This window comes from Lynx rufus, unplaced genomic scaffold (genome assembly GCF_022079265.1).
Source record: "Lynx rufus isolate CCGP_SWC_20201006 ecotype Redwood Valley unplaced genomic scaffold, mLynRuf1.p SCAF_16, whole genome shotgun sequence".
Classification (NCBI taxonomy): domain Eukaryota; kingdom Metazoa; phylum Chordata; class Mammalia; order Carnivora; family Felidae; genus Lynx; species Lynx rufus.
The window spans coordinates 23,472,653-23,543,848 of record NW_025814830.1 but is presented as its reverse complement, the minus strand read 5'-3'; the positions used below and the strand labels follow the sequence as shown (position 1 = coordinate 23,543,848).

Genomic DNA, 71,196 nt, shown 5'->3' with positions numbered 1-71,196 from the left:
CGGGGGACAGCGAGCACAGTTCTGGAAAGACGCTGTTGCAGATTTCTAGTTTGTGGTATCATTTTTTAAGGAAGGAAATAAAGGTATTTGGTGAACTAATTGTAGCTGTTCAGTCTCCGCTTCTGTCTTACCTCGATCTTGTCCCGGGCCCACACTCAACCCTGGCCCAGCTCTAGGATGTTCTGCTTCATAAAGACCCTGGTGAAAGACACCCTTCAATCCTGTCCTCTGTCTCCTAGGATAAAATCCAGGTTCCCACTGTGCCTGTGAACCCTCTGAGAACTGTCCCTGACCCCACTGACACCCTCTTTTTTTAAAGTTTTTATTTAAATTCCAGTTAGCTAACACACAGTGTAATATTAGTTCCAGGTGTACAATTTAGTGATTCAACACTTCCATACAATACGAGGTGCTCATCACAAGGGCCCTCCTTAATCCCCATCACCTGTTTCCCCTTTCCCTCCCACCTCCCATCTGGTAACCATCAGTTTGTTCTCTGTAGTTAAGAGTCTGTTCCTCGGTTGCTGTCTCTCTCTCTCTCTCTCTTTTCCCCCTTTGCTCATTTGTCTTGTTTCTTAAATTCCACATATAAGTGAAATCATATGGTATCTGTCTTTCTCTGACTTATTTCACTTAGCAATATACTCTCTAGCTCCATCCATGTTGTTGCAAATGGCAAGATTTCATTCTTTTTATGGCAGAATAATATTCCATTGTAAATATATGCCACATCTTCTTTATGTATTCATCTATCGACGGACACTTGGGCTGTTTCCATAATTTGGTTATTATAGATAATGCTGCCATAAACATTGGGGTGCATGTGTCCCTTTGAATGAGTATTTTCGTATTCTTTGGGTAAATACCTAGTAGTTCGATCGCTGGATTGTAGGACAGTTCTATTTTTAACTTTTTGAGGCACCTCCATACTGTTTTCCACAGTGGCTGTACCAGTTTGCATTCCCAACGGTGCTTGTGGGATCCCCTTTCTGTACATCCTTGCCAACACCTGTTGTTTCTTGCGCTGTTGACTTTGGCCATTCCGAGAGGTGTGAGGTGATAGCCCATCGTGGTTTTGATTTGCATTTCCATGATGGTAAGTGATGTTGGGCACCTTTCAATATGCCAGGGTACCCTCTTATAGCCCCCCACCCATGCCACTCCAGCCAAAGGAATCTGCTTTCTTTTCTTCAAATATACAAAGCTGGTTCCTGCCTCCGGGCCTTTACACTTGCTGTTCCTTCTGCCCCAGGTCTTTGCTTGGATGCTCCTTATTACTTAGGTCTCAGCTCACATCTCACTTCTCTGACCATCCTAAGTAGAGTAGCCTCTACCCCATTCCCACCAAACCTCCCTCTATCCTGTCTCCCCATTTATTGTTTATACTATTCTCTGGAACTTGGTTTATTTACTTCCTTCCTTATTTACTTGTTCATTGCCTGTTTCTCTCCCATGAGACTATAAGCACCATGAAGGCAGGCTTCTATCTGTGCTGCTCGCTGCTGCATGCCTGGAGCCTAGAAAAATGCCTGGCACACAGTAGGTCCTCCAAGAATATTTGTAGAGTGAGAAAAAATGAATGAACGAGATCTGATTCTAAAGAGGCCATGTCAGATAGCAAGGTGGGAGCGGGCTTGACCTCAGGCAGGACCCATCTGCAGGTAGATTTTTACTATCACTCTCTCATGGGTGGAAACCAGAGGGTCTCTCTCTTTCACTTGGCATCCCCCTTTGAGCTTCTCTCATCACCTGTAAGATGTGAGTCTCACGAGAGACGGTGATCAAGGGCTACAACTCATTTAGTCCAACCGTATGGGTTCAGGCGCAGAGTGGATGCCTGAGCTGAGGGTCCCACTGACCGGCTACCTGGAGAGGTCTCTCCAGGAGAAGACCTTCTGGGACACTGGTTCTCAGTGGCCTTCAGCAGGCCTCTCACTGGAGTGACCTGTGCCACCCACTTAAAATGAGCTCCTTCACGAGGGTTCTGGAGTCCAAAATGGGCAGCGAACCTGGGATCTGGCAGTCCTTGGCCTTGTGAGCTCTTGTCATTGCAAACAACCACCCAGCAGGCTGTGACACCTGCTCGAGGTGAGGTCCTGTGCAGAGTAAAGATGGGAAGGCAGGATTCCTGCCCTCGAGAAGCAGTTACAAAACAACAGGACAAAGACAATATCCACACTGGCCAATGTGTCTTCAAGAAAATGAACTGGAGGGATAGACACTGAGATGTTCACAGTGACAGGTGACTTTTTTTTTTTGCTTACCTACATACTATAATGTAAACATGCATTATTTATGTTATATTAAAAAGATTAAAAATTTTTTTTTAAATCTTTTTGAATTTTTTTTTTGAGAGAGAGAGAGAGAGAGAGTAGGGGAGGGACAGAGAGAGGGAGAGAGAGAGAAACCCAAGCAGGCTCTGCAGTGTCAGCACAAAGCCCTAGATGGGGCTCGAATTCACCAACTGTGAGATCATGCATGACCTGAGCCAAAATCAAGAGTCAGACGTTTAATTGAGCCACCCAGGTGCCCCAAGTTTTGTTTGCTTTAATACAGCACAGCCTGCGGTCCAGGGCGGTGTGTGTCTCCTCCTAAAAGACTGGCCAAACCCAGGGTGCTGTGAACCAAGGGTTCAAGAGGATGGCGACTTAGGTGGGAGGCAGGGGCCCAGGAATGTTTGGGTTGGGGGTGGGCTCAGGGCAGGCTTGGAAGGAGAAGGAGGCTTTGAGTGCAGTGGGAAGAGAGTGTCAGGTGGGCAGAAAGCAGAGTCGTGGGTTATGTGTCTGTGTCCGGGCTCAGCGTCAATGCCGGGCTGATCAGAGCAGGAGGCTGGAGCTGGGAAAGGCTGGGCCACATGCTTCGCATTGTCTGCACATCAGCCACGTTTCTATTTGCCTGAATTTCCCCCTGAATGGTGAGCATCTTGGGGAAAGAAACTGGTTTTGACATTGAATCCTTAGTGCAAGGCACAGAGGTGGGATGATAAAATATCTTGCAAAGGTGAATGAAAAACAACAACCAAAGAGCTGATTCCCATTGAGTGGCTGGTTACTGAGATCAACCAGTTCAACCATATCATGACCCTGTCGTGACGAAAGGGACAATCTGAGTGCTGGTGGCTGGCAGTCTGACACCTGGTTTGAAGGAACTGATGAGATATTTTGGCATCCAGTCTGGGTTGTCCTCATGGTGCCAAAAGAGTCAATCACTTCAGCCGAGGAAGAAAACAGAATGGCCAAGTCTGTTGGCAGTGCTCTGTCGACTTGAACAACGGGTCAACTGTTCTCCTCAGCTGCCTTCCAGCTGTGGGCGTCATACACAGCGTAACATAATGAGTGCATTATGCCACCACCTTTTCTTCAGTGGAAATGGAGAGTGGCTCTCCCAAGAGAACCGGGGTTGGGCTGCATGTTGCCTGACAGGGCACCTGACATCTTTCTGCAAATTCTCCCTATGGCATCTCTAGAAACAGCCCACCTTACAGGTCAGGAGCCCAGGATCAGAGAGGTCCTTTGGTCCAGTGGAGCCTTGAGTTGCCTCTTCTGACTCCAAGTTCCAGGTCCTTCCATCACAACCCATGTCATGGGGGCCAAAGGTTTAGAAGAATGATCTGCTTAGATGTTAGGCTACAATGATGGGGCAAGTCTAAATAACCAATCGATCTGTCCCTGACTTGAGTCCTCAGATGTTTTCTGCATTTATACATGTGCACATTGACGTGGTGGGGAGCAAATTCTTTGGGGGCTGACCACATGGGTTGGAATCCCAGCTCAACCATTTATTTTTTTTTTTATTTTTTTAATGTTTATTTATTTTTGAGAGAGACAGAAACAGAATGCGAGCTGGTTAGGGGCAGAGAGAGAGGGAGACACAGAATCCGAAGCAGGCTTCAGGCTCCAAGCTGTCAGCACAGAGCCCAACGTGGGACTCGAACTCACGAGCTGCGAGATCATGACCTGAGCCAAAGTCGGTTGCTCAACCAACTGAGCCACTCAGGCGCCCCCTGGCTCAACCATTTAGAAGCTGTGTGACCAGGGGAAATTTAACTAGCTTCCCTGTGCTTTAGTTTCCTAACCTGTAAAAAGGGCCTGTGCAATGGATCATTGTTGCGATTCAATGAAACAAGCCACACAATGCTGCCCATAGAAAGCTCTCCATGCATGTGGCTCTGACCAGGCACCAGATGTGCATGCGGGATGCAGCAGCCTGCAGAGGACAGCACTCGTGTGGGAAGGAGGACTCACACATGTGCTGAGCCCTCTCTAGCCATTTGTGTGTGTGGTCACAGGTCCTGGCGGCCATGTGGGTGAGGATGCTTGGAAGTATTGATTAGAGTGGTTCCGACAGGATTTGGGGATGCTGGCATAGCATTGCCACCCCGCAGGAACAACGGCCTGAAGTATGGAAAGAGTGGTAAGTAGAGACAGAAACGGGTCCACAGATTGGCCAAAAACAAGACATTGTAGCAAATGGTTCTCGTTTTATTCACTCCCTCAGACATACATTTAACAAGCTCTACATGGTAGTTACCACGTGACAGACACATCATAAGTCCCCAGGAGCTCAGGGGAAGCTCATCATTTCAAAGGAGAGAAAGGCATTTAGCATCTAAGTAGCCTTCAGTGGGGTGGGTGCAATATGGAGATTTCTCTGGGGAGGATGGGTGTCCAATCCAGTGTGTGTGTGCGTGTGTGTGTGTGTGTGTGTGTGTGTGTGTGTGTGTAAGGCAAGGTAGGGCTTCCTGGAGGAGAGGACATCTAGGCTGAGTGCTAAAGAGCAAGTAGGACTTGCCTGGGGCACAGGAGGAAGGGTATTGGCAAAAAACCAAATAGAGGGCCCGGCCTCAGTGGAATCTCTGAGGCCATGGACAATGGACAAGGGTCCCTGCATGTGCATGTCTGTGCAGTGGCACAAGTGAGGGGGACTGAGGGTTGGTAGGGGCCCCACCAGGGGACTTTGTACATCTCAGTGTGGGGTTTGGACTGTGTTATGGACAATGGGAAGCCTTGGCAGCTATGAGCAGACCCACCTGGCCAGATGTATATTTTGATAGCTCGCAAATGCTAAAATGAGCTATGGTCTGGGCTGGGTGACAGCGGGTGAGAGTGGGGAAATGAGACTGGAGGGAACAGTTAAGGTTATCAGAGGCTGTGGCCACCATCCAGGGAACAGTGGTTGGTGGCTGGAACCAAGGAAGTGCCAGCAGAATCACTAGAAGGGAGGAGGGAATCGACTGGGGACATGAAAGGTACTGACTAAGGTGCTCGATTGTTGGATGTATCATGGGAAAGTGTGAAGTTAAGGACAACCTGGGGACTTAATGGACAAAGGAGCCACCAGTGGGCACCTAGGGTGCAGGGAGGGAGTAGGTTATGGGTCCCAGTGGATCATCCAGTGACATATACTCAGTGGGTGACTGAGCTTATGAGACTGCAGCTTGAGTAATAGACCTGGGCTGATCATATGGACCTGGGAGTCCTTGCAAAGATAGAGAAACCAGGGGCACAGTGAGCGAGACAGTTGGCTAAAGGCAGAACCATGGGGCAGAGGAAAAGGGAGGAGGAGCCTAAGGGGGAGGAGCATGAGAGCGGTGGGTGGGAAGCAAGAAGAGTGTGGTGCTATGGAAGCCAGGGAAAGTGTGTATCAGTCAGGATATGCTATGTTATGCTCCAGTAACAAACAACCCCCAAGTCTCAGTGCCTTCCACAACAGAGATTTATAGCATAGACGACATAACCATCTCGGTCAGCTACTGCCCTCTGCCAGGACCCCAGCTGATGGGGAAGCCTGTCCCTCCCACCTTACCAGTCTCATAGCAGAGGTAAAAGGGGACATTGCAACCAGGCACCGCCTCTTGAAACTTTCACTCCAGTGGTAGATACCACTCCTCACATTTCCTTGGCCAAAGTCTGCCCCAGGACAAGCCTGAGGTCAACAGGCTGGGCAGTAAAATCCTCCCCAGAAAGAAGGCACAGATATACTGAACAATTATGCTCTTGACCACAGATTATAGGGATTCCAGAAGAAAGGAGAGACCAACACGAGAGAACCAGGATGATAAGGTCCGAAGAGCACCACCCAGATCTGGTGGTTAGTGGATGTCCACTGTCCTCCCCATGGCGGGGACAGGCGAGCAGCCAGGACAAAGGCAGCAAGTGCCAAGTGTTTGTGAGAAATCTGCAGTGTGGAGAAGGGTGGCAGCCAGAAAGAAATGGGGAACAAAGGAGAGGAGTTTCACTGATTTTGCCCATTCTGTGTTTTCTCTTAAACTGGACGCATACGTGTGGCAGATTGCAAAAGGGGCCGTAGATTCTTCCTGGTTTTGTATCCACACCCTTCCAAAATGCAGCTCTTTCCACAAGACAGAGACTCTTTCTCTGTCTCTCCAATCAGGCTGGCCCTGGACTTTGTTCATCCGTGAAATAGGGGCAAACCTGACGCAGGAACCGGAAAAGGACTGGCCCTTTCCCTGCTCTTGGAACCCTGGGACAGCCTGTGTGTGAGCCTGGGCTGGCCTGCTGGGTGATGAAAGAGCCAGCTGCCCCCTTCTCTCCCCATCACCCCGGTCAATGGCCAGACAACCTCCAGGAGCAGAACCACCCTGCCGATCGGCAGCTGACCACAGATGCACGAGGGAGCCCAGCCAAGATCAGAAGACCTGCCGTGCTGAGTCCAGCCCAGAATGCCAACTTATGGAATCATGAACTAAATGAATGGTTTTTTAAGCCACTAAGTTTTGGGGTGGTTTGTTATGGAAAAAAAAAGCGCTAAGTGATACACTGTATATAATGAGATTTATAGCAATGAGCAGATTACCTGCAGGTCTGTACTGGAGGCCTGAGTTCATGAGATTTTCCTCTTGGGATATCTGTGATCATAACTACTCTTGGGTAGGAACTAAGTACTATTTCTTTCTGTTTCTTTAACCCCTAAACTGGGGCTTGGCATGGAGTAGGTGCTTAGTAAGTGTTGAAAGACGGAGTGAATTCATTGTTTACAAACATACCACCAGACTGTGGGCTTTGGGTGATAATGTTGTGTCAATGTAAGCTTATTGATTGTAACAATGTACCACTTTGGTGTGAGATATGGACAGTTGGGCAGGTTGTGCATAGGTAGGGGCAGGGGGTATCTGGAAAGTCTCTATATTTTCTGCTCAATTCTGCTGGGAACCTAAACCTTCTCTTTAAAATGTTTATTAATTGGACATACACACACACAACACACACCTACACACACAACACACACACAAGCACACACACACATACACACACAACACACACATGCACACACAACACACACACACACACAACACACAACACACACATACACCCACACTCCACCAGAACTTCCAGCTGAGTTTTGGGGGCCAGGTGGGGGTATGTGACTGGCTGAGCTTCCATATTCTTTGTGGGTAAAGACCGGACCAGACCCGGGTCTTCCCTATCAGCCCTCGTCTCTATCCCCACATGTAACTTCTGTCCAGTCCTCTCTGCAGGGGGACCAAGGTGGCACGCCATCATGTTGAAGAGATGTTGGATATGAATATTTTATATTCTCTCCCTTCTTGTCAAAATCCACAATATTGCTTTCCATTAGTCAATGTCCTTTGGGCAGTGTGTTCGGAGTGCGGCATGCCTCTATGTACTTAGTCCTTTATTTGGTTTCTGGCCTGCCTTTATGAGCAGCCTCACTCTGAGACCCTTCAGAGCAGGGACGTTCTGATGGGGAGCAGGCCGTTTCCTAACTTGGGTGACTTCTCATCAAGTTCATTGCTTTTACATTAAAATAATCATTTCAGCTGGGGCAGCTGGGGCTGAATGTTAGCTGCTTAATTGCACCCACCTTTTAGCCCTCTTCTCGAAGATTGATTCCAGGGCTTTCTTTGCATAATACATGCCAGGGTCTGTAAAAGCAGAAAGTGGCGGCCCTCTTAACCAGAGCAGCAAAGCCAATTGACGCATTTCTCCTGTTAAATTTACTGGCTTTATTGAAAGGTCTTCTGGGAGTTGCTTGCTCATTAAATACACCAAATACAAAATCTCTCTTATTACAGTATTATCTTGGTAATATAGAAGACTTCCCCAATGTGAGCTCAGACAGAGGGGATTGTCAAAGCTTTTAGGAGGCCATGCTCATGAAGATGATGCCTCCCCTCGTAAGCAGATACTCTGCCCCCTTGCGATTCGGGGTGTCCTAGTCTGCCTAATCTAGCCCAATGCCCGATCCTCACATTGTGTCCCCACCTGCCCTCGCAGTCCAGGCGAAAGTACGGCAAAAGGTACAATAACTCCCAGAACCGTAGGGCATTTAACGTCAGATCTCCTCAATGACTTTTAGAAGTGAGAAGTGGAAAATGATTTAGAAATATGTGATTCTTTAGCCGGGAGGATGAATTTGGTGGTAGCAGTGGGAATGGTGGCTGGCTCTTCACACCCCAGATGCTTGGGGACCTCAACCTTGGTGAACACATGGAGCATGCTATTTTGAGTTAGACCCTGGCCAGGAGTTCCGCTTCCAGAGGGACCCTCTGTCTCCCAGGCGGGCGCAACAGCAGGTGCGCTGAGATGCAGGGGCCCGTACTTGATGTGAGGTCTTCACCAAGTCACTTCGTACGTCCTGACTGTCAGTTCCTTTCTGAGTAAAATCAGGTTAAAAATGCCTTTCCCTCTTTACAAGTTTGGTTTAAAAAAAAAGAAAAAGATTCCATCACTTTCCTAAAAGGATATGGGTCAACTAATAGCACAGGAAGTGTCGGGTAATTTTAACAGAACAGAAATAGAAGGGAAAGCCCAGAGTGAAGGGGAGGAAAGGGGGGCCTGCTCATGCTTAGTCAGAGGACTATGAACATTACGGGATGTATGAGCGAAAGGACCGGCAAGTGCCAGCTTCATGGATGCTCCGCTGGTCTCTTCACTGAAGGGTAGACGCCTTTGCCTGCCCGACCCAATGTCCTCCCCCTCCTCCCCCTTCCTTCTGGAACTCTCCAATTTGGCATCAGGCCCTGTGCCCACCTGGTGGGGGCAGGGGTCTTAACCTCTATGGTGCCATGGACCTCTTGGCACTCTGAGAACGGCGCTTTAAAATTGCACAAAATACACAATACAGCATTGCAAAGGAAGCCAGTTATGTTGAAGTGCAATTATTAAAATTTCTCTTTACACTTGTGATTCAGTGGCATGCTTGTCTGTTAGCACACTGCACAATGCTCACGGTGGGTGGAATGACTAAATCTTCCACGGTAGTGACACATCCTGTCACGGGGCATCTGCCACAGGGCATCCGTGACCAGAAGAATACCTGTGCTTTTTCATGGCGACACAGCCACGGGAACTGCTCACACTACTGTGGTTTGTTGCCCACATTTATAATTTAAGGGATGGTAGAGTTTAGGTAGAGGTGAGTAAAAATAAAGACGTCGTTTGTTTTTCTATCCACGTTCACAGATTCCAGGAAACGAATCCTCAGTTTCCTGATATTGAGGTCCTGGTCGTGATACCGACCTCAAGGGATATTATGAGATTAGAGAACAAACCCAATGCAACGTCTCGCCTCGAAGATCTGACATAATCTGTGCAAAATGCAAAGGTGGATGCAGGTTAAGAGTGCTGATCAGGGATAACCCAGACGAGTCTGATTCCTTGCCTCCCTTCTGAACCCGGTCTCTCTGGGTTGACCATCCCCACTGGGGCTCTCTGAGTCCCCATGCTCACTGCTGGACCACGGGCGGGCACTGTCACCGACACCCACTGCCGCAGCCATGCAGGGACCTAAAAGAACGTTCACCAGTCCTCATGATAATGCTTCATGCTTCTTGTAAATCCATCTGGAGTGAGGGGCAGCTTCCTGGAATTTAAGAATTGACAGAAACAAACCCAGGTGCCCATCCACTCCCGCCTATGACCAGATCAGGCTTTTCAGGAAACCAGTGGTGCCCCAACCTGTGAGCACCTCTTGGTGTAGACGCACGCAGTGGGCCATCCCAGCCATTCCCAAAGGTGCTGATGAGGAGGCGGCAGGCACGGGTTCTGGTCTGGTCTCTGCTGTTGTCTTGCTTTGTAAGCTTGAGTGATCACCTAAGCCCTCTGAGCTTCTGTCTTTCCATCTGTAGAAGGGTTCCATCTGCACCCTGCCACCTGCCTCGTAGATTATTGGGAGCTTACAGAGCACGGTTAGGGTGGCTCCAACGCATACCTGCTGTACAACCATGGTTTTCACTACTCAGAGCCTTTGTTTCCTCATCCATGAAATGGGCTCATGATGCATATTCCTCAAGCGCCACTGTGTGAATTAGAAAAATACTTGATGCCTCGTCCTCCATGACTAATGGACATTAAAAATGTAATCTGTCCCAAATGAAACTCTTAATATCCCCACCCTGCTTCCATCCCAGGCAAATCCCTTCTCTGTTCCAGAACTTTCTGTGATTCGTGTCCCACTTAGCACCCCACAGCAGCTTGCAAGTTCCTCTGTCCTCACCTACCATGTTCCCTGGCTCCATTCACAGTCCCTCCAGCCACATTTTCCTGGAGTTCGCAGAGCCTTTGCCTGCTCAGGACCTTTGCAGCTGCTGTCGCCCTTGCCTGGAACATCCCTGTGTGTCCCATGCCTTGCCTGTTGTTTATTTTTCTTCCATGTCCTTATTGCTATCTGAAATTACAGTATTTATTTATTCACTAGTGTAAATAATGTGTTAGTGCCTGAAAATGTTTCTTGACCGTGAAAGGCATTTTGGCAAGAATTAAGAAGAATTGAATGAGAACTGGGGATTAGACCACATGAAGAACCGCTGTTAATTCAGTTGAGTGTGACAATGGCACCGAGGTTAGGGGGAAAAGCAAGAGGCCTTAACTACCAGACACAAGCTGAAGTATTTGTGGATCAAGTGGCACGCCTGGGATTTTCTTTAGAATATTCCAGTTTAAGGGGTGCCTGCGTGACTCAGTCAGTTGAGCGTCTTGGTTTCAGCTCGGGTCATAATCTCATGGTTTGTGAGTTCGAGCCCCGCGTCGGGCTCTGTGCTGACAGCTCAGAGCCTGGAGCCTGCTTCAGATTCTGTGTCTCCCTCTCTCTCTGCTCCTCCCCTGCTCACTCACTGTCTCTCTCTCTCTCAAAAAAATAAACATTAAAAAAAATTTAAGAATATTCCAGTTTAAGAAAAAAGTGGGAGTTGATGAAGCAAGAGTGGCCAAACGTTGATAACTGTTAAAATCAGAAAATGATTGCATTTGGGGTAATCGTATTATCCTCTTTCTTTTGGGTGGGTTTGAACATTTCTGTAACAAAGAGTTAGACATGTTTATTGACCCCATCGGTGAGTGAACGGCTAGTGTATAAAACGCACTCAGCCCAGAGCCTAGCACATAGTACACATGTACTATTAGCTCACAAAATTATCAATAAAAATGGATGAGGGAGCACACTGAACTCGGAGGGGGAATTACAGATGTGGTGATGCCTTTGGGTAGCAGCCCTCTGCTGGCCACCTTCCACACCGGGGCCTGGGCAGGGCAGGGGAACCGCATCAGGTGCCTGTGGCCAGATCACCCTCCACAGGTCCTGGAATGTGCTAGCCCCACTGTTGGTGCCAGGTTGAGCCCCGGGCAGGGCTGAGCAGGCAGGCTTTGAGGGCAGAAAACCGAGGGAGCTTTTAGAATGCCTGTCCAGCAGCCCATGCCACATGGATTCACTCGTGGCACAGCGGTTATGGGTGGCTTGGGGGTGGCGGGCACGGAACGGCCCCGGCCCTGGGCAGGGGAGGCAGGGGTGGCTCCAGAGGCAGCATGCAGAGGCCCATGCAGCACTGAGTGGAGGAGGTCTGGGAGCTTGGTGGACTCCCAAGCCCTGGAGCCAGGCACCCTGGGGAGGCCAGCACGTCAGGTTTGTCTGTGGTCAGATGGGCAGAGGGAGCCCCAGTGGGCCAAGGAAGCCGGTGAAATAGGACTGGGCCCAGCCACCTGGAATTCCCTGCAGGTCAGAACCACAGGGGCAGGATTTGTGATCTGGGGTCACGGGGCGGGGGGGACGATGGTCCTGGGGGTGGGCAGAGGGCGAGGTGGCTGTCGCACAGCCCACACGGCTCAGGGCCACCTCTGTGTGGATGTCCTGTTTGGCAGTGAAGCACCGATGGTTACGAGCCCAACAGCTCTGGGTGGGGACGCCGCTCTGCCACGCGTTGGCTCTGTGACTCGGGCAAGCCGCTTCCCTGAACCTGTTTCCTCACCTGGAAGGTGGGATTTGTGATACACCCACTTGAGCAGGCGTGGTGGGGAGATGTGAGGGAACGTGTGTGTCATGCCAAGCTCAGTGCCTGGCCCATGCTAGGAGCCTGGTAGACAGTAGTTCCTTATTACCGTTGGTTTGGGGTGGGGACTTCACACTTACCTGCCAAACACTCCCATTTGTTTGGCCTGCGGCCCACTGTCCCATGGAGAGCCCACGTCCAGCCCTGTCTGGCCAGCCCACCCCTACCATGACCCGCGGCCGCTCCTCTTTGCTGAGAGGCACAGCAGGGTATTCTTCCACGGTGGCGCTGCTTTCGAGAACCTAACCCAGGCGAGCGCCGGGCGAAGCACTTTCTGTGGGTGACTCTACTTAGTTCTCCTGACAATGCTGTAAAATAGATATTTTGATTACCCTCAGTTTAGAAACGGGGAAACCGAGGCTTCTGGAGGTGAGATGACTTTTCCTGGTGCAACCAAGACTTGACCCTGGAGTCTGAACCATCGACTGCTGGTCCTCTCTCTTCTGGGCTAAGTTGCAGGGGCCGCTCTGCCTGTGGGGGTCAGTCCCCCAGGAGCTTGGAGAGGTGAAAAGCATGAAAGCCGGCCTGCTGCAGATCCGGAGCCACGCCACTGGAGGCTGGAAGGAGGACCAGTCAAGACACATGAAAGAACTCCTCCTCACCCAGTGGAAAATCACGGTATCCTCAGGTGCAGTGGCTCCGGCCTCAAGCATCCACTGGCTTGCAATTAGCATCAGGTGACGCCTCCTCCTGGTGCCCTACTAAGAGCGGTCTCACTCGTGGCCTGGCTGTGGCTTAGGACGTTCCCACGAGAGAGCTAGCTGTTAGCTCCAAGCTCAGCTCCCAGTTCTGAAGCTTCCAAAGCCCTTAGGAGCCCCCACTGACCTGGCCAACGTTATTGGTTTGGAGGGTCCTTGCCATCCAAGCCACACCTGTTAGAGCCCATCAACAAGTGTTTGCCCGAGTGACCAGGAAGTGGCATTCGGTCTTCCTCCTGCCAGGAGGAAGCCAGGAGGATTAATTTGGAGCAGCTATAGCCACTTTGCCACCCTGAGAGAAGAATCCGCCAGAGAACGAAGCCCACCAAGGAACGAGAGCTGAGGGGTGGGAAGAGATCACCTGGGTCCTGATGACACCATTAAGATCCTGGATCAAGCTGTATCTGAAGGCAAGCTGGCCATGGACTTGTCCGTTAAGAAAAGTTAACATAGTGCCCTTTTAGTTTAGCCACTTTGGGTTACGGTTTTTGTCACTTGCAACCAAAGGATTCCTAACTGCTCTAACATATCTGCTCCTTGGAAGTTTGAAAACCCATCTGGGGGGCCATGGGGAGCCACAGTAGGTTTTGGAGCTGAGGAGTGACAAGCACCGAACCTCGCTCCAGACAACGTCGAGGAAGACAAGAGAGCAACCTGGCCCACACTCACCCTGACTTGGCTCTGCCGCCTTGTCTCTCTGCCTGTTGCCTCCATCTGCCATGGAGAGTGATGCTCTGAGCGTCTACCCATTCTGGCACTGGTTCCCCTCACAAGCATCTGCTCTGTGAGAGAATGAGCTTCCGCAGCTTTCCTTAAACAAAACAGCCCTTCCCCTCCCCGCTGCCTTGCAAAGGCAAGAAACCTCATTTAGCCACCTGCAAATGTCCTTTCCTGGTTCCAGGTCATTATGGGATTGCTTTGATGGGGGGCCGGGCGGGAGTGGGGGAGACACATTCCACCATTGCGACGAACTTGTTAGAGACATGAGGCCCAGCCCAGCCCGGCCCCGCCCTCTGCCTGCTAGGGGTGTTTGGTGGGTGTGATGAGAGATGAGAGCCCGGGTCCGTGGTGGGGGGATTTGCAGAGAGGCCAGGCCTGGGGCTTCTCAGGCGAAGACCACCTGAGGGGGGGGGGGCCCAACTCCTTGCTGGCTTCAGGGGTGTGCCAGTCAAGGATACCTCTGACTTTTCCACACGTGCCACCAAATACTGAATGCCGTCTCTCTGCGGTGGCATAATGAGGAGGCTAAGAGCTTAGCATTTGGCATCAGATGGCTTCATCACTCTGTAGCTGTTGTCAGCTCATGCCCCTTTCCCCTTCCTGGTTCTCATCTGTAAAATGGGGTTGAGGATGCCTGTGAAGAGGACAGCAGCACGTCTGGCCTCTCTGTGTTAGCCACTAATGTCCTTACTAATGAAGAGCAGGCTTCCACCCCAGGAGTCCCAGAAGAACAACATGGCCAATTTTGCCACGGAAATGGTCACAGGAAAGCTCAGGGCGCCAGGCTGCGTGAGCTGGTGCTTGGAAGCTGGCCCCTTCCCTGCCAAGGGCTGTCCCCACTGTTGTGAAGGGGAAGCAATCACAGAGCTGCTTCTCCGGTCGTGGGAGTGGCTGTCCCAAGCCTGCCTCCCACTCAGATCTTTCAGCCCGTGGACTCAGGGCGGTTCCGGACTCCAGGACTGGGAGGGCCCTTGGGGTCTTCAGGGTCCCTCAACACCCCCAGACAATGCTGACTCCTGGGATCACTCAGCCTTGCCTTGGAACACATGGGTTTGAGCCCCACTGAAAGTTCAGTCCCTGTGAATACTGAAAATTTGGGGTGCTGGGGGTTGGTCTTCAGGTGGCTCCAGGAAAATCTTATCGTGCCTCTCTCCTGTTGATTGTCACCTCCTCCAGGTAGGTCCCTGACAGTGGAAGTTAAGGTCTGTCCGCTCCATAGAGGCTCTCTGCTTCTCTCTTTGCCAGCCCTAAGTAGCCAAGTGGAGGTGGGTTTTAGAGAACGTGGGTCCTCTGTCCTTGCTAGTGTGTCTGGCTCTCTTGGCCCTTGGAAGGGACTTGGGGCAGGTGGCAGGGATGGATTTGAGTTTCAAAATCCCTGCCATGTCTTCAAGGCCTGCAGAATCTGCTCCCCACCAGTCTCTGGGTCTTACCCTCACGCCCAGCACAGTAGCCCTTCCAGCCTCATTTTCCACGTCCTTTGCACCAGGGCCTTTGCACATGCTGTTCCCTCCACCTGGAGCACCTTTCCCATCACCGTGTCTCCTTTCTATCTCAACATCTCTTTCTACAAATCCTTCCCTGGCTGTCCCTGCTCCCAGTCTGAAGCAGGGGTCTTTATCACTGCCCTCAGCATGGCCCAGAGGTATTCCCTCTCTGGTGTGTTATCTTTTGTTACCTGGAGTTATTTATCCCCTGTATCCTCCCAGCTCCTGAAATTATAGGTCTCACAAGGGTGGTGGGTACAGTATCCCTTGCTTTTAGGGTAGAACCTGGCCCCAGTGTCTGGGTGAAACATCCTGGCTCCTTAGCATACAATGGCACCTAATAATTAACTCTCCAATTAGGCCCATAATAGAGTCTTAAACTAAGGCTCATTGGTATTGAGACTGTTCACAGAAGGCTTTTATACCGGCCCCACTGCTCCAGAGCCCCTACCCTGGCAGCTGTGTGACAGAGTCCCCACTTTTGCTAATGGGGGGCCTGGCTCCTCACCTGCATCCTGGCCAGGCCCACCCTGCTTCTGGCCTCCTCTGGCGTCCGGGCTGTGCACGTTCTGTGCCATGTAAGTGCTGGGGGGCCCCCGGGGCTGCTTGGGCCTCACTGCCCCTCTGCCTCTCTATGAGGCTGGGGTTGGGACAAACTCTGGGGAAAGGAAATGCGTCTCTCTGAGCAGAAACCTTCCCTCATTACGGAGACACCAATTGGCTCAGCCCCTGAAAGCCTTCAGGTTTAGAAACGTTAAGACTTAATTGCCTTATGGACACCGAAAGAATGGAGGGGCGCCTCCAGGGAGTGGTTTCCTTGCCTTTCTCTCTCCCCCATTGGATAATGACAGAGCTTGTGAGTGATAAAAGGGGGAGGCGGGCCCCCTCTTGGGGGCCATGACAGGTTCCACAAACACTGAGAGCTCGCACCCTCCCTGGTTCCACTCTTCCTCTGGCTGACTTCTCAGAGGTGATTTCTAATTGTGTTTTCTGGGATGGAGAGAATCAGGAAGAGGCACCTGGGGCCAGGGACTTTCTCAGCACCAGGAACCTGTCTCAGCCACTTTCCCGGCACCCCATTCTCAATGGGGCGCGTACATCTTGCAGGGTTTGCATTCTTGGTAAATTTGCACGTGAGGTCAGAGTGAAGCGTAAACAGCAGCACAAAAAATCACTGTGCTGGTCTCTCCTGCCTCCCAGTCAAAATCACCTCCCTGCTCACCCCCTCGCCCTCCTCCTAACACCCCAGCTCACCGCCACCTCGGGCTTCCCTCTTGCCCATTCCCCTTCCCTGCAAACCCCAACTCCCAGACGTTTGCGTGACTCACTCCTTCCTGTCACCGGGATGTTGCTTCCCATGACCCTGAGGACCCACCCTCTAGAAGGCCAAGTACACCCTTCAGAGGGCACTGTCTCAGTTTCATTTCTTGGTGTACTTATCAAGTGTCGGTCTCCCCTCGCTGAAACACAAGCTCCCACGAGCAGACCTGTGTATCCACTGGGGTCTCCCCAGTGCCTAGTGCGGTGCCTGGTGCGTAAATATTTGTGGAAAAATAGGACACAACTTCTTGACCCACAAATGCTCTTTCGGCCCCACAGAAAGCCTCGCCTGGCCGGAAAGGCCCCCTCCTAGGACTTTGCTGTTGACAATGGTGCCTTCTTAAAGTCACCTCCATTTCCAAGCTTGGCCCAGTGGGGCCAGGATAACGAAGCTGCTTTAACATAAATAATTTGCTTCTGAGGTGTAAGAAATGGGGAATATTTTTAGAAGGCCTGCCCTCCTAGGGGAAGTAAATGACTTATGAAAACGGGATTTTTCAAAGTGGCCTTCAAGAGAAAAGGGAGCCGTGTGTGATGGCCAAAATGGAATTCTATGAATTAGTGCGACTCATTATTCTGGCCGTGCGCACACAGACACACACACACGCACACACATTTGCTCGCTCGCTCACGTTTCCTCCTGCCTTCCATTTCATGGTCTTAGCTCAAATCTGAAATAAAACCACCACAGCCCTCCTCCCCTGGCCCTCAGCGGCGGCCTGTCTGATTGGATGCCTCCCACAGCCCTGAAGACCAGAGCTTCAAGGAGGAATCTGCGGGGACACGCTGAGCCCTCGCTTCTTAAAGTGCGCGCCGTAAGTTACCTTGAAATGTTATATTTAAAAAAAAAAAAAAGTATTTTAGGTTCAACAGACACTTGGGTTCCTGCTAACAACTCATTTAAGGAGAAAGTGGGGGGAAGGCATTCAGTTCAAGGCTTCTTTGACGACATGAACCTCCTTACTTTGAATCCTTACAGTGTGGATGCGATGAAAGATTTTGTGGAGACGCACATGGGTAAATGCACAGGTGAGAAAGACGGATGTTCACGACAACAGAGTCGTGGGCATCTTGGGATGGGCTTTGTCTGGCCAATAATGGGGAATAGATATTGGCGGGAGGGGGGGAAGGGGAGACCCAGAAAACCAAGGCACAAAAACCACTTTTGTGGCCATTGTGTTTCCACTGGACTCTTGATCTGGGGAAGACGTGCTGTTTGGAGAACTAATAAGGCAACCGGCCCCTTTGATGAGGCACGTTCTGAAAACCAAGCTCTGGAGGAGTCATCCATTGCTGGCTCCCCGAGGCCTCCCTCCCCTTGTCTACAAAATCTGGCCTCCAAGGGGGCATGGATGTGTCTTCTGCCCATTACTTCTGAAGCCCCAGACAGCCAGCCCTGGGCTCTTTGTCTGGAAGAGTCGTGGTGGCTTCCCATTGTCCATAGGCTGAGACTATGACTCCAAACTCTTAGGCTATCAAGCGAGATCTACCATGGGTTGGCTCCACTTGGCCTACTTAAGTCCCCACACCTATTTCCAACACAGCCATCTCCTTCCTCATTCCGCTGTACTCTTCTTCTCCTCTCCTCTGAAAGTCACCTTCTCCCGTAGTCTTTCCTCATCTTGTCGAGGGTCTACTTGTCCTGACAGACCTGGCTCCTGGGTGCCTCTGAGACTAGCCCATCCTCACTGAACTCCTGTTGTGGGTTCTCACACACTGGTTCTATGTGCATTTGACCCACCTCACTGACTGACAGCCTAGCCTACTCTCCCCAAAGGTCTGTCAGCTTCCCAGGGCACCTGTCTTGTAGGTGTTGGCATATGACCCAGGGTGAACAAAGCATTGGCCTCTTCTAAACCATGAGAAGTAGCCAGGCTGTGGACTGGAGAGACAGAATGATATGGATTCACTACCTTCTTCTGGGGATCTTGCCTCCCTGAAGCTGGGGAGCAGGACTTACAAGGAATGGCTGCCATGTTGCCATTACCCTCTGCGAACCACTCTAAAACCTGGAGGACCACTGGTCCCTGGAAAAGGCCAAAACTTCTCAGCTTCTCAATGCTGTTCCAACTCTTTCTATTCTATAACAGCTCAGTCAATCATTAAATGGTTGTTGAGCACCCGTGATGTGCCAGGCATGGGGGATTTTGTGGTGAATATGCCAGACATTGTCCCCATTCTCTTGAGGCTTACAATGAATCAAGAAGTACGAACAGGATTGATTGCAGTTGTGATAAACGCAGTGAAGGGTAGGTGTAGGCTGCTCTAAAAGCATTTGGAGAGATGCAAGCACTGCCTCTCAAGGATTTGTTTCCCATTTGAACAGGCTGCCCCACTGCAGTGGGTGTGGGGAGCCCTGAGATGCTTGGATGGACCACCCGATGGAAAGCTGAGGGTAGGAGGTCCTATAAAAGGTCAGCTCTCACTGAAGGTCTGTGGTGAGACTGGTTCTCTGAGCGTAGGTGAGAAGTATCTTCAGGCAGGGATTGTATATGCACTTGTTAAGAATATGGATGGGACCAGAGCAGGAATCAGCTGTCCCTCCATTGAAGCCATAGCCAGAGAAGGTCTAACGCTCTCTGATGCTAAGTGCCTTCTGCTCTTTAAAACGAGGGCCTTCTTTTCAACAGGCTCCCAAGTCCCATGTCCTTCAAGACCTCACTAACATCACCCTAGTGGCTACCAATCATTCCCTTACAGGTTCTATTTTACTTCCTTGGCTTTTCTACTAATTAAAGCTAGTGAGCTGTCATGTATCATGGCTGCTTCTGCAAATGTTCATCCACATGATCCCACAATGAATTCCAGGAGAATTAGAAACACATCTAGATCAGGGTGCCTGGGTGGCTCAGTCATTAAGTGTCCAACTTTGGCTCAGGTCATGATCTCGCGGTCCCGGGGTTCAATCCCCCCGATCAGGCTCTGTGCTGACAGCTCAGAGCCTGAAACCTGCTTCAGATTCTGTGTCTCCCTGTCTCTCTACCCCTCCCCTGATCACGCTCTGTCTCTCCCTCCCTAAAAATAAATAACAATTAAAAAAATTTAAGGAAAAGGATCATATGTAGTTCTTCTTTGGGTAGCAAGGATCCTAGATGAGTGTATAAACCAGTTGAAGCAAGTATCTGGCATGCATACCACGACCACTTACTAATCCAGTGGCCATGGCAGACATTATTAATCGATCCCTGCACTCATTTCTGCTGTGCTTGGACAGGGTTTCAAAGCACCTTTGCTTTTAAGAAGCATCTTCCCTGGCCACCCTCTAAAGGAGGTTTTCTATGACTAAATCCATTCTTTTCTTGATAGTGCTTGACATACTTAGTAATTCTGTATTTTTAAAGACTTCTTCAAGAACTGTTTCCCCAACTAATCTGTAAGTTCCATGCAGTGGGATCATGTCTGTTTTTGCTCATCACAGAATCTCTGGGGCTGAGCAGTCTTGGTCACACAGGAAGAGCTCAGTAAATATTTGCTGCAAATGGACTTAACGCTTTAGTCAATGAGTTAAAGAGAGAACCTAGGTCTCCTTGTTGACATACCTGGGTTGAGTCCAGATTCTGCACTTTTCCACCTGGGTGTGCTGGGCAAGCCCCTCCTGTTTTTCACACCAGTGCCCAGAGCTGTTTAAGTGGGGCTTTTCCCTTCCTACGTCAGAGGTCCCAGCAGGTCTGGGACAAAGCCCGTACCTCTGAGCTTGGTGGCCACCGGGAGTTTTATTTTGGACTTGAGAGGTGTGGTTTACTTTGGAGCTGGTGGCCTCATGGTGGGCAGAGCTGCAGGACTCTCCCTCCCAGCTGGGTCCTGGGCAACAGACTCTGTAGCTCCCCGGAGCCCATGGGGCAGGGACATTGGCTCCGTGGCACTGGGTTCTGTGGCTGGAGGTGTGGACTTGTCTCTGGCCTTGACTCCTTAGGATGCGGCAGTGGCTTTGCTGCCTGTATCTTATTCCCCTCCTCCTTCACCATCTTCCACCATGGGAGAGGAGGGAGAAGGGCACTGTGTGTGCACCCCTTGTTGCTTCTACAGCTGGAGTCAGACGGCCCCCACCCCTCTGGGGATCTGAGCCCCCATGAGCCTGTTTCTCTGCAGACTTGTCCTGCTCTGGCCAGTGAAGCCTGCCTAATGCGTCCTAGGGGATGCGGATGCCTTAGGCAAGGCGGCTCCCCTGACCCTGCTGAAGCTCCTAGCCCACTGGCCCAGAGCCAGTGGGAATTTGTGTGTGTCCGAGGTGTGGGGGCCTCAGGGATGATCAAATGGATCTGTCAGTCTCTGACCGGCTGCCCCCAACCCCAGAAAGGGGCAGGGCGTGGTGAAGTTGGCCTGGGCCCAGTGACATGGAAAGCCATAGCGATAGCCCCTGCTCACCACCCCTCCACCCTGCCTCCTGGCCCTCAGTGGGGGTGCAGGGCAGGGTCTTCCAGGAGTCCAGCCTTTCTCCTAGAAGGGCAGGCTTCACGACTCACCCTCCCAGGAGGTCAGTGAGCTGGGGGAGTGGGTGCTTCCCGCACAGACAGCAAGCCCATTCCCCCTCAGCAGCCAGACACTGGAGTCCGGGGGCAGGAAGCAAGGGCAGGCCTGGGAGCAGGCCCCACACAGGCAGGCAGTGCTCAGGTGCTTCAGAGGCCTTCTCTGCCCGGGCTTCCAGTCTTTGCAGCGGAACTGACTCCTGAGCCACCCCGAGTGCTCTTCCTCCCATCTCTGTTGGTGAACTTCTACTTCCCCACCAGGTCTGACTCAAATGTCACCTCCTCGGAGGGGCCTCCCCTGACTCTTTCAGTCAAGGTTGCTTTAGGTTCCTACCCGCTCTCCACCATCGCAGGTGGTGGCCAGTCCCCACGATGGCTCCCAGTGACAGTCAACTCCTGATCTTTGTGCCAATATTCCCTGTCACGCTGAATGAGGCTGAGCTGTGTAACCGGCGGGACCTTGTCTTGGACTTTCGAGACAGGAGCGTGGAGGGCCCTGAAGCGTCGCCTTGCTGTATTTGGGATGGCCTGCTCAGGGGAAGCAGCCATGTCATCAGGACGGGCCCATGTCTGTGGGGCACTGAGGCCGCCTCCCCAAAGCCAGACAGCCAGAGCCAACTAGCCACCCCTGTGATGAACCAGTGTGTCCTCTGGGCCTGGCCATGCCTGCAGATGACGGGCAGCATGACTGTCACCTCATGAGCCCTCCCAAGCCAGAACCTCCTGCCAAGCTGCCCCTCCACCCCCGGCCGACAGACACGGTGGGAGATGGTCAGGGTTTCTTGTTATTGGGGGAGAATTCTTACCTGGCGGTGGGTAACCAACAGGTACCTCAGTTTCCTTTGGGGGACCACCCTGCTTCCCCTTGTGTGGCTTTGGTGGAACTGCCTCTCATGGCACTCTGTCCTCCCTGGGCCAAGGGATGGGGCCCTGACCCGGAGGCGGCAATCAGACCCTCTCCCTGCAATTTGTGTCTCCAACAGATACGGTCCAGGAAGTGGTTAGGCTAATTCTGGAAACTACTTGATATTACACACACACACACACACACACACACACCATGCATTATTTACACACATATACATACACACATATGTACACACACACAAACATACGCACACATGCATGCATTCTATACAGGTGCACACACACATTGTATACATGCATGTATACACACAATATGCATGTATGTGTGAACAAATACATACATATGTGTATATACATATACATACATACAGGTATTATATACACATGTACACATACAGACATGCGTTTTCTTTTTTTGCCTATTGACTATTTCTGGCAACCAAATAAACTGAATTGGGACAGCCTCTTCCCTATCGCCATCCACACTGTACTATCAACCATCACACCAGTCACTGAAGGCCCCCCAAGTGCCTAGAACACACAGCATTCAGTAAGCACTCAACCACTGTGTTGAATACATAAGAACCCAGAAATAGGAACGATGTCAGGGCTATTTATTGTGATTTAAATTTGTGTTTTGTTTGCACTCTGGGAGAAGAATTTAAAAGCCTGAGAATTCTTTATGCTTGGTTCTCCGCATTTCTCCCTCCCTCCCCTCCCTTTGCAGAGCAAGCAGCTCTCTCACCACCCTCAGGACATTTCTGTTGCCAGGCCAGGGGCAGAAGGTGTCTGTGGACAACCCAGCTGCCTTGGTCTGGTAGCCTAGGTCCTGGGGGGAGAGGAAGCATAATCCATAGAAAACGGAACCAGCACAGCTGTGATGGAGATGTATCTCCGATGCTGGCAGCATCCTGGAGATGACAGTCCGTCCTGGGAGCCATGGCTATGTGGCCCTTCTCAGAAGGCAAGATCACAGCCTTGGGGCCTCCCTGCAGAAATCCTTGAGCCAGCTTGGTGCCTCACCAAATGGAACCAGAACTTTGGGCTCTTGTGGGCTGTGACCCACAGTGATTCAGCAGTGACCGGTTAGACTGACACGAGGGACTGGGAATCCTACACACCCTGGTCATACTGCTCCTATATCCCAGAGCCTGGGGCTCTGACAGAGGGAGCCCCACCCATGACTGAAATTGGATTCCTCACCAGTGCAGCATGGTGGGGGCACAAAATTGGACTGGCAGTAATTTGATTTAGGAAGGTGTGCCATTTCTCTATACCCAGGTTTGTGGAATAAGGCTCAGAGCTCTCAGTGGCAGGAATTTTTCTTTTTGGTCTGTTTTATTGTTGTATTACAGAGCCTAGTACATTGTCTAACACACAATAGGCATTGAAGAAATATTAATGTATAAAGGCACAAGTAGAAAATAATTGGGTGCTCAGAAAATGCTAGAGATGCTATAGAAACTTCCCTTAGATTCTTCTTTCACAACCACTCTAGAAACTTGGTATTCTTGTCCACATTTTCTTTTCCTTCCTTCCTCCCTTCCTTCCTTCCTTCCTTCCTCCCTCCCTCCCTCCCTCCCTCCTTTCCTCCCTCCCTCCTTTCCTCCCTCCCTCCTTCTCTCTTTCCCTCCTTCCTCTCCTTCCTGTCCTGAAAGGACAGTTTTCAGCTGTCCTAATACATTTACACATGTTCTTACAAGCAATGTATTATTTACATGCACGTATTTTTATTTTGTATGAAGGTTAGTGTGTAACATTTCATCCCGTTTCCCATCGTTTCCATCCACCACATTTTGCCATCCACCTTCCCACACATGGGACGGCCTCCAGCACCCAACCACCTGTCAACATGGTGTGTGTGGAGGGGGGGGTACACCCTCCAATATATCTCCTGTGATGGAACTTCTTTGGAGTATATACCCAGGAGTGGAATTGCCAGTCTCTGATGTCTGCGTGACTTCACCAAGAAAGCCACAACAGCCTGCAGTATCTACCGGCGAGGCTTGAAGCTCCTTTATTTCTGTATCTGGGCCAACACTGGCATTCCCCAGCTTACTAATATTTTCCAGTCTAATTAGGTATAAAGTGATACCTCATTGTTGTTTTAAATTGCGTTTCTTGTCCCCATTTTGGGGGAAGAATGGACGCTTCAGAGAAGTGACATGCCCAGGGGTCCTCAGCTGGTGTATGCATGCTGGGCTTTGCCCACCCTCTCTGAGCTCAGGCTGCAGTCACCTGGGGTTCTGCTGCCCCTCACCTGGGCTTGACGGCTCTCCCCGCAGACGCCCCACTCTGTGGGTGCAGGTCTTCTGCTGTGGTGGAGCTCCACCTGGTGGCACTGAGAGGGAACTACCGCTGTGGATGGGAGGGGGAGGGCGAGGGGGACGCGGGGGACTCTGAACCACCTCAGTTTTGAGGCTCCTGTTGTTTTTTAAAAGTGATTTTTCTAATTTTATTTTTGTATCGAGACATGATTAACATATCACATATTAGTTTCTGGTGCTTTTCTTGTGAGAATTTTCAAGATCCAAACATACAGCAACCCCCAAATATACAGCACTCCATTATTAACCAAGGTCACCAAGATGTACACTACATCCCCAGGACTGGAAGCCTCTATCCCCTGGTCACCTTAGCCTCTCAGGTGGAGGGGACCCAAACTGCTTGCTTTTGAGGCTGTTGTTGTTTTTAGCAAACAAAACCAGAACTCTTGTTCGTATACTTTTAAAAATGTACTTTAATTAAAGTACGTATACCTGCCTAAAAGGCAGCACTCCTAAGTGTACAGTGAATGAATGCCACAAGTGAACCCCTGTGTGACCAGCACGGCAGATGCCGCTCCAGGCACTACCCACCCTCCTCCAGGGGCCGCCGCTATCCTGGCTTCTACCACGGTAGATTCGTCTTGCCTGGCGTGGGGTGAAGGTGGGGGGTGCTGTTGTATAGGGGAATCACACAGCTGTCCTCCTTTCTGTGTCTTGCTACTTTTGCGTGATATTGCGTGCTTCGTTCATCCGTATTTGCTCATTCTCGTTTCTATGCAGTATTCCATTGTATGAATACACTGCTAGTTAATCTTTCTGCTGATGGACGTTTGGGTTGAATCCAGTATTTGTCTGCATTGAATAAAGCCACCGTGAACGTTCTAGGACAGTCTTTTGGTGCGCATAGCTGTACAATCCTGTGAAGTGCGTATCTAGGAATGAATACTGGACCACAGCATCAGTGTGTAAACAAATTTTGTAGATGTTGCCAGTTTTCCAAAGCGATTGTACCCATCCCAATGGCGTTCTCTTTGCTCTACACTTTCCACTATAATTGGGATCATCCATTCTGGTGGTGTTAGTGGTATTGCCTTGTATTTTTCATTTGCATTTCTGAAAACTAATACAATTTCTTATGTTTATCGGTCACTCAGCTAACACTTTTGCAAGGTGCCTACATAAGACTTTTGCCCATTTTTTGATCGAGTTGCCTGCCTTCTTCACATTGACTTATCAGAGTTAAAATACGGGCTCATCTGAGTGTGAGCCCTCTGTCAGATCTGTATTTTCCCACATGGGTCACCTGCCTTCTCACTCTCTCACTGATGTCTTTTGATGAGTGGAAGTTCTACTTTCAATATGATATAATTTATTAATATTTTATTTTCTTACTGAGGCTTTTTGTGTTTATTTATTTATTTATTTATTTTGCCTATCCCAAGGTCATGGAGATTGTCTTCTATGTTTCTTCTAAAAGCTTTCACAATCTGCATCCATCTGGAACCTATTTTTGCATTTGGTGAGAGGCGGAGGGTTGATATTTTTTTCCATATGGACATTTAATTGACCAGCCTGATTTATTGAAAAGATTGTCTTTTCACCACTGCACCACAGTGTCACCTTTGCCATAAACCAGGGGGCTGTACCTGTGTGACTCTGTTGCTGGTGTGTGTGTGTGTTTCTGTATCTGGTGATAACTGTTAGAAAGGGTAATGGCGAGGCCACTTCAGTTTATAAAATACACTGTGCTACAGATGGCACTCTCTGCCCACGGACCCTGGCTTGGGGTTGCTGATAAATGTTCTTTTCTCAATGTTGTCTGTGAATCTTGGGGCTCACTGTAGCTCATTTGGTTAGAATGTCAAGAAGCTGAACTGGAGACTCCCTGTGCCTGTGGAGCTCCCAGAGAAAAGCCCTGTGGACCCCAGAAGAGCACCCAGGTGGCCGTAGCAGCTGTGGGGTGGGGCGAGGTCTCTCTTCTGCATTCATTTACCCCTCTCTTTTCCAGTCCCTGCTGAACCCCAGGGGGAAGCTTGCAACCTGACTCTGTTGGAGCACCTGGGGTCTGAGAGGTGAGGGTCCCAGGGTAGCCCCTGTCTTGAGGGTCTGGGAGCAGCAAGCAGTCCCTTGAAGACGTAGCACTCAGCTCCCCACAGAATGAAGTTCCACAAGGGCAGGGGTTGGGGGGTGGTGTACAAAACCTGTGATGTGTGTGTGTCCCCAACCAGCCCCTCAGCCCTTTGTCCCTCCTGATGTCCCTCTGGGGACTCTGGGTCTCCAGTTCTCACTTTTTCCAAGACTCCTTTTCTAAGAAGCCCTTTCTAAAGAGTCTTCTTTTGGTGGGGAGAAAATCCACAGTCTCTCCCAAATCAGTTTTGATTTGGGTCAAGGACAAACGCTACATCAGTACAATGATTCATGCAGTCTGGCCTTGTTTTCTGATCACTACTGTCTAAAAGAGATGCACCAGGTCTGATGGCATGGGGTACCAGAAGATGTCACCTGGGGGGGCGGGGCAGGGATCCAACAGCAAAGGGAGCTTGCAGTGGCCTGGGGGAGGAGCTGCCTAAAGGGCCACGCTGGGGATTTGCGAGAACACCTTTTTAGCGTCTATCTCCCCTTCGACCATGTGGGGGTGGATGTCCACGTTCATGCCCGCATCCTTGCACAGCTTGAGCAAGGTTCGAATGTTGTTCTTGGACAACCTCAGGTATCTGTGCGAGATAAGGGCCAAAGAGGTCAGTTGAGGGTGGAATCACTCTAGCTTCAAACTTTATTGACAAGAGCTTAGACTTAGGCAGCGTGGATCTCTAAAGGGAATGGGCTCTGTGGACATTCTGGAGCTGACAGAGGTCTTATGAGAGAGTGGGACACCCCACAGAACTGATGGGAGTTTTTATTCGTATAACTCTTGGAAAGTAATTTGGCAACATAGATGCCAAGCTCCGCCCCTGTCCCCCCAAGTCCCTCCCTGCCAACAGTTCATGGTCTTTGACTCAGGAACTCCACTCAGGCCTTCAACGAATCCGAAGAAGAGAAGCCAAGGGGATAAAAAGCTATATAAATCAAAGTGTTCACTCTGGGGTTAGCAACAACAGGAAAAGAAGAAATTCCATCAGCAGAGGAATGGTTAAGCAAATAACAGAATATCCATTTCAAAGACTCTTCTGCCAAAGCTAACATGCCATTAGGAAAGCAGGTGCAATATGGTGGTCACGATACATTATGCCACGTGGGGAGAGATCCAATTGTCAGGGGTTCCATCACTGCCAGGTGTGCATAACCTCAGTGATGCCAAAGCCTGGGCCAAATACAGAACGGTGGCAATAAAAGCTGAGTAAATTGTGGGAAAGGGGAGTATTTTCTTATAATATCATTCAAACAATTTAAAAGTCTGGCCATTGATTTAAAATCTTAGCTAAAGCTCCACAATTCTAACTTACACTGGAGAGTGGAATTGGTCCCATCTATGCTGTGTGGTCTAGAGAGTATCTCTATCGTCATATCCTGAGAGCTTTGTATTCTACCAGCAATCTTGACCTTGTTCCCAGCTTTAGTAAAGGAGGTAGTCCCCCTACTCAGGCCACCTGCTGGTTTCTTTGCTACAGTTGATGGGGGAAGAGCTGGATATTGATATAACCATTGGGAATGGTCTCCCTCTCCTTCAAGATCTGCCCAGAGCTTACCTGGTCTTATAGCCATGTTAGATCCCACTCTCCAGCCCCATGTCAGGACTACTTTTCCATGACAGCACCAGTCAGGGTCTGCCCCTTCCGTCTGTGACCAGCACAGCTCTGGAAGATCTCACACAAATGTATGTGTGAGCACTCACTATCCCGTTATGGACAATTTCATCTTTTTCTTGGATGGCTTGTTGGATGCCATCTCTCCAAATATTCTCTCTCCCTCCTTGGAGGGTAGGGGTCCTGTCCAAATCTCTTTTCTGCCCACTATTGAGCTCAGGTAGGCTGTCTGTTGGCCAGAGTCCACTAGAATCACCCTGTCAGACTGAAAGCCATAGCCAAAGTCACCCATCCGTGGAGAGGTCAAGCTAGAAGCCCCCTTCAGTGGGGGAGGCTGCCATTCTACCCATCCATCTCTCAGCCAGTCAGTGAGCAGAGCAGGACTTTGGAATGGGGTCACTGCGTGCCAGGCATCTGAAGCCAATCTTAACTCTACAGATGAGTTCACTGCTGTTCAGTCTACAGGACAGCCACATTATTCTGTTGTCCGTTTCCCCTACTGAAGTTTCTGAATCTTATCAGTTACATCTTTACAGGAAAGGGCTTGGGAGGGGCGCTTGAATCTGGGGGCGGAAACCAGCAGGTCCTGATAAATGCAACAAAGAACAAGTGAGAAAGAAGACCTTTAGTGAGAACAGTAAACAGCAAATGGCTCACACTCTCTTCATAGTACCTTCTGGAGTCTAAAACCCCAAACATACAGTAGGTAGCCAACTGAGGAGGGAGGGTGGCTCCTATCACCAGCAACTTGACACTGCCGTGTGAAGGCCCTCAGAGGGATTTCCTGTTAAAACCAGGCCACAGACAACTCATTCTTTCATTGTGGATAATTCATGGTTTGTACTGTGAAACGTACAGAAATACTGCAGGGGTGGTGAAGGTGTCCAGAGGCATGGCATCAAAATGGCAGCACCTAAATGTTGCGCCTCATCCAAAAGCTGGTACCCCAGCAGCTGGGGCTGCTGGAAACCCAGTGGCTTCAGCCCTGGGTCAGCCCTTCAGGACACAAAGACGGAGCCCCGTCCTGCCACCACCGCCCTCCCCTCCCCCGGGCTTAGTCCCGGTGTCTGAACCAGACTGTGGAGACTCACCGGCAGCTCAGCACCTCCTCTGGCTTCAGCATTCTCACCGTCTCCACCTTGGGCTCGGCGCCCTTCTCCATGAGGCTCTTCAGCTTGCGCTCGTAGGAGACCTCGGGCATCCTGCCTACCACCCAGTCTCTCAAGAGCGTCGACCTCCGAGTGCTAAAGAGAGGGTCCTGGAGCATGGGGTCAATGATGCTTTGTCGATGGTATGGCACGGACCGTTGAGTGGACTCCAGGACGATGGCATCCTTGATGTCTAGTTCTGAAATTGGACAGATGGCACAGCAGGGAGTTAGAGCCTGGTAGAGGTGAGAGGCAGGGTGGACAGGAAGGGGTGAGGCTGGCGAGTCTGCACGGGCTTCAAAAGATTGCCTGTTGTGAGATACGAGGTCACTTCAAGGTTTGCAGTCTCTTCTTGGCATTGGCTGAATTCTCACTTGTCTTTTCCTCCCTCCTTTCTCCCTGCCTCCCCCAGCTCCCTCCCCTTCCCTCTTGTCTTTAGTCCCCCTCTAGACCTTCTCTTCTTTCCCTCCTCACCTACAGGGAACCTTAGCCTAGAGGAGGTAGGGGAAGCTATGTGAAATCAACTCTGACATGGTTTTCAAAGGAAAAACAGATTATTAGATGAAAGGGGGAGAAAAGTATTGCAGGCAGGAGGAACAGCATGTGCAGCAGGAGGAACAACATGTGTGGCAGGAAGAATAGCATGTGCAGCAGGAGGAACAACATGTGTGGCAAGAGGAACAGCATGTGCAGGTATGAAATGGAAATGGGAAGGAGGAACAGCATGCACAAAGACACAAATGTATGAAATTAAATGGTGAGTGTCAGATGTTACCCAAATATGTGGTTTGGACTGAATTTAAACACTGTGGGGGCGAGTGTTTGGAGAATTTAATTTTTTTTCTTCTTGCTAAATTTACCACTCAGTATTTTGTAGCTTTTTTTTTTTTTTTTTTTTTTTTTTTTTTTTACTAATGAGAAGGGAATATATTCTCCCCATTTCCATTTCTGACTGGTATGACTAGTATAGAGAAAAGACTATTGCTTCACAATGTATTTTTTCTAGTCCAGTAACAACAAAACTACATTCTATTCTTTCTTTACTAGAATTTCTTGAGTTTTAGAGATAGTAATCATACCAGGGGAACAATGAAAATAGCTTCCTTGTAACATTTAGAAAATGTATATACTCTTCTTGACATATTGCATTTGACAGATGTTCTAACACAATGTCAATAATGATGAGAGCAGTCATGCCTCATTTTGTTCCTGCTTTTAATTAAAATAATTAGCACTTTGTCATTTAGAATGATACTTGCCACTAGTTTTGATATGCTTTATAATATTTATCAGCTTAATAACTCTTAGGTTACATAGAGTTTTTATTAGTAATCATTGCTTGACTCTACTTACTGCTTTTCTGTCACTTACTGACATGCTCATATGGTTTTTCCTTTATTTCACTAATGGAATAAATTATGTTCTTAGATATTCTGATATTGATAATCTAACCTTTCCTAACCACTACAAGAAATCCCACTTGGTCATGGTGTGTTATTAATTTCACACATTGAAATAGTTGATCTATTTTCATACAGTTGGCATATTTGCTAAAATTTTTAAATTTTTTGCATCTATATTACTTCTTTGCAAATATTTTAATATTGTGGTTATGGTGACTTGTGGGATTAATGCAGGAATATCTGTATGTTATATGGTCCAGAATAGTTGAAATGATATCGAGATCATTTGTTCTTGAAAAGGTTAGATAGAACCAAGTGTGAAGCCTTTCGTCCTGGTGACTTTTTCAGTGGGAAAGTGTCAACCACCTTTCAATTTTTACTTCAGAAATTGCTCTCCTCAATGTTTCTTTATTATATCAATTAAAAAAATTTTTAATGCTTATTATTTATTTTTTAGAGAGAGAGAGAGAGAAAGAACATGAGTTGGGGAGGGGCAGAGAGAAACGGAGACACAGAATCCAAAGCAGGCTCCAGGCTCTGAGCTGTCAGCACAGAGCCTGATGCGGGGCTCGAACTCACAGACCGTGAGATCATGACCTGAGCCGAAGTCAGACACTCAGCTGACTGAGCCACCCAGGCGCCTATGATATCAATTTTAATAATTTAAAGTATGAGAGGAAATGATCTATTTCTTCTAGGTTTTCAAATGTATCAGAGAGAGGTGTATATAGTGTTCTATTACAGCTCAGTTCATGTATTTCTCATCTTTGCTTATACATTCTCTCCATACAAAATCTTCGACATTTTTGCTCTTTTTTTTTTAAGTTTATTTATTTATTTGAAGAGAGAGAGAGAGTGTGTGCATACAAGCGGGGAAGGGCCAGAGGGAGGGAGAGAGAGAGAGTCCCAAGCAGACTCCTTGCTCAGTGCAAAGCCTGATGGGGAGCTCGATCTTACCGATTGCGAGATCATGACCTGAACAGAAACCAAGAGTAGTCGGACGCTTACCTGACTGAGCCACCCAGGCACCCCTACTCTTTTTTTTTTTTTTTAATTTTTTTTTTCAACGTTTATTTATTTTGGGACAGAGAGAGACAGAGCATGAATGGGGGAGGGGCAGAGAGAGAGGGAGACACAGAATCGGAAACAGGCTCCAGGCTCTGAGCCATCAGCCCAGAGCCTGACGCGGGGCTCGAACTCACGGACCGCGAGATCGCGACCTGGCTGAAGTCGGACGCTTAACCGGCTGCGCCACCCAGGCGCCCCACCCCTACTCTTTTTAACGATGGTCACAAAAAGTTCATACTACTCGTCATTTGCTTTTTCAAAAAATTAGCTTTGGGGGGGGCGCCTGGGTGGCTCAGTCAGTTAAGCATCCGACGTCAGCTTGGGCCATGATCTCAAGGATCCTGGGTTCGAGCCCTGCATCGGGCTCTGTGCTGACAGTGCGGAACTTGGAGCCTGCTTCAGATTCTGTGTCTCCCACTCTCTCTGCCCCTCCTTTGCCACCCCCTCAAAATGAATAAACATTATAAATTTTTTTTTTTAAACTAGCTTTGGATTTTAACTATTGGCTTTTAACTATTTTTTAGCTTGGGTTTCATTAATCTCATTAAAGCTCTCTTTTTCACATAAATTATTTCCTCTATCTTCTTGTAAATAATGGATTGCTACAAGTATTAGTTTTTTTCTTACATTTTTTTGTGTTATAAAGGTAAGAATTATTAGTTTTAGTTTTTACAATAAATTTTCTTCTGAGGCTAGATTCTGCCTTTGTTCCCATAGGTTTTCGTAAGAAACGGGCTTATTTTCATGAGTTTTTTTCCCCCCTCTGATACAGGGTATTTTAGGAGTGTATTTGTTCATTTATGACTGCTGAGTTGGGAGTATCTTTTAATTTAAATGTTATTTCTAATTATTGCTTTAGGATAATGCCATGGCCCTAGGATCTTTACTTTGTGAATGTTAACGTTTTCTTTGAGGTGAAAATGCAGATGAGTTTTGTAGATATTTTTTAGCCACATAAAAACGGATTCTCTGTTCAAATATAAAGTTAAGTCTGTTTGATCTGTTTGATTCAAAAAGAGGCATATAAAGAAATCAAAGAGGCATATTAGAATCTCCCACTATACTTGTATTTTTGTTAGAGTCTCTTTGCGGTTCTCAATAACTATGTATTCAGCTACTATATTTTTTGGTGTGTGTAGGCTTAGGTTTATTACTTATTCTCTTTAACATTTAAAAATATCCCTCTTTTACCTGACATGTTTCTTTTTAGCCTTAATTCCACCTCATTTGTTTGTCTTTCTTGTTATCTCTTGGCCTATTCTTTTGTTGTCTTTCCATATTAAACCCAATTTTAAGTGTATCTAGATTCTGATCTGTAAACCAGTTATTTGCTAGTTTGGGGTCTTTGCTCTCACCTAGGGCATTTTCTTTTTTCCTTTGTAAGTAGATTGTTCTCCTTGTAAGCTTGCAAGATTTCATCAAGAAAGTTTGGGAATTTTACCAGGCTATGTCTAGGGGGAATGAGTCTAGACCTCCAACAGTTATATAAATTCAGGGACAGCAGCTTGGAAAGAGGCACACTGTGATTCACCCAAGGTCTCGTATGAGTTAGTGGCCGAACTGGGAGTCTGTATGCCCAGTATGGTGCTCTGCACTGACAGCCGGTCCCTGGCCAGGTGGCCTTAGCAGCCCTGTTCATGCGTAGTGCAAATTGGTACTATGTTCCAGAAGAATCATGAGCTGCTTATCCTCACCAACGCAAATGGGAAATCTCTTGGAGAAAGAAGCATAGCTTTTTCTGAGATATCTGAGTATCATCTAGGTCAAGGTAAGTCTCATGTAGGAAAGAAGAGTAGTAATATAAATGGTAATGATAATTAAACATCTGAACTAGCATTTATTGAGTGACTTCTGTGCCAGGCAGTGTTCAAGGAGCTTTCTAGAGGCGGGGGGGGGGGCACTACAGTTGCACTGCCATATCGTGTCCATTTAACAAATGAGAAAGTTGAGGATCAGAGAGATTAAGTCACGTGCCCAAGACGCCATAGCTAATTAGTGATGGATCTAGGAAAATATGAACCCAGGTTGTTGGTCCCTTTTTCTGGGCATCTGACCTGGCTACCACCTGGGCATAAATGACCCACATTCCTGAGTCTGTGGCTGAACAGATAAGTTAGATTTCTACTGGGCTGTAGTTGGGGCTCCAGGGGCTGACTCTGTGCTCATGGAGACAGAGGGTATCATTGCCCTCCAGCCCTCGGCATGAGGGATGCCCTCCTGCTCTGGCATCTACGGAATGCCCTGGGCCCCAGGGAGAGAAAACCTAGTGAATTCCCCTTTTCTAGGTTAGCCGGCTCAGACTTTGCCAAGATTTACTTTGGAAATGGGCTCCAGTTTCTTTCCCAGGGTCTTTTATGGGACCATAGCCAGAATGACCTTTTACAAATTCAAAACCAACTTAGTGGCCCTCCACGCGGGCCAAGGGGTTGGTGAGAAAGGGGAAACAGAAGAGAGTGTTTTCAGGGAGTTCAAGTGTAGGGAGAAGGGAGTGGCCCGTGGCCCACAGCAGCAGCGTGGCAGCAGGCCAGTGCCTCCTGGGTGCGACAGCGTGGTGGTCATTGGCGGGATGGAGGTGGCATTTCAGCTGTTAGGAGGAGTGAATGGGAGCTTTTGTGAAATTGAGGCGGACAAAGATGAAGTGGTCTGCGTTGAAAAGCACAGTGCTCCCCGTGGGGGTCATCACTGATGTTTTCTATTGGCTGTGGGGTTCTGGAGCTGGAGGCAGATCTGTGTCACTCATTCAGAACACATGGTGTGTTGGGGAGCCTGGGTGGCTCAGTCAGTTGGGCGTCAGAATTCGGCTCAGGTCATGATCTCGCAGTCCATGAGTTCAAGCCCCGCATCGGGCTCTGTGCTGACAGCTCAGATCCTGGGGCCTGCTTTGCATTCTGTGTCTCCCTCTCTCTCTGCCCCTCCCCCGTTCATGCTCTGTCTCTCTCTGTCTCAAAAATAAATAAACGTAAAAAAAATAAAGAACACACTGTGTGTCACAGATTTTGATTTTGTGGCCACCATACACTAAAAACGTGAATGAGTGGGAGTTGTTGTATCTGTACAGATAGAGTGGTCACATTCTAGTTCTGGAGGTGGTGGGGATCATCTGATGGCCATTCCCCACAGACTCTTGCTCAGCAGATCACACAGAAACATGGCAACGAGAGTACAAAGGCCTCACTCTGCAGATAGGGAACCCGGGACACCCGGGGGATCTGGCTCTTGACAAGGACACCAATGATCCAGGTGCTGCGTGGGGCCAGGGGAGGCAAGGACCAGGAGTTCTGGTCCTTACTTCATCCATATTTTTCTCCACTTGGACTCCTGCCATAGCCCATAACTGGCTCCATGTCTTTCCTAGGGCCTGCTTTGTCTTGAACTTGACTCCAAAAGCAGATCCTGCCCATTCATTTCAGGCCTCTTGCTAGCCTTCTCTGGAAGCTCCCCTTGTGTGCTCAGGCTCAGTCCTGACTCAGTGCCTGGGTGCCACATCTGGATGCCAAGGTGGTTCCTGGGTGCCTCTGAGCACCTGCTGCAACTGAGCACCTGCTGCCCCCCAGTGGCCACTTGTTGTATTGCATCAGGTGGGAGAAAAATGTCCCCTGTTGAACTGGGTGGATTTTGTCTTGCTGGGGCGGGGGTACTGCAAAGAACCAAAAAACCGCTTGCATTTTTGTGCAGTGTTGTGAAACGGATTATTTTATTAGCTGGTAGTGATTTTCTCTTAAGGAAGAAACTGCCTTTGTTTAGGAAATTATCTTGATAGACTCCTTTTGAGTGTGGAGTAAGACAGTAAAACAAAGGAAATTAAGTGATCCTTCCAGGTAAAAAGCCAATGGGAATTGTGGGGTGAGGAAAGCAGAGGATGGAGGAGAGGGAGAGGAAAAACAGAGGAAGAGAGGGGAGCTAGGAAGGCCCAGGAGTAGAGTGAGGACAGCAAAGTGCCCGGGGCAAGGGTGCAATTCAAGGAGGTGTTCAGTCTCAGGCTCCCGCAAGTGCAGAGTCAATACCAGAGAGTGAGTGCCTCCTTAAATCTTGTATCTGGAGGCCAGACTTGGGCTCACTTTAGTTCCAGTGCTGGGGTGAGTGGAACAGCTGGGAAAAGTAGGGAAAGGTAGCCAGGGGACATCTCCTGGTGGCTGGGGACAAAGGACTTGGACGAACCCTTAAGAGGGTTTTGTAATCAACTTCTGTTTTGTTTTCTGTAGAATTCTGCCATGAAATTCTTTTCCTTTGTTGCCCTAAACTTCAGTAAAGTCTGTTTACACACAAAGGCTTCCTGTGAGAGGTTTTGGGGGAAATGAAGGACATGGGGCTGTGTCTGCTCTGGCAAGGGGCAGGGAAAAGGGAACCACCACTGGAATGGAGATCTGCAGATGCTCAGGGGCTCAGCGGGAGCCAGACTTGACTCTGGGAGTCACAGAAAACTCTAGGGCCTATGCCAATCTAGTTGCAAAGATGGCGCACAGAGTTCCTGTACACTCTTGCTCAGTTTCTCCTCATGTTAACATCTCACACCAGCAGGGAATATTTGCCAAAAGATAATTAACAAATTAACCTTGGCACATAACAGCGTCTTTGGATTTCACCAGTTTTTCCACCAAAGTGTTGTTCTAGAATTCAGTCCAGGATTCTGCACGGCATCTAGAGCCAATCATATTGAAACCTGACAGGCAAGTGAGCGCAGTTGGGTTACGATGGCTTTGGTGTATTCAATGAAAAGGAAAAGAGGGCATTTTGCTGGGCACGATGGGAGTAATTTTGGACGGGAGGCCTGCCAGCCCCTACTCAAAAGCTTTCGGCCACTCCTCCCACTTCTTTTGCCAGACACCTCCTCTCCCAAGAAGCCAGGCACAATAAATGCAACTGTTTTTCCGACACCGTGGTACAGCCCACCTGAGAATTTTAGCATTTTTTCCCTTAGAAACAGCCACCGCCACCATTTATTGACCACTTACTATGTATCAGGCTCCATGCTTTATATGCCTCATCTCACTAAAACTCTATTGTGAGGCAAGTCATGTTATTGTTGCACATTCTAGATGTGAAAACTGGCCCCTGCAGATGGAGAGACTCACCCCGGATTATACAACTCCAAGTTCACTACAGAGCTGTTCGAACCCAGGCAGCCTTGGGAACTGAGGATCTGGCATCACCTAAGCCGACTTCTTCCTGGGTGTGAGCGACACCTGGCGGGTTTTGGGCCAGCAGGAGTGGTGCCTCGTATGTCACACTGACATTGTCACGGTACCTAAACCAGTGAGATAATCTGGAGCTCACGAGGTTGCCATCATCAAACTGGCTTTTAGGAACCTGGGGTACACTCTGCTGGCACCCTGAGAAGAGAACCCCCAGGTGTGGGCAGAGCCCGGACATCCACGCGCTTGCCGTCCAGGTCGCGCCTTTTGTGGTGTGATCCCTAAAGAGCCACGTGGGGCTCCACAACGGTCCAGGGCTGCTGGGCTGGCATGGAACCTGCTGCTTTGACAACAGTGTGGGCTTCCTGTAACTCTGAGAGGTGGGCAATTATGAGGGACGACTCTGGCATCCCATCTTCCCGTCTTAGGGTAGGATGCTCCCCTTACCAGATTTCTTGGGGTTGTCCCTGGAGTAGCTGCCAGGAACCAGGCTGAGGCGTTTTCCCTTTAGCTTTTGGTACATGACATGGTCCTTGTCCTTCTTGGTGCCTTGCTCGGGGGTCTTGGAGGGGAGCGGGAGACAAGTCACTCCACAAGGAGCAGGGCTTGGCGTGGCCTCCTCCACCCTCAAAATGAGTGATTTCAGGGGTTCGCAGAAAGGCAGGCAAAGGGGCCAAAGGAGAGACTGCTCTGGGCCTGAGGCAGGTGAAGGGGCTGGGGTGGTAAGTTGGCACCTGCTCACCCACACGTGACTTTTGGTCCCTGCTACCTCGGAGGGAGTCCATGAGGGGTCACAGAAGCCACAGCCGTCGGGGACGGGGGGGCACTTAAGCCTGGCTGTTCTCATCTCTCAGCCTCTCAGATGGCATTCCTGAATGGTCTGGGGACGGCAGTGAGAGGAAGGCACCTGGCAAGAATGACCCTCTACCACAGGAGTGCCAGCATCCATGGGGCTGGTGGGGTCTGGAGGGGGGAAAGGGGAGGGGATTCATTTGTGTGTTAGTGTGGAGCAGGGGTGGATTTTAGAGCCTTAAACTGAAAAAAAGTGTAGCCAGGTACTGTGCAGGGGTGGAGCACGTACCCGTTTTCAACCCAGGGAACCCGTGTTACCTTCTCAGAGAAGGCTGCCTGGTGGTTCCCTTTCTGCTTTTTGGGGATGCTTCGGCCTTTCTTTTCTTCCTTCCCAGTTGTTTTAGGGGGTACCGCCCAGTTGGGTTTCTGTTTTTGAAAAGACAGGATTGCACTGTGGCTGCCCCCACAGAGGGGTGGCTCTGTGGAGAGCGGGCTGCATCCTCCCCACTTCTAGATTTGGCTGGCTCCCACTCTGGCACTTCTGTCCCCCCCCCCGGATCCCCCCACAATTGTCCTTCTGCCTCCAGACACGCCCTGCTGTCTACGACACTCTGCTCCTAGAGAATGACCTAACTCCCAGGTCTGGCTGTCCCCCCCCCACCTCAGAACCCATCACTAGCTCCCTCTTACCCTCTACACAACGGCCCCTCTCTCCAGTCTAGTAGGAATTCCTCCTGGCCCCCAAATGACCTGTGTAGCTGTGACTTTCCTGCCATGGCCTCCAGTCTGAAGCCACAGGAAGGCCTTCTTGTCTTGGAGTCCAGCCAGAACATGCCCTCTGTCCGCAGATCTCCCTTCTGTCCCAACCCCTCCCCATTCCGTCATATGACTTCACCCCGCCTTTCTCCTTCCCTGGGCGCTCCTCTTGGTGGCTGTGGACTTCCTTGCGCGCATGCCTAGGCTCCTACCCCCACTGGGGCATTGGGGAGGACACAACAGGGAGCTCTGGGGTCCAGTGGGGAGGGCCCCACAGAGGGGCATCCAGGCCAGCCTACAAGGAGTAGGGGTGCTGGAGCTCCTCAAGGAAAGCTGAATTGGCTGGGTCTGCACCTGCAGTGTGCTGCTTGTGGTTGTGGGGACACGGCGGCTGGGGCTGGCTTCCAGGTCAGACGCCCATGGGAATCCTGCTCTATTGCTGGGGGCTGAGCAATCTGGGGCAAGCGACTGCTCTCTCGGCAGCTTGGTTTCCTCATCTGAAGATGGAAGCAGTAGTAGGATTTATCTCCTAGGGTTATTTTGAGAACTTAATGAATGACTGTGTGGTGCCAGGGGAAGGGAGAGGAGGCCACAGACGGCCCCCCTCCAACCGCCTTTACTAAAGCCCCCCCGCCCCCGACCCTCAATCTGTGCTGTCTGGGACCTGCCACGGAAGCATCGCTTTCTCAGGAGCTTCTTCAAAATCCGCGTGCCTCTGGGAAGGATAAGAATGCTTGAAGATTTCAGTGTATTTTCAATTTAAATTTGTTCCCTCCCTGAGTCCAAAATTATTTCCAGTAAAAAGCCACATAAAAGGTAAAGCTGTGAAAACACTGGAATATACTCTTCATGAGAAGGGACTTCGTCTGTTGATCACAGAAGTGAATATAAATCTCTGTGATTGATACTGAGTTCTGAGCGGCCCAGCAGTCAAAAAGGGGGGCCAAGAGAGTAGACCATCCATAAATCATTAGCACCTTAATGTAAAATATGTTTCTCAGACGTGTTTTAGTATGTCTGGTGGAACTGGAACTCCGGATCTTTCTGCGTATGAATGAGGAGCAAGCACATACACGGACGAGAACTTTTTGGAAAGTCAGGGGCCGCTAGAGAGGATGAAGCAGAGAAGTGGAGGTGGTTATGGGGAGTTGACCTGACAAAGCCCCTGAGCGTGAGAACTGGATTCATCTGAGTTTGAGACCTGGCTTGACCCTTCATTAATTCTGTGAGCTCAAGCAAATTGCTTCCCTGCACCTCACTCAGCTTCCTTATTACGTCACTTCCGCTGAGGGGTAAGAATGGTGCCCACCGTGTGGCCCTGCTGGGGGCAGTTGACAAGATAGCTCATGTGCAAGGCTAAGCACAGGGCCTGGCACACAGTAAATGCTTAATAAGCATTAGCATCATCCTACGTAATGCCATTTTCCACCCGTTTTTCTCTGGGGGCCAGAAAATTCAAGATCGGGGGGTGTCCTCTACAGAGGAGACCACTTTCTAAGGACATGGCTTGATTTTCCATAGATGGTGGGCCTGGGGGGAAACTGAGGCAAAACTGGTTGCCATAGTTCCTGGAGAGAGAGGGAGTGTGGTGCTAGTGGTGCTACAGGCTGAATGGTGTCTCCCCTCCCCTCCCCCAATTCATATGTTGAAATTCTGACTCCCGGTGTGATGGGGGTGTTAGGAGGTGAGGCTTTTGGGAGGTGATTGGGTCATGAGGGTGCAGCCTCCACAAGTGGGATTAGTGCCCTTGTAAAAGAGACCCCAGAGAGCTCTCCCATCTCTTCCTTCCTGTGAGGACACAGCGAGAAGGTGGCCATCTATGAAGCGGAAAGCGGGCCCTCATCAGACACTGAATCTGCAGGCACCTTGATCTTGGACGTCCCAGACTGTCAAACTGGGAGACATTAATTTCTGTTGTTTATATGCCGAGTCTATGGTATTCTGTCACAGCAGCTGAAGAGGACCAAGATGGGTAGATTAGAACTCGTTGGGATACCGGGTAGAAAGGAGGAGGTATGTTAGCAAAAGTCCCAGTGGGATAACAGTGGAGACTGAGTGCCCTTTGACCCTGGAGCCATCATAAAGACGCAAGCTTCTGGGGACAGTGGGGAGGGCCCATTCTGCCACCCTGGAGATCTTAGAAGCTATTGTCCCTAAGCTCTTCTAGAACACTGACCAAGACAACCTTAACGCCCTCCTCACCCCAATGAAACTAGAGAGGTTCCTTCCTGGCTCTGGGCCCAGGACCTCTCTTTCCTTTTCCTTCAGAAAACCAGCACTTGTAAATTCTTTTCCTGCCCCTTTGAGATGTAAATCTTCTTCTCCCAGACTCTTGCCAGTTTCAGAATCCAGTAATATTTTTCTCAAGGACCTGGAAGCCATCCCTTTGAAATGAAATTATCTGGAAAGATAGCACCCCCTCCTCCGGGTCTCTGTGGGAGGGTAGGAGGCTAACTACCTGGGTGACAGTTGGCACAGCCGGCCTAACCACCTGGACAACCTCCCCTCTGCCCCGAGTGCTTCTCTATTAGTTCGCCCAGTGCTTAAAGCTCCTCCCGCCTTTTGTTTCCTGGGAGGCTCAGTTCCATGTCTCCCTATTGTAATAGTGTTGAGTCCGGCTCCCTGGAGAGTCTTTCTGCCAAGTACACACCTGGAAAGTTTGCTTTTTCTTCCCCTGCCTGCGTTGCAGCCACTCCAGCACCCGCGTGAGGTCGGACATCCGCCTCTCCTCCGAGGTCCTCCACATGGACTTCCTCTCTGTGGGCATTGAATCCTTTAAGTTCTCGGATGGCTCTGTCATTCTGAGGTCTTGGTTGTGCCTGGGGTGGGCAGATGGCACTGTCACTTAGTTAACCCCCCTGTCTCCGGTGGGGTTCTGGCCTGGTGGTGGAAAGGCCTTTCAGGTGGAAAGGTGTGGCCTTTCGGATGTGAACATAGGCCAGCAGCTGGGATATTGGCCTTCAAAGGTGGGAGGTCTAGGGGGTGATTGTGAGGTCACTGTTAGGCTGGCCTGGGGGGTCAGGGTGGGGTGCAGTACTGGCTTCCACACACGGTCATTGCCTCTCCACAGGCACTGTCCCTTATCTGGACTCTGCCACAGCCTCTCCTCCTCCACTGCCATGAAGATCTTAAAGGTCAGTTCACATACCTCCCTTTCTCACAAAACTTCAATGGCTCCCTGTAGCCTACAAAAAAAAATCTATATTCCTTAGTTTGGTATCCAGGCTTTCCACAATGTACTCTAATTAGAATGAAGATTTTTTATAGCCTCAGTTACTTTTCTGTTCATTGAACAGATAGCTATCAGATGCCTACTAGGTGCCAGGCACGGTGCTGGGGATACAGTACAAAATGACATAGCCAGACCTCTTAAAACATATGGGCCAGTGGGAAAGACAAAGCAGCAAATAATTGTTCTATGAGTCCATAAGCACAAATAAGAATGAGGGCTCTGAAGGAAAGAAATACAATGCTGTGAAAGAACTAGATTTGGATGGGTTGTGGGAGGGTCGCGACTCACTCAAGCATGGAGCTAAAGGGTAAATAGGTCTCAATGGGGCTCTGGACCAGAGGGATGAGCATGTACAAAGGCCCTGTGGCAGGATGGGAGCACAGCAGACTTGAAGTATAACAGAAGCACAAAGGCTAGAGTACCAGGTAGTGAGAAATGATGCTGGAGAGGTGGGCTAAGGCCAGACCAGACAGGACCTTAGAAGTCACAGGTTTGCTCAGACTTGCAAGGAAGAGGAAAACAAGCGATTCAAAAAGAGGGGAGGGACTGACACAATCAAGCTCCCTTTTTGGTGTTACTAAACTTTTGTTGAAGGAAGCTGTGTATAAATAAATGTGCCAGGGGCATCCGGGTGGCTCAGTCGGTTAAGCATCTGATTCTGAGTTCAGCTCAGGTCATGATCTCACGGTTTGTAAGTTTGAGCCCCGCATCAGGCTCTGCACTGACAGTGTGGAGCTTGCTTGGGATTCTCTCTCTTCCCCTGTCTCTCTGCCCCCTCCCTCCCTCGCTTACTCTTTCTCTCTCTCAAAATAAATAAATAAACTTAAAAAAGAACATTAAAAAATCTAATTAAAAGAGAAAGAAAGAAGAAAGAAAGAAAGAAAGAAAGAAAGAAAGAAAGAAAGAAAAGAAAAGAAATGTGCCAGAATCACAAATGAAGACATCTGTATAACAATTTCCCCAGAATTCCTCCTTACAGCTCCTGCTGGTCAGGGTCTCCCTCTGAGGGTAAACACTATTCTAACTTCTAATTTCATAGGTTTGTTTTGTCTGTTAGAGTTTTATATCAATGGAATCATATTACATACAGTTTTTCATATCTGGCTTCATTCATTTTACAAATATATTTGCAGGATTTTAGCAATGAATTCTATTAGTCTTTGTGTATGTGGAAATGTCTTTATTTTACTTTCATTTTTGGAGAAACATTTGCTGGATAATAGAATTCTTGGTTAACAGTTTTCCCCCCAGGATTTTGTATATGCCATTTCACTGCCTTTTGCTTTCCACTGTTTTATATGGGAAATCATCTGGTAATCACATCATTGCTCCCCTGCACATATGAGTCTTTTTATTATTATTATTATTTTGATGATTTTTTTCTCTCTGTTTTTGTCTTAAAATTTTTTTTTAATGTTTCTTTACTTTTGAAAGAGAAACAGACAGAGTGTGAACAGGGGAGGGGCAGAGAGAGGGGGAAACACAGTATCTGAAGCGGGGTCCAGGCTCTGAGCTGTCAGCACAGAGCCCTACACAGGGCTCAATGTGGGGCTCAAACTCATGAATTGTGAGATCATGACCTGAGCTGAAGTCCAACACGTTAACCAACTGAGCCACCCAGGAGCCCCTGTTTTTGTCTTTTAAATGTTTGCTATGATGTGTCTGGGTGTGGATCTCTTTGTATTTATCCTCCTTGAAGCTTCTTGAACTTTTGGGATAATGTATTTAATGTTTTTCATCAGATTCTGGAATATCTTGGCCATTTTTTCCATAATGTTTTTCTGTTCCTTTCTCTTTCTATGTCTGGGAGTCTCATCATGCATCTGCTGACATGCTTAATGTTGTACCACTGTGCTCCAAAGTTTTGTTCATTTTTCTTCCATCATTTTTTCCCCCTGATCCTTAGATTGGATAATTTCTATCCATCTATCTCCAAGTTTGCTAATTCTTTCCTTGGCCATATATAATCTTTCGTTGAGTCTTTATAGTATATTTTCATTTCAATTGTACTTTCAACCCCAGAATTTTCCTTTTTAAATAAATAACTTTTGGGGTAGATTCCCATGGTTCATCGCTTACATACAACACCCAGTGCTCATCCCAACAAGTGCCCTCCTCAATGCCCATCACCCATTTTCCCCTCTCCCCCAAAAACCAACCCAAAAACCAAGAGCACACTTTACACACTGTATGTTAACCAATTTGATAATAAATTATATTAAAACAGTAAATAAGTAAATGTTGAAAACAAAAAAATAAACAAAACAACACACTTGTATAAATTGCACAGATAAAATTAGCATTTCTACAAAATTAAAGTAACTGTTATTTTGTTAGAAAAAATAAAATAAAAAATAAAAAATATACTTAGCTGTCTTCAGTTGGGTCATTTAAAAATTATAAGAGTGTCTTGATATAATATTCCTTTGTTGCAAAATTCTTCTATTAAATTTCACTTATCTTTTAAAAAATAATCTCTGTCTCCTTATTTAGAATTTATGTTGATTCATTGTTGTCATACTTTCATTTAAAATTTTAAACATGATTTGTTTTAATTCTTTGCCATATTTGTAGTAGCTTTTTTTTTAAAATTTTTTTTTTCAACGTTTATTTATTTTTGGGACAGAGAGAGAGACAGAGCATGAACGGGCGAGGGGCAGAGAGAGAGGGAGACACAGAATCGGAAACAGGCTCCAGGCTCTGACCCATCAGCCCAGAGCCTGACGCGGGGCTCGAACTCACGGAACGCGAGATCGTGACCTGGCTGAAGTCGGACGCTTAACCGACTGCGCCACCCAGGCGCCCCTGTAGTAGCTTTTTGAGGTCTTTGCTAAATTCAACATCTGCAAACACTCAGAGACAGTGTTTATTGACAGGTATGTGTCACACTTTCCTGTCTCTTTGTATATCTTGTAATTTTTTACTGAAAACTGGACATTAAGAAAAATTGTAGCAACTTTGGATTCTGATTCCTGCCAAGTTTATTGTTGCTTTTTTTTCCCCCATTTATTTATCTGTTTAATAACTTAGCTAGGCTCTGTGAATCAGACAATCCCTGTCTGGGAATCTGGGAATCCTGTCTTCCTGATGGTGTGAAGTCCCTGAAGTTTCTGATTAAATTTTTTGTATTTTTGTTTTTATATTTAAGCCTAGCTTCCTGATTGCTTCTGTGTCTGCATATCTGCATATCTGTCTGCAGAGAGATTGTGCTCGAATACCTCCAGCCAGTAAGCAATCTGTCGTCTGTTGAGGAATCTGTGTGTGGACAGGGGGGCTGTATCAGCTCTCTTAGTACTGCGTTATTGTTTATTTTTGCACAGTTTATTATTGAAGAGTTCCTGTGGGTCAGGATTCTGGGTGTACCTTGGTTGGGTCCTCTGACTCAGGCTAAAATCAGGTGTGAGCCAGGTTACGGTGGACCATCTGAAGGACTAACTGGGGGAGGCTCTACCTCCAAGTTCCTGATCTGGTTCTTGGCAGGACTGGGTTTCTTGCAGCTCATTGACCTGAGTTCTTCCTTTGCTGGCCATTGGCAGAAGGCCACCTTCAGTCTCTTGTGATATGTGACTCTCCATAGGGAAGCTCACAACATGGCAGCTCACTTCATCAGGGCAGCAAGGGAGAAGAACCAGAGAGAGAATGAGAGCAAGGCGGAAGTCATTTTTTTAAAACCTAGCCTCGGAAGTGACACCCATCACTTCTGCTGAGTTCTGTTTATTAGAAGCAGGTCACTATGTGCTGGCCTCACCCAAAGGGAGGATTACATAGGGTACTAATCCGAGGAGGTGAGGATCACAGGGAGCCATTTTAGAAGCAGCTGATAACAGGAACCCACTCAAAACTCAGGCCATTTTCATGTGTTTTCTGTCGTTTACTTTCTGCTGGACTCTTTCTCATCTTTGCACACACGCACAGCCTAGGGGTTAGCCAGGAGTGTGTGGTTGCTTGGGCCTTCTGTGGTTTGCACACTGCGTGCACGCAGCTTTAGCCAGGAGTATGTTTGCCCCAAGCACAACCGGCAGCCTTGGTCTGGTGGAGCTGGTGGCTCTTGTGCTTTTCTGCCTTGGAGATTTTCACGGAAGCCTACAAGGCTGCCAAGGGTGGGTGCCGCTTACTGCCCCCAATCCAGTGATTCCCTTTTAGCCAAAGCAGAGAAACTGCCCCACACTGGTGGGACCTCTGTGCTTGCAGCTGGGAGGAGGGGCTGGGAGCAGCTTTGGGCAGGAATGCCACAGATGTTCACGGTTATTGCCCAACTTTCTGGTTTGCAAGCACAAATACTGCTCCAATCGTGGTATGATGTCCGGAGTGCTATGTGGTTGTTTTGATCAATTTTGTCCAGCTTTGTAATTGCTTTTAGGGGAGAGGATTTGCTATGTCCCTCCTCAGCCGTAGGTGGAAGTCCCCTGCCAATACACCTTTTATATAATACATTTTGTAAGACCCCCTTTACTGTGTTAACATAAAACTCATATATAATTTAGCCTATTTGCATACACATACTAGTCCTCCAAACTAATATAAGGGAGAAATTTTTTAAAATGTATACAGTCTCCCTTTGGGTCTATGTCAATATTTTATTTTATTTTTTAAAGTTTATTTATTTATTTTGAGAGACAGAGAGTGGGAGCAGAAGAGGGGCAGAAAGAGAGGGGCAGAAAGAGATGGCTGTGCTATCAGCTCAGAGCCCAAAACGGGGCTCGAACTCACAAACTGTGAGATCATGACCCGAGCTGAAACCAGGAGTCAGATGCTCAACCAACTAAGCCACCCAGGTGCGTCACATCTCAATATTTTAATACTTGGTCACAAGTAAAATAGAAGGAAATCCTCCAAGTTTTTCAAATGCCTCTCAGGGAATGTTGCAACCTCTCTAATGAAATAATGAAAAAATCGATTGTAATCAATCAAGGGTAGTTGGGTGGAGGCCGTGTACAGTCCCCATTGAGCAGGGGCTGTGTGTGTGGGGTGGGAGGCAATGATTAATAGGCATTGATACAGTGAGTAGGTAAGTGAATGAGTGAGAGAGTGAATGGACAGGACAACACATGCGGGCCTCTTCACCCCAGGTTTCTCATCCCCAAATCTGCAGTAGAAATCAGTGTCCACATGTTTCTAGAAGACCTGTTCTGGGGTGGAAATTGGGTTGCCAGAACTCTATGTTTGTGAACATGAGTATTAGTATTCTCTTTCGGCTACAGCCATCTTAAAAGAAACCAGAGGTTAGGAGACCCAGGACCCAGAGGATCATCTCATGGGACAGGAGATAATTCAAATCAAGGAGCATTTATGGGTGTGTCTCTGGTGCCAAGCACTGTCCTGGGCAGTGAGGGAGGGGGGAGTGTAGAAATCTGGGGCACCTGGGTGGCTCAGTCAGTTGAGCATCTGACTTCAGCTCAGGTCATGATCTCATAGTTTGTGAGTTTGAGCCCCACATCAGGCTTGCCACTGTCCATGCAGAGTCTGCTTCAGATCCTCTGTCCCACTCTCTCTCTGCCCCTTCCCTGCTCATGCTCTTTCTCTCTCAAAAATAAATATAAATTAAAAAAAATTAAGTATAGTCAGTTCCTGCTCTCATGGAGCTTATTGTTTCCCAGGGGAGACACCTGCAAAGCCTTGTGAGCATGGTTTTGTCTCCCACTGCCCCCTCCACTGCTCCCCCTTGTAGTTTGGGTGAACAAACACCACTCCAATTTGAGGGACGGGATCAGGTTGGTGTAAGCCAATCAATACCCTGAGTTCCCCAGGCTAGAGTGATTGATGCAAGAAGGGCCCAATCAGCATAGAATTGGGAGCTTCATTAGGAATGTGAAGAAGACTCCTCTGTGAATGGTGGGGTGTATGGATGTGAAGCCTGGAATGGTGGTGGTCATTTTGGTCTGGTGAGGAAGGGAAGCTACAGTGAAGATAAAACACCAAAGAGTCAAGAGACTCACTGAAAAACTGAGCCAGTGTCTGAGATTTTCAGACTTAAATTATTTTTTATGTTTATTTATTTTTGAGAGAGAAAGAGACAGAGTGCAAATGGGCAAGGGGCAGAGAGAGGAGACAGCAGGCTCCAGGCTCTGAGCTGTCAGCACAGAGCCTGATGCAGGGCTTGAACTCATGCACCATGAGATCATGACCTGAGCTGAAGTTGGAAGCTTAACTGACTGAGCACCTGGGCACCCCCAGACTTAGAAAATTTATTTATTTATTTATTTATTTATTTATTTATTTATTTATTGCGTGTGTGTGTGTGTGTGTGTGTGTGTGTGAGTGGGGGAGGGGCAGAGAGGGAGAGAGAATCCCAAGCAGGCTCCACACTCAGTGCAGAGCCCAACTCGGGGCTCAATCTCATGACCTGAGCCGATATCAAGAGTCTGATGCTTAACCGACTGAGACACTCAGGCGCCCCTGAACTTTTCAGACTTTTAATGAGCTGGAGTTGTGTTTCCTCTTACTTGCAATAAAAATCTTTCAGGTGATACAAATAGCTAATACAGGGGAGATGGTAACATGTAATAGTGATGGAGGGCATGGTGACGTCTCCTGGCCGTGGGGGGGGGGTCGTGGGGACGCCATCAGAGAAGACTCCACCAAGAAAGAAGTCAAGCTGGGTCTTGAAGGAATCAGAGGCTTCGACAAGAGGAGAATTACATTCTCTTTGGAGGTAACGGCACCTACCAAGGTATGAAAGCGTACAGGGAGGAGGAAATAATCTGTGTCTAAAGAGGGGAGGCACGGGGACAGGGAACAGAGCCAGAGAATGAAGACGGTGAAATGTTTTGCTGCTTTAGAAAGCTCATTCATTCATTCATTCATTCAACAAGCAGCTCTTGAATGCTTCCAACCAGCCAGGTACCTCTGAGTGATGTGAGCAGAAATGGGGGCGGGCGGGGAGGAGAGTGGGCACGCTGAGCCAGAGAGACCCAGGAAGACACCATGCATATGTACAGGCAGCATCGAATAGACCACGGCTGCTGACAAGTTGGGATCCCAAGTCCAGAGTAGGGCCTGGAATTGCGTTGCAAGAAAGAAATGAAGCCTTGCAGACAGTGTTTTCCCCACCACCACCAAGTGGTACCTATTGAAATGAATTGCAAATTGAGGAAGCTCCAGTGTCAAGAAAAGTGTGAACATACCTCCAACCTCTCTGGCTTAGGCTGGGGGTGGGGATACATGGGGATGAAATCAGCGGATTTTTCCACCTGGTGCCGCACGGTTTATGTAGTGATGGGCTGTCTTTTTTACTTTGCCCTCCTTTCTGGCATTTTAATACCCAGTATCATTGCAATACTCAAGGGCCATTTAAAATATATATATAATCTTATTAGCAAGAACTGCTTTACTGTGGCTGGCCCAACCAAGTTCCAGAGCACAGCCATAGGTCCCCAGTCTCAGCAGGGTGTCCGAGGAGGGTGGCTCTGATTCTCAGAACACCACATCTGCCCTAGTTTTCCAGGACACTCCAAGCAAATGTCTCAATTAGGCTGCAGGATGGATGTACTGTGGAGTGGGCTGTGATTTGCATATTCACGGCCCTGCAGTCTCCTTCGTCCTGAGAGTGTCCTTCCTTTGCTCAGCAGGGCCCCAAGGAGGCTGCCAGGGCCTTCCAGGGGCCAGGCCTCAGGGCTGGATGGCTCTGAGGGTGAGGTAAAACACGGAGCAGCATGGAGCTAGGAAGACTTGGCTGGTCAGGGAGCCAGAGGCCCAGGTACGAGGCCCATGCAGCTCTCCTTCTTTTGGCTCTGTGACCTTGGGTTTGCTGTTTGACCTCTTTTGTCTTACAGTGAATAGGACTCAATGAAGGGTTGCAAAGTAGTGCCAGTGATATTTGGCCCACAGATATATTTTATTCAGCCTGCTAAGTGTTTTAGAAGTCAGGCCATATCATAAAAAAAATTCAGATTTCTGATCTGTTTAATAAATGAAGGATGTGGCATGACAAGGTAAGCATCTTCCCCCTTGAGATGGGGACACATCCACACTGGTCACCCTCTGTCACGTGCACAGCCAAACGTCCTACAGTGCACAATACAGCCCCTGAAGGATTATCCAACCCCAACGGTCACTAGTGCTAACGTTGGGGAATCTTGGTCTACTGGGCAACACAGCCATGTGAACAAATGGTTACAATTAAATGTAATAAGGCTGTAATCGAAATGGGGCCAGAATTAGTTGGAGGCCCAGAGGTGAGAGGGAATAACTGAATCAGAGAGGAGCAGGGGACGTCCCTGTTTGGAGCAACAAACTTGCTATCTTATTCATGCCTCACATAAGCTCCCTGTATTCAGTTGACTCACCCGGGATGCAAGTGCTCCTGTACAGATAGTTCAGGTTCCATCTGCCCTGGCAACTTCATTCGAACTCCTGGATCCAGCCATCCCTGAAGTCTCATACTCTCTGGTTATGTGGCACCTGTAGGTTTTTGTTTTTTGTTCCCTATACTTATTTGAGTTGAGTTACTTTTGACATAAACACCACAGCTACATCTGCGTACTCACAGATCTTGTGCAGACTTCCCCTTTCACACTTACACACCTGAGGTCACCCCCACCCCCAACTGACGGTCACCTTCTTTTCTCCTTCCTGTGGCTGGCAGCTCTGTCCCCCTCTGGTTGCAGAAGGGGCAGCCGCATCTCCGCAGCATCCAAATATCCAAGCATCAAGTGCATGACTGAAGTGCTCCATCAGCTTGGACTGGGGGAGCCGTGAGCTGATGTGGTTCGTGGAACAGCTGCCCGCCCGCGCAGGGCTGGCAGTTAATTAAAAGCCCCATGCACTTAGTGATTAACTAATCACAGCATGATGGCAGTCGGTGATGGTGCGGCGAATTCTCTGCTGGAGTCAGCTGAGAAGCTCCGAATGTCTGCCTTTGGGCGGCGGTGGCAGCAGGAGGCCTGGGTGGCCCCAGTGTGGCCATCCCAAGCAGGTTGCAGAGCAGATCCCCAGCTGTCTCTCCTGCTTGAAGTTTCTAGGAGAAACAGTTGAAAGGGGACGCGGGTGGGAGGGTGAAGACGGGGAAACCACTGTGGGGCGGGGGATGGGGGGCCTGGGTGTCTGGTGGGGCTGGAAGGAAGGGAGGGGAGGCTGTCAGGAATGGGAGCCACTTGGTGGGGGGGTTGATGGGACCTTGGGAAGGCAGGGAGGGGGCCAGACACAGGGACTGGGCAGGGGCCTGGGATACCTCAGTGGCAGGGGGGAGGATGCAAGCCCCCTTCATTTCAGGGCAGCGTGGTGCCTGGTTAGGTGCACGGTAGAGCCTGACTGCTGTTAAGTCATGGCTCTGCCGCTTTAAGGCCCATGTGACCATGGACATGAATTTCAATCTCTCTGCCCCAGTGTCCTTCCCTGTAAAATCTGGGATTAATAACCATACCTACCCGCCCCCTCCCCCCCACTCCTACCAGCCAGGATTCATCCATGTGAAGTTTCCCTAAGACAATTAGCACATGAAAAATATTAACACTATTAATACTAAATTATTAACTTACAAAGAAGAGGGCTGTTTCCTCTGGGAAAGATACAAGGGCCGATACCCTGAGAAGTGAGTCTGGCTCCACTGTGGCAGGAACTCCCTCTCCCCCACTGCCCCTAGAAGAAGCTTGGGGAGGCCTTGGGGCGGGAGGCTGGGGGAGGCATGGAAAGACAGGCGAAACTGCACTGACATTGCACTCTGTGTAAGTGGAGCTCTGAAGAACAGCTCCATGCGTCTCCCTGAAGAGCCCTGAGCTGGCACCCCAGGAGCTGCCACTTTACTCTCTCTGTCTTGCTCCTGGGTCCAGCCCTGGCTCTTGATTCTGACCCTGCCCATTAGGGTGACCCTATGGGACTGCAAGTACCGGAGACTTCGCCCTCTTTAATGTTGTCTCCGGGTGCCCAGTTACCCCACAGGAGCATCTCCCACATCCTCACCTGGCTTTCATGTCCCCCGCAGTCTGTTCCAGATTCTCTCTCCTTACGTCCATGCTGCCCAAGGTCCCCACAGCTGCTTTCTCTACTGTCCTCCTCCTTCCCCTCTGATTCCAGAGTACAGCCTGCAGGGTGACACCTTCCACCTGCATCTGTCTCTGGTGGTGGTTTTCAAGCAGCCCCGGGGGTGGCTCGGTACAGTTCCATCTTTCTGGGGTCCTGGAGGCCCTCACTGAGAAGGCGTTGCTGGAACTCACACCCAAAGGGTGGACAAGAGCAGCGAGTCTTGTGTGGCTCTGGGAAGGGTCCTATGATGGGAAGGGGCTGGGGGAGCCTGTGCAGCAGGCACAAAGTGGAGGAGGCTGGAGTGAGCTGACATGAGTAACATGCCCAGCAGCAGGGCAGCGAGGGCTCATAGGTGGTGTCACTTCTCCCTGGTGCAAGGTGGGAGACCTCACCTGCCTCAGGCCTGCTGTGCTGCCACCCGGCCGGACATCATAAGGCCTGTGAAGGGGAGGCCGGGTTCCCAGAAATAGACCTGCATCCAGGACTCTATGAAAGTAATCAATCGGAAATTGCAGAAAACACAATAGGGGCTGGGGAGTGGTCTGCACAGGGAGAGACTTGCCCTGAGGTAGGGGGGCAGTTCCTGCTGGACAGAGACCCCTGGGAGTCTCCCTTTGCTGGGCCCGGCTGGGTAATCAGGCAGGCATCTCAGTTGGGAGCCCCAACAAGTGCCTCTGGCTAACCTGAATGAGGCAGGCATATAGTGGAAGGATCTGGAGTAGCTCTCGGTGTAGGAGGAAAAGGTGGAAAATTAAGTCTTGGGGAGCCCGAGATGGAGGCAGACCCCCATGCTGTCTGCCTGCTGGGGCCTTGCCATCTGTGTGTCTGAGATTCCAGGGGAAACAGAGTTGGCTGTCTGGGCCACCATTATACAGTCACCCCTCTGCCAAGAAGCCGGGTGGGACCCTTGACTAAGGACTCAGTGTATCCTGTGAGGAGGGATGGCTCTCCAAAGCACTATTGGGGTGCTAGTATCAGAAGAGGGGAGGAGGGCTCCTGGGTGGCTCAGCTGGTTGAGCATCTGATTTTGGTTCAGGCCAAAATCAGGCCATGGTTCCTGGGCTCAAGCCCCACGTTGGGCTCTGTGCTGATAGAGTGGAGCCTGCTTCACATTCTCTGACTCCCTCTCTCTCTGCTCCTGTCCCACTCCCTCCCTCTCTCTCAAAAATAAAAATAAAAAAAAAAAGAGGGGAGGGGGCACTGAGTGAATAAACCCAAGGTTTCTGAGAAAGGCATGTTGTTGTTCACACCTGTGAGGGGAGAGGCCAGGTCGGACCCCCAGGAAGATGCCTTCCCTCCACTCCCACATCTGTAGGTCCTTCCCTAAAGGCCAGGCCAAGGCTCAGAAACAGTCAGCAGGTGAATGTCCCTTCATGTGCCCCCAAGCCCACTGCTAAGGGCCCAAGTGTCTGGAATGTTCTCCAAATTCTGAGGAATGTTTAAGGTGGGTCAACGCAGTATCTCTGACTGTTGTGTGACCGTGGGCAAGCTCTCTGCCTTCTCTGAACCTCTGTTTCCCCACTGGGAATAAGGAGCATAATGGAAAGAAAAGTGCTTTAGAGACTGGGAAGTGCTTGGAGAAGCTATTCACGACCACTTTTATCTCTGGTCATGACTTAGGAGGAAGTTGCCTGTCGGCCTTCTAACCATCTAGCCTCCTCCTCTGCTTTCTCCCGGCCTCCACCCTTGGGGCTGAGACATGTGTCTGTGTTCTTGCCAAAGGGGCCACTTTGAGAGCCTTTCCCAGTGCCTGGTCCCTTCTCCCCAGCCTGGAGAGATGTGCTATGCAGTCAGCAGAAGTATCTGACCGGCTGAGGAAGCCCCAAGGTGGGGACTGGGAGAGAGCCTGGGGAGGTGACGTGGGGAGAGCTGAGGAGGATGGGGGCAGGTTCTCATCCACTGTGACTGGTCCCCACAGCTGTGCTCTGAATAGACAACATTCAGGTCACATTCCCTATAGCAAAGTCTGAGGAACCCAATATCTCAGCCAGAATTGCTGGAAAAGAAATAAATATCTGGAGCTTGGAGATGATCATTGATTTCGGGGGAACTCTTGGTTTTAACAGATTGGCCACTCACCAGATAATACAAATAAGTACCTTGTCTTAGCTCTGGCCGCTATAACAAAAATACCATAGACTGGCTTTGGCTTCCAGGTGTAGGGTTTAGTGTGTCCACATCTAAAGTCTGTGGGCACACCCAGCTAGCAAGGGAAGCTAGGAAATGCAAGCTTTATTCTAGTCAGCCTGTGCCCAGCTAAGATTGGGTTCTGTTCCTGGGCAGGAGGGGGGATGGATGTTGGGGGAAAGGTAGCAGCCATGGTCATAGCTAGGGAGTGTGAAAATGGATTTGGCCCCTTTGCCTACCCTATTGGCCCCATGATTCTGCCCCTGCCTAGAAATTTCTCTGAAAGGGGAGCAGAGAGTTGTAGCTGTAGGGGGGGTCCCCATAATAGGAGAGGTGGGCTAGGGCTGGGTCCACTGAGGAACAGCTGCCTCCAAAAGGACAGTGGTGTTCACAGATCTGCCCGGAAGCACCTTGGGAATGAGTAGGCAGGAAGAGCTGCATGGAACGAAGTCCTCAGCTGGGAGCCAGGGCCTCAGCTTTTGACTTCCTGGCTCACCAATAATCTCCTAGGTGACCTTGAGCAGGCCTGTTAACTTCTAACATCCCCCAGGCTGGGTCCCATGGTCAGTAGGATAGGGACAGTGTAAAGAATTCAAGGTCAGGCAAGGGTGAGGCAAGACACACTCGACCCAGGCACAAAATTTCAGAGGACACCAAAAAACTCAGCAATTAAGATCAGTATTATTTTCATGCAGATTTTTTGTTGTGGTGAAACATACCATAAAAGTTACCATTTTAACCATTCTTAAGTGTTCAGTTCAGTTGTGTTAAATACATTGGCCCTGTTGTGCCACCATCCCCACCCTCCATCTTTAGAACTTTTTCATCTTCCCCAACTGAAACCCTGTCCCCATTAAATATTGACACCATACTCCCTGCTCCCGCCACCCAGCCCCTGGCAACCTCCATTCTACTTCCTATCTCTATGACTCTGACTATTCTAAGTACTTTGTATAAAGGGAATCTTACAGTATTTCTCTTTTTGTATCTGATTTATTTCATTTAGTGTGATGTTCTCCAGGTTCATGCATATGTAGCAGGTGTCAGAATTTCCTTCCTTTAAAAAAAATTTTTTTTAATGTTTATTTATTTCTGAGACAGAGAGAGACAGAGCATGAGTTGGGGAGGGGCAGAGAGAGAGGGAGACACAGAATCGGAAGCAGGCTCCAGGCTCTGAGCTGTCAGCACAGAGCCCGACGTGGGGCTCGAACTCACGGACCGCGAGATCATGACCTGAGCCGAAGTCGGCCGCTTAACCGACTGAGCCACCCAGGCGCCCCAGAATTTCCTTCCTTTTTAAGGCTGACTCATATTCCATTGTGGAGATACCACATTTTGCTTATCCACTCATCCATCGACGGACACGTGGGGTGGTTGCTTTCTACCTTTGGCTATGGTGAATAATGCTATTATGGACATGGGTGTACAGATGCTGTTTAAGCCCTCACTTTCACTAACGCAATATTTTATAGCAATTAAATCTCATGCAGGAAAGTCCATGATGAATAAACTTCCCAAATGTTAAGGAAAGACGAGATCGGGACCAGCACTGTGCTGAGCCACATGAGACTCTGAGGCCAAAGAGAGGGGGTACATTTCTTACCTGGCACAAGCTGCTCCTTTAAATCGTGCACTGCAGGTGAGCGCCTCGCTTCCTCACGGGGAGTCCTAGCCCTGATGAGGGTGACTGGGGCCTGGCTGAGCATACTGGGCCCCGGGGAGCCTCCTCTCCCGCTGTTACCCTGGGCTGATTTAGGAACTGGAGTGATAGAGGAGCCTCTAGGTTGGAAAGCTCGAGCTGGAGCTGGGGCTTCCTCTCCCCTTGGACAGATTCATCTTAATTAGCCCCCTCAGATAACAGTTCTTTTGGAGGCCGAGGTAGCTGACTTATGAAGACACTGTCTTCCTCCCCTTGGAGTTGTTTTGCCAAGTGACAAACCAGGAGACACATGTCCCCACTAAGGGTTGGCCCACAGAGCTGGGTTTGAAGCCTTTCTAATGAGATAGGAGATGATGCTCTTGATCTGTGACCTGTTGGCCCAGCCAGGTGGGCACCTGTCGCTGTGTGCAGGAGCCTGAGTTTGGGTGCAGCACATGCGAGCCTGGGTGCAGTGGCGCCCCACCAGGAGCAAGAGAGGTTCCTGAGACCCAGCTCCTCAAAGATGAGAACCAATGAAATCCCCAAATGACAGTGGCTTCCCTCAGTCATTCAGGGAACATTTAGTGGAGCACCTACTGTGTGCCAGCCAGTTAGTAGGTGGGAATGAGATGGGTCAGTTGTGGCCCTGACTCTAAGGAACTTATAACTAAAAAGAAGTGTTCATAAGAGTTGAGGACTACCAAGTTATGGTGTAGGAGAGTGGGCAAACGAAGGGGAGCGAGAAGCCATCTCAGCTCTCCCAGCTCTCCTCCTTGGTTGCTGAGTGTACGTGTGCTGCTCACGCAGAGCGCAGGCATAGATAAGGCGGGGAGGGGGTGCCCTGGAGGAGGCCGCGCCTCTCTGAAGCCTGCATTTGCCTGCTATCCTTAGACTGACCAGCAGATGGCAGGCGTGCTACGGGAAAGTCAAGAATCGCTGGGGGCGGAGGGGGAAAGGAACAGAGACAGACAGATACAAAAGCACTGGGCTTTTATAACAAAATACCATTGACTGGCTGTCTTCAACAACATATTTCTTTCTCACAATTCTGGAGGGGAGGAAGTCCAAGGTCAAGGTGCCAGCAAGGTAGGCTTCATTCTGGGTGTCTTCTCTTGGCTTGTAGGTGGCTGCTTTCTCACCATGTGCTCACATGACCTTTCCTCAGAGCATGTAGGTGAGGGGGAGGAGGAGAGGGGAGAGACATACAGACAGATCTTATCTTCCTGTAAAGCCACCAGTCCTCCTGGATTAGGGCCCCATCTTTATGACCTTATTTAACCTTAATTACTTCCTAAAGACCCTCTCTCCAGAAATCAAATGCAGTTACATTGGAGGTTAGGGCTTCAAAATACGAATTTTAGGGGGAAACATTTCAGCCCAGTGCAGAGAGAGAGAGAGAGAGAGAGGAGAAAAGGGGGAGAGAGAGGGAAGGAGGAAGGGAGAGACAGAGAGGCAAGGGGTGGGGTGGGGTGAGGGGAGAAGGGAATAGCCTGTAGCGCTGGGTGGGGATTCCTGGTTCTGAGCCAGATTTGCCATTCACCTTATTGGACCTTGAGCAAGCCACTCTTCCCTTTGGACTGCCACATCTTCACCTCCAAAGGGGGTAGTGGTATACCCCACACCCCCATACACACTGAAGCAGCAACAAATTTACAGAAAGGGGCCTGTCAAGAGCTTCCTCCCCCGCCCCATTTCCTCACTCAGCAACCCTATTAGATGGGCATTACCATTATCTTCATCTTTCAAATGAAGAGACCAAGGGTCAGGGAAGTTAAGTGGCTTGGCTGAGGTCATTGCTGAGACTCAAACCCGTCTTCTGACCCCATGGTTTAATCAGTCAAGTGAGCGACCTGAGAGGGGTAGAAGATACAGTACAGATATGAAGGAAACTTGGGAACTCCTTGGCATAGCTGAGCTTGACAAATGGGGGCCTTTTCTGGAGCCTCCACAAAATCCCTGAGAATGGGCAAGTTTGGTGGAGGGCCCTTGCAGGGAACACAGGCCTCCCGGGGAATGGACTGGAAACTGGCCCAGAGACAGGAGAAACACTCCCTGGACATGTGGTAACCAAAGAAAGGTGTCCGAGAGGTAGCTTCTGTCCCTCTGTCCTGTCTTGGTTTACTCACAGTGAAGTCCATCCAGCTCTTGGCTTCTGCTGTGTGGTATGTGCAGGGCCATATGCAGAGAGGGGAGAATCTACTCCTTTTCTCTCAGAGACACACGAGGGACGCCTAAATCTAATAAGTTAATCTAGACTCCCAGAAACAAGATTAAATTTTCAAATAAAAGCAGGCTCTGACAGCTAAGGCATAAATCTTTTATTTAAAATAGAGACTAAACCCATTGAAATGCAATCAGCGATGACAGATGCAGATAGAAACAAGCTCTGATAGAAGAGACGCAGCATAGATTTGTTCGCTTTTGGTGACATACCATAAAGGGTGACCTGAAGGACAGTCTGCCAGCGTCAGCAGATAGTGAGGCCTTTGCATCCATTCCCATGTGGTTTGTTGGCCCAAGGTGGTGCCAGGGTAGTTGCTGAGGCAGGTGGGAGGGAGCCAGCCTCGGAGGTTGTGGTCCTATTGCCAACACCCATCTCCCTGCTCAGAGGGCAGGGAAGAGAGTCAGCAGTGTTTGGACATGTTTGGAGCACCAACAAAGCAGCTTAAGGAGGAGAGAATGGGGAGCTGTCAAGAGCAGGTGGGAGAAGGTTGAGGCAAGAGGATAAGGCAGGTAAGGACAATAGGAGAATTTCCTGGGGCTGCCAGAACAAGGGGTGAAGCTCTGCAGACCCCAAACCAAGACAGTCTTCTGCTTCAGCTGCTATGGAGGAGCATTTCTGAGTGCCAGACACTGTGCATTTAGTTCACAATCTTATTTAATCCTCACATCAAACCCTTTTACAGGTAACTGGCTGACACTCAAAGGGGTCAAGTCCATGCCTTAATTACATAGCCAGTTAGTGGCAGAGCCACGAGTCTGCCCCAAGGCATGCTGACCCCGGTCCCTTGCTCTTTCTACCTGACATGCCACAGCTCACAGACACCCAGGGATGCCCTGGAGCCTCGCAAACATAGACACCTCATTTGTTCTAATTCAAGCAAAGAACAGAGAATTATTTCTCTTAAATACTGCCCCTTTTGAAGCTTTTTCATGCTTGTAAACACAAAGTTGCCACCACAAACATACATCCCTTGAGGACAAGGGGGTTCCCAAATTGCTAGTCCCATGAATCTGTGTTCAGGAAAATGTTGAACAGGATGCTGAAAACAAAGCAAACCCCCATACAAGACAGTGCTTGTGTTAAATAACTTTGGGAAACTCCACCTACCTACCACAACTCCTCCTGGAGAGTCACTCCACATGTTAGAATATTAAAGAACATTATGACAAGTCCTGAAGAAAAGAAGTTTGTTTAACCCAACATTTCCCCAACTTATTTGAACATGGAAATGTTTTTGTTTCTCCTACTGGACATGAGATCACATCAACTCATCTTCCAATGAGCCAATCTCAGGAAACACTGATCTAAGAGTATCATTTCAGTTTGGCACATAGCTTCCTGCTTCTCCAGAAGGAGTATTACAGAACATGAAATTTCACCACTAAATACTTGAAACAGGTGCCCAAAGAAGCCACAATCAACATTTGTGGTTCTTAGTGTTTTTTAGGTGAAGTGTCCTTAGGTAATTTGATGAAAGTTGTGGATTTCTTTTCCTTGGTGAAGAGGAGAAGCACTCACATGTATTGTGTACACACACAGAATGTTGAATTCAGATTTAAGGATTCATAGGTAATTTTTTGCTCATGGGCCTCAAGTCACTAACCTTTAAGCCATTATCAGCTTAAGCCCTTGATGTTATTGGAAGCCAAGCACTAGGCCTTGGCTGGGGATGAGGGTGCAAGCGTGTTGGGGGTAGAGCCACTGAGAGGGTCTGGGTAAAAAGGCCAAGTAGACTTCTGGCTTGCTGACAAAGAAAGCCCTGAGAGTCACTTCAGCTTCATGTGTTCAATGCAAGGGGCGCTCCACTGGGGTTTGGGATGGGGTGGGAGGCATTAGGCAGCTTGGTGAGCAGAGACCCCTTTGCATGTCTGAAGGAATGTTCCTTCCCAGTCCTGTGGGGAGTTTCAAGCTCAGAGCTCCTACCTCTCTTGGAGCCTCCCATAGCCTAGTATATGAGAATCCTGTTGTTGATGCTTGCCTAACATCCCTTCCCTGTCCCCCTTCTCCTGGGAATAGCACCTTAGTTGTCCTTGAGGAGTCACCTCTAATGCACATTGGTGTATATTCATGGTATGGATTGGACCTCACCCCTAGATTCAGGATGGTCTCATGACCCAGACATAGATAATCAGAGGGTACTATCTTTTTGGTCACAGTGATTGGTTCAGGGATAGGCATAGGAACCAAGCCAGAACAATAACTGCCAAATGGACAAATTATGGGACTTTTACAGAGAAAGAGTAGTTCTCATGGGGCTGTTCGTAAAAGAGTATGCCTGGAGCTGCTGGTGGCCACCTTGACCCATAAGGGAGATGGCCTGAAGATGGATCCTCTATTGAGGAGATCAGGTGAGAGATGGAGAGTGGGGGTGACCCAATGAGACTTTTTGTGTCTATATCTAATTATGCCCCAAAGTAGTTCTACCCCTGGCACATGTACATGAACCAGTACATTTCCTTTGGTGCTTAAGACCATGTGAATTGGATTTCTGTCACTTGCAACTGAAAGGATCTTAATTTCCCTGTGTTAAAAACACATTACTAGGGGGGCGCCTGGGTGGCGCAGTCGGTTAGGCGTCCGACTTCAGCCAGGTCACGATCTCGCGGTCCGCGAGTTCGAGCCCCGCGTCGGGCTCTGGGCTGATGGCTCAGAGCCTGGAGCCTGTTTCCGATTCTGTGTCTCCCTCTCTCTCTGCCCCTCCCCCGTTCATGCTCTGTTTCTCTCTGTCCCAAAAATGAATAAACGTTAAAATTGTTAAAAAAAAAAACACATTACTAGGTCCACTGAATTAGAATTTCCAGGAATATGGAGGTGATAGGTAGGTAGGTAGGTAGATAGATCTTTCTGGGTAATCTAATGGTCTAACAGCTCTAGCTTGTGATAAGCTTACTCAATTTTGCACCATGGAAGGATGGAAGATGCTCAGCTGGGGAATTCCAGATTACCAACATATGCATCCAGTGAAAGCCCAGTAGTCAAGATATTTTACATGGTTGGTCCTTAGTTTATTCCCACTCTCAAGCTCTCAAATGGGGCTAAGAATCATGTAATTGTGATTTCTCAGCTTTGTACAGGAGCAAGAGACTGATCTGTGTTCATCAAAACATTTCCTTATCTTCCTGTCCCCACAGGGAGACTATACTTCCTGGACCCTTTCTGGTAGGTGTGGCCATGAGCTGGGTTCTAACCAATAGAATGTGAGCAGAAGGGATATATTCCACTTCCAGACTTGGCTTATAAAAAATCTTCTTAGATATTCTTCATGATTTTTACTCTTCTAGCTTGATGCAGGTAAACATGAGGACCTTCAAAGCCATTTTGGATGTTGGAAGTGGGAAGAGCCACAAGGAGGAAGGACTCTGGGTACCAGAATCACTCTTGGAGATGAGCTTCATGACAATTAGGAGTCCCTGCTTGGGAGTACTACATAAGTGAGAAATAAATATCTGTTGTGTTAAACCACTGGAATTTTGGGGTTTATTTGTTACAGTTGTTTTTTTTTTTACCAGTGAATTTTTATGAATTTCCAGATAACTTTCCCACCTATTCATTCATCTTTTCTTTACAAAAACTCTGGGTGGCAGTCTGGGAATGGCATTTTACAGATGAAAATGCTTGTCCTAGCTTAACTAGTTGGTGGGAGGATAGAAATCCGTTCTAAAAAGAGCAGTTTGATATTATTGTGAAGAGATTATGATGGTGAGCCCTTCCTTGGCCCTGATCCCCTTCCTATTAGTTCAGACATTTCTGTAGTTAGAGCTCTCCCTCAGGATTCAGCACCCATACTCCACCCACGCGGCCCCTATTTCTTCCGCAGTGAAGACTCTAGGGACTTTGCCTCTGTCCGTGGTGCTGAACCCAGTGGCGTTTACAGAGTGGACTCAAATATTAGACAGAACTAGATTTTACTTCTAAACATATGTTCCCTTGGAAAGTATTTTAACCTCTCCAGTGGTAATTTTATTATATGTAAAATGGGAAAATTATACTTGCCTTGTGAGATTGTTGTGGAGATTAAATAATGTGGAGAAACTATTGGTGTAATAAGTGTGAGGTGTTTTTTTACACCCCCTCTCCCCCACTTTTAACAGATATTGAACCTTCTCCTTTCCCTCCTTACCAAGAGTAGCAGGTAAATTGATGACAATTTTATACTTATTTGTAAAGTTGACTTCAAGGGCCAATTGTTTGCTGAGGTTTGAGTGAATTAAAAGAATAAAGCAAACAGATTCTAGAGACATTAACTCTAATTACTAAAGCTGCTATTGGCTATATGGGGTTACAGAATACTCTCACAGTTTAAGACAAATTGAAGCTTGAGTAAAAATATGAGTTTTTTCACCCCCTGGTTTCTTCATTTGTAAAATGATTGGTAGGGGGGTAGTGGCCTGGTTGTTTCCAACCCTGTAAAACAAGAGTAACTTTTAGTCTTCTCAACACTCATTGATCCCTATTTTTGTAATGATTTTGTCAACTGAACACACTGCACTTATTAAGGAATAACAAATTCATCCCCCAAATTTTATTAATAAAAGACATTTAGAAGTGATTGTGCAATAAAAACAGTATTAAGCTTCCCAGTTTAATGAGGTGGCTGATGCTTTAGTTAGTCTGTGTGGCCTCATTATCAGCTAATGTGTGGATTCCCTTAGGTTTTCTGAATTTTTGCCAAGAATTCACAGAACCCAGTGCTACTTCTGTGAACATCAGAGCAGGAGTCATTGTTTACAATGGACTCTTGGATCCTTGCAGCTCTCACCTGATACTGTTGAGCTCTGATGTACCAAGAGGGGTGGAGCAGAGTGGGAACAGAAGAGAAAGGAGATGAGGTTGTTGTGGGCCAGCAACATTTACCTTGGGGACTGGAATCATAGAGACATCCCCTGGTGTTTGGTTTTATCCACACCCAAAAGACAATTAATAATCCCCTTCACCCCTCCACAGTGAATACAGTGAGAAGCATTCTGAATAGGTCTCTCTCTCTCTCTCTCTCTCTCTCTCTCTCTCTCTCTGTGTGTGTGTGTGTGTGAGAGAGAGAGAGACAGAGAGACAGAGAGAGAGAAAAGGAAGGTTGGTTTATTAACAAAAAACATGCCTGCCAAGGGAAATAGTCACTTGGCCTCTTTTCTGTCAACACCCTCTCTCCCTGTTGCACATGATATAGGAAACGAATTTGAAACCATACAAATGGTTGGTGGGCACAAAACTAGAGTTAAGGAGTTCGTTGGATAGTTTTAATGACATGGTCTTCAAATTCTGGTTGCTGTTGGGATATAACTTCCTAGAGGTTTTATTCAGGCCCTTTCAGGAATTATGATCCCACTCTGTCCTAGATAATGCTGGAAGCAATCACTAACACTTTACCTTTGGGCTCTGCCACTGACTTGTGCCTGTTAGCAAGAGGCCCACCTGAGATACTCAAGCTTCTGCACCTCTCACCTGCTTCAGGGTTTAGTAACAGCCGAGAGCCTGTTCTTTTAGTATGGTGGAAACCTTGGGGTGGCGCTGTAGCACTGGCACAGGGGAGAACAAGTACCTTCCTCATGCTGATGGACTCCTTTTGGAATATTTTATTGGTTGGTTTCAGCCCCAATAGTGTCATACTTAAGTTAGAATGACAACCAGCCTGGATTTGAACTGGTGTCATTATGAGTCCAGAGCCCATTCTCTGCAGTCAGTGCAGCCATATACTGCTTCTCTAAGGTGCCTTGACTTTAAACTCTAGAGGCATAGTGCCTCCTAGCCCACTCTATACAGAAAGCTAAGCCAGAGGGTCCAGGGAGCTGGGGCAGGAGCAACCATCCCCCCAGGATAGGCTGACCCTGACCCCAGCTCTGCAGGCCTCAGCACAGGGGAGGATTTTCTCGCCTCCCTAAGTCTCAGCATTCAGCCTCTCCCTTGGTTTATGAGCTGAGTAGGTGAAGGGCATGTTCGACCTTTTCAGTTACTTCTCTCTGCTCATCATTGTAACTGCTACAGAGAAATAAACTTCTTTCATGTTTTTCCCACTGCCAAAAAACACAGCAGTTATGGCTGAGGGCTAGATGTGTAGTTTGCTATAAGTCTGGGAACTCGGTCTTCCTGCAACCTGATGGTTGTCACAGCCCTGACCTACCCTGGGCCCAGGGTTGAGGTTTCCCTAAGAGGGAAGCTGATGGGGCCACATGGGGTCCATGACAGCCATTTAACTTTAATTCCTACTCTCGTCCTCCACCCTCAGCCCACTCCCTACCCCTGGTCTTCCTGGTCAACTCCCAGCACACACATCTCTCACACCTCTGTGGGCCCACTTCCACCCCCTCAAGCCTCTCTGCTCAGGATAAACTGCTCTTGCCTTGGTGCTGCTCTTCACCTGGTATGTTCTGTTGTTCCTTTCCTTACTTTCAGTCTGTGGCTCTGTGTATTTGAAGGCTTTCTTCTTTTTAGAAAAATAAGGTGCCAGGTTTGGAATCTTGAGAAATCATAGAACCCTCCTCATCTTTCTGCACTGCTGAGTACATTTCTTGTTTCTACGCAAATGATCTGCTAAGGCTAGAATGCTAATTTATCTGAGTGGGAGTATGTCAACATCACCCAGAAATAAAAGTGCCAGCACTCAGAATAAAACCCCAACTCCTCATGATCTGGCCATGCTTGCCCTGACCTCACCTCCTATCTCTTTCCATTACTAAGCTCTGGCCACACAAGCCTTGATTCTGGTCCTCAGGTAGGCCAAGCTCCCTTCTGCTTAGGGCCTTTGCACCCCAATCCCTTCTGCCTCAAGCACATTTCCCTGCATTTCTGCAGCTGGCTCCTTCCCATCATGTGGGTCTCAGTTCAGCCTCCTCTGACCTCTCCATCTTGTTCCACACTCCCCAGTACCTCTCTATTGGAATATATTTCCCTGATGTATTTTCCTCATTGCACTTATCAATTTCAGAAATCATTGTTTTTTTAATTAAAACTTTTTTTAATTTTAAGTTTTCATTAAAAAAATTTTTTTAACGTTGATTTATTTTTGAGACAGAGCATGAACGGGGGAGGGTCAGAGAGAGGGAGACACAGAATCTGAACAGGCTCCAGGCTCCGAGCTGTCAGCACAGAGCCTGATGCGGGGCTTGAACTCACGGACTGTGAGATCATGACCTGAGCCAAAGTCGGCTGCTCAACCGACTGAGCCACCCAGGCGCCCCTAAGTTTTCATTTTAATTCCAGTTAGTTAACACACAGTTTTATGTTAGTTTCAGGTGTACAACATAGTGATTCAACACCTTCATACATCACGCTGTGCTCATCATAGTGCACACAGTGCATCACAAGTGCACTCCTTAATCCCCATTACCTATTTAACCCTTCCCCTCACCTACCTCCCCTCTGGTAACCATCAGTTGTTCTCTATAGTTAAGAGTCTGTTTCTTGTCTACTCTCTCCCTCTCTCTTTTATTTTTCCCCTTTGCTGGTTTGTTTTGTTTCATAAATTCCACATATGAGTGAAATCATATGGTATTTGTCTTTCGCTGACTGACTTATTTTGCTTATTATACTCTCTAGCTTCATCCATATTGTTGCAAATGGCAAAATTTCATTCTTTTTATGGCTGAATAATATTCTGGTGTGTGTGTGTATTCCAGTATGTGTACACACACATGCGCGCGCGCGCACACACACACACACACACTGTCAATGGACACTGGACTGCTTTCATATCTTGGCTATTGTAAATAATGCTGCTATAAACATGTATCCTTTGGGGCGCCTGGGTGGCGCAGTCGGTTAAGCGTCCGACTTCAGCCAGGTCACGATCTCGCGGTCCGCGAGTTCGAGCCCCGCGTCGGGCTCTGGGCTGATGGCTCAGAGCCTGGAGCCTGTTTCCGATTCTGTCTCCCCCTCTCTCTGCCCTTCCCCTGTTCATGCTCTGTCTCTCTCTGTCCCAAAAATAAATAAACGTTGAAAAAAAAATTTAAACATGTATCCTTTTGAATTAGTGTTCTTGTGTTCTTTGGCTAAATATCCAGTAGTGTGATTACTGGATCCTAAGGTAGTTCTATTTTTAACTTTTTGAGGAACCTCTGTACTGTTTCCAAACTGCACCAGTTTGCATTTCCACCAGCAGTGCAAGAACGTTCCTTTTTCTCCACAACCTTGCCAACACCTGTTGTTTCTGGTGTTGTTGGTTTTAGCCAGGTGTGAAGTGATACCTCTTTATAGTTCTAATTTGTATTTACCTGATGACAAGTGATGGTGAGCATCTTGTCATATGTCTGTTATCCATCTGTATGTCTTTTTTGGAGAAATGTCTGTTCATGTCTTCTGGACTATTTGTTTTTTGAAAGTTGGGTTTTATGTTCTTTATATATTTTGAATATTAAACCTTTACCAGATACATCATTTGCAAATATCTTCTCCCATTCTGTAGGTTGCCTTTTAATTTTGTTGATTGTTTCCTCCACTGTGCAGAAGTTTTTATTTTGGGGTAGTCTCAAGTTTATTTTTGCTGTTGTTTCCCTTGCCTCAGGAGACATATCTAGAAAAAAGTTGCTATGGTCAATGACAAAGAAGTTACTGCCTGTGTTCTCTTCTAGGATTATTATGGTTTCAGGTCTCACATTTAGGTTTTTAATACATTTTGAACTTATTTATATGTATGGTGTACCGATTTCTGTATAATGGTTTTGTATCCTGCAACTTTCCTGCATTTGTTTATCAGTTCTAGCAGTTTTTTGGTGGAATCTTTTGGGTTTTCTATATATAGTATCATGCCATCTGCAAATAGTAAAAGTTTTACTTCTTCCCTACTGATTTGGATTCCTTTTATTTCTTTTCCTTGTTTGATTGCTGTGGCTAGGACTTCTAGTACTGTGTTGAATAAAAGTGGTGAAAGTGGACATCCTTGTCTTTTTCCTGGCCGTAGGAAAAAGGCCAGCTGTGGGTTTTTCATATATGACCTTTATTATGTTGAGGCATGTACCCTTTAAACCTACTTTGTTGAGGTTTTTTTTTTTAAATCTTGAATGGATGTTGTGCTTTGTCAAATGCTACTCCTCCACCTATTGAAATGATTATATGGTTCTTAACCTTTCTCTTATTGATGTGATGTATCACTTTGATTGATTTGCAAGTATTGAACCACCCTTGCAAGCCAGGAATAAATCTCACTTGATTGTGGTGAATGATTTTTTTAAATCTTGTTGAATTTTAAGTCTTGTTGAATTTTGTTTGCTGGCATTTTGTTGAGAATTTTTGCATCTATGTTCATCAGGGATATTGGCCTGTAGTTCTCTTTTGTAGTGATGTCTTTATCTGGTTTTGGTACCAGGGTAATACTGGCCTCATAGAATAAATTGGGAAGTTTCCCTTCCTTTTTTTTTGTGTGTAGTTTTAGAAGAATAAGCATTAACTCTTTTTTAAATGTTTGGTAGGATTTACCTGTGAAGCCATCTGGTCCTGGACTTATGTTTGTTGGGATTTTTTTGGATTACTGACTCAATTTCTTTGCTGGTTATTGGTCTGTTCAAGTTTCCTATTTCTTCCTGTTTCAGTTTTGGTAGTTATATGTTTCTAGAAATTTATCCATTTCTTCAAGGTTGCCCAATTTGTTGGCATATAGTTTTCCATAAGGTTCTCTTATGATTATTTGTATTTTTGTGGTGTTGGTTGTTATTTTTCCTCTCCCATTTGTGATTTTATTGAGTCCTTTCTTTTTTTCCCTAATAAGTCTGATTAAACTGATAAACTGATAAACCTCCGTTTATCAATTTTATTGATTTATTTTCAAGGAACCAGCTCCTGATTTCATCAACCTTTTTTTTTTTTTTTTTAGTTTCTATAACATTTATTTCTGCTCTAATCTTTATTATTTCCATTCTTCTGATAGTTTTAGGTTTTGTTTGTTGTACTTTTTCTCTCTCCTTTAGTTATTGTTCTTTTTCTATCTCCTTTAGTTGTAAGGTTAGGTTGTTTATTTGAGATTTTTCTTCCTTTTTGAAGCAGGCCTGAACTGCTATATATTTCCTGTTAGGACCGCTTTTGATGCAACCCAGAGGTTTTGGATTGCCATGTTTTCATTTTCATTTGTTTCTATGTACTTTTTTATTTTTTTCTTTTATTTCCTGGTTGGCTCATTCATTGTTTAGCAGCATGTTATTTAACCTCGATGTATTTGTGGTCTTTCCAATTTTTTTCTCATGGTTGACTTCTAGTTTCATAGCATTGTGTTCAGAAAATACTCATTGTATGATTTCAATCTTCTTGAATTTCTTGAGGTTTGTTTTGTGTGGCAATCTGTCATATATTCTGGAGAACATTCCATGTACACTTGAAAAGAATATGTATTCTGCTGTTTTCGGATGGAATATTTCGAATGTATCCATTAAATCTGTGTGTTCCAGTGTGTCATTCAAAGCCATTTTTTCTTTGTTGATTTTCTGCTTATATTATTTGTCCGCTGATGTAAGTAGGGTATTAAAGTCCTCTACTATTATTGTATTATTATTGATTAGTTCCTACATGTTTGTTATTGACTGGTTTTATGTATTTGAGTGCTCCTATGTTGGGTGCATAAATATTTATAGTTACATCTTCTTGTTGGATTGCTCCCTTTATGATTATATAGCATCCTTCTTTGTCTCTTATTACAACCTTTGTTTTAAAGTCTATTTTGTCCTACATAAGTATTACTACTCTGGCTTTCTTTTGACATCCATTTGCATGATAGATGTTTCTCTATCCCCTCACTTTCAATCTGCAGGTGTCTTTAGGTCTAAAATGAGTCTCTTGTATGCAGCATATATATGGGTCTTTTTAAAAAATCCATTCTTTCACCCTATGTCTTTTGGTTGGAGCATTCAGTCCATTTACATTCAAAATAATTACTGATAGATATGTATTTATTGTCATTTTATTACTTGTTTTGTGGTTGTTTCTGAAGATTTCCTCTGATCCTTTCTTGTCTTTCTCACTTTCTTGTTTTCCTGACAGAAATAATCTTTTTATTTTATTTATTTAATTTTTTTAAATGTTTATTTTTTTTTCACAAAAGAAAAAATTTATTTTTTTTTATATGAAGTTTATTGACAAATTGGTTTCCATACAACACCCAGTGCTCATCCCAAAAGGTGCCCTCCTCAATACCCATCACCCACCCGCCCCTCCCTCCCACCCCCCATCAACCCTCAGTTTGTTCTCAGTTTTTAACAGTCTCTTATGCTTTGGCTCTCTCCCACTCTAACGTCCTTTTTTTTTTTTTTTTTCCTTCCCCTCCCCCATGGGTTCCTGTTAAGTTTCTCAGGATCCACATAAGAGTGAAACCATATGGTATCTGTCTTTCTCTGTATGGCTTATTTCACTTAGCATCACACTCTCCAGTTCCATCCACGTTGCTACAAAAGGCCATATTTCATTTTTTCTCATTGCCACGTAGTATTCCATTGTGTATATAAACCACAATTTCTTTATCCATTCATCAGTTGATGGACATTTAGGCTCTTTCCATAATTTGGCTATTGTTGAGAGTGCTGCTATGAACATTGGGGTACAAGTGCCCCTATGCATCAGTACTCCTGTATCCCTTGGGTAAATTCCTAGCAGTGCTATTGCTGGGTCATAGGGTAGGTCTATTTTTAATTTTCTGAGGAACCTCCACACTGCTTTCCAGAGCGGCTGCACCAACAGGCACATGAAAAGATGTTCAGCGTCGCTCCTTATCAGGGAAATACAAATCAAAACCACACTCAGGTATCACCTCACGCCAGTCAGAGTGGCCAAAATGAACAAATCAGGAGACTAGATGCTGGAGAGGATGTGGAGAAACGGGAACCCTCTTGCACTGTTGGTGGGAATGCAAATTGGTAAATGTTTATTTTTGAGACAGAGCGACAGAGCATGAGCAGGGGGAGGGGCAGAGCGAGAGAGAGAGAGAGAGAGAGAGAGAGAGAGAGAGAGATGCAGAATTTGAAACAGATTCCAGGCTTTGAGTTGTCAGCACAGAGCTTGACACGGGGCTCAAACTCACAAACCGTGAGATCATGACCTGAGCTGAAGTCGGAAGCTTAACTGACTGAGCCACGCAAGCACCCCAGAAATCACCTTTTTAAAATGTCACTTTATTTCTGTCTACACCATAGGACATAAGCTCCACATGAATTGAGGTCTTGTCCATTTTGATGGATGCTGTGTCCTTAATGCCCAAAAGAGTGCTGGGCCCACAAGAAGCATTTACTTCACATTTGTTGAATGAATAATGATGAGTGGTCACACACCAAGTACTCACCTGTGAATGTCTGTCCTTCCCATTTGGGTAATCTCTACCCCAGCACCTAGTGTCTTGCCTTTAGCATGGAGTATGTGAATGAATGAAATGAATCAAAGGGACCCTTGCCCTCTAGATTATCTGCCTTTTAAGGGAATAGACCAAGTTGTGTGTTTCTCTGACTCCACAGCATCTTGAAGAATAACCACTCAAATCACCTGTTGAATTGAATAGATTCCTTTGAAAGTGTTGTGTTGACAACATGGATAATTGAAGAAGAGGGTCTGTCTGGTCCTTCAAATGGGACTTGGTGGAAAAGCTAACACCTGGAGTTCTCACTCTCAGCTATGCGTTCCGGATCATGTGAGTGCAAAGGCCATATCTCACACAGCAGACGTGTTGATGAAAGATGGGGAGAATCCACCTAAGATGCCAAGTGTCACAAGAGCAGCACAATATCCTTCTGACACTTGAAAATTGCAAAATTGAAAGGTTCCTTCTCACTTGTCAGCTGTATGGGCGTCCCTTGCACAGATGGATTCCAGGCCTTGGTCTCCCAGGCTAGATTTCCCACTGCATGAGAGCCAGCCAGCTGGTATCTTTGACATCCACTGCAGGCATAGCAACTCAAGTGTCCTAGGCACTCGGGTTTCAGGGGGCTTTATCAGGGACTCTTTCAGTGACCAGTGATTTTAAAAAGGGAATGTATTGCCTCAAGTACTGAAAAGATGTGGGCTACAAGTTGCTTCAGGCACGGGTAGATCCAGGGGCCTCTGTTTATCTCTGCTTAGTTTATCTCCATTTATCTCTGCCATGCTTCACGTGGGCTCTCCCGGGGAGCAGCTATTGAGAGCAAGGTGGCCGCTGGGCACCTCAGAATCATGCTTTTAATTGTCCTAACATTCTTTTCACTCCATCCAATCACTCAGTTTTTTCTTTTTTAAATAAACCAGGCATATCCCTGTCTTGGGATATTTGTACTATTCCAAGTGCCTGGAAATCCCTACCTCCTCCCTTCCATAGTTGCATAGTTGCACTTCCCTACTTGCTGACCTCCTACAAGACTCTGCTTGAATCTACCTTCCCATGGAAGCTGAACTTGACCACATGATTTAGAAACAGAATTTGTCTCTCCAGCATTCCATTTCTTCTTCCTTTGCTCATGCACCTTAGCAATTACTGCCTTCTAATTTACTATTTATAGTACTTACTTATCTCTCTTGCCCTATGGCCACTAGAATGTCTGTTTTATCCACCAATGTATCCCAGGAACCTACTATATTCCTGTCACATGGTAGTTGCTCAGTAACTATGAGGAATGAATGAATAAATGAATGAATGAATGCAGCAGAAGTTAATTCAATGTCCAGACATTGGAAATATAGCAGTGAGCAAAATAAACAACAACAACAAAAAACCCCCTCTGTCCCTTTGGATCTCACTTTCTGGTGTGGAAGGCAGACAGTAAGTGAGATTTTTAAGAAGTACTAAATATATGGAGTTTCAGGCGGTAATGAGTGCTGAACAGGCAAACACAGCAGATACCCACAGTCAAGATGAGCCCCAGTGCCTGTCATATGCTGAGAACCTAACAAGGATGGAGATGATTCTTGCTTCTTC

General features: G+C 47.8%; 1 protein-coding gene across 1 annotated transcript; it reads right to left on the bottom strand.

The window, feature by feature from the left end:
- Positions 1-24,643: 24,643 nt before the first annotated feature.
- CUNH16orf78 (chromosome unknown C16orf78 homolog) lies at positions 24,644-40,968 on the bottom strand. Its single transcript, XM_047079209.1, has 6 exons — positions 40,819-40,968; positions 37,731-37,838; positions 37,068-37,182; positions 28,961-29,216; positions 26,726-26,840; positions 24,644-25,246 (listed from the first exon to the last, which is right to left on the bottom strand). The coding sequence occupies exons 1-6, from the start codon at positions 40,966-40,968 to the stop codon at positions 25,205-25,207; spliced, it is 786 nt and encodes a 261-aa protein (XP_046935165.1). The 3' UTR covers positions 24,644-25,204.
- Between the last annotated feature and the right edge of the window lie 30,228 nt (positions 40,969-71,196).

Bases quoted from the DNA above. Each gene is read 5' to 3' on its own strand.
- CUNH16orf78 (XM_047079209.1), bottom strand. From the start codon at position 40,968: ATGACAGAGCCATCCGAGAACTTAAAGGATTCAATGCCCACAGAGAGG. The intron at 37,839-40,818 runs GTGTGTACTTGG...TTTCAAAAACAG, and splicing joins AGAAAAAGCAAACTTTCCAG to AAACCCAACTGGGCGGTACC. The intron at 25,247-26,725 runs GTGTTCTCGCAA...AAATTGTATTAG, and splicing joins GGGAGATAGACGCTAAAAAG to TTTTCAGAAATGCAAATGAA.